The 72089-nt window shown below is 37.9% G+C and overlaps 4 protein-coding genes across 8 annotated transcripts; all 4 read right to left on the bottom strand.

The window, feature by feature from the left end:
* Positions 1 to 23795: 23795 nt before the first annotated feature.
* Positions 23796 to 26655, bottom strand: PRMT3 (protein arginine methyltransferase 3). The gene is made up of 8 exons (XM_078957549.1): positions 26448 to 26655; positions 25843 to 26161; positions 25352 to 25738; positions 25113 to 25210; positions 24945 to 25023; positions 24642 to 24863; positions 24390 to 24557; positions 23796 to 24320 (listed from the first exon to the last, which is right to left on the bottom strand). The coding sequence occupies exons 2-8, from the start codon at positions 26149 to 26151 to the stop codon at positions 23880 to 23882; spliced, it is 1704 nt and encodes a 567-aa protein (XP_078813675.1). The 5' UTR covers positions 26152 to 26161; positions 26448 to 26655; the 3' UTR covers positions 23796 to 23879.
* Positions 26656 to 30354: 3699 nt separating this feature from the next.
* Positions 30355 to 33620, bottom strand: LOC144998918 (S-adenosyl-L-methionine-dependent methyltransferases superfamily protein). Of its 2 annotated transcripts, none has more exons than XM_078958652.1 (13): positions 33288 to 33620; positions 32819 to 32877; positions 32624 to 32674; positions 32406 to 32541; positions 32227 to 32315; positions 32048 to 32146; positions 31907 to 31960; positions 31632 to 31776; positions 31451 to 31512; positions 31274 to 31367; positions 31101 to 31181; positions 30864 to 31025; positions 30355 to 30755 (listed from the first exon to the last, which is right to left on the bottom strand). In XM_078958652.1, the coding sequence occupies exons 1-13, from the start codon at positions 33526 to 33528 to the stop codon at positions 30514 to 30516; spliced, it is 1515 nt and encodes a 504-aa protein (XP_078814778.1). In that variant the 5' UTR covers positions 33529 to 33620; the 3' UTR covers positions 30355 to 30513. The 2 variants fall into 2 exon arrangements, with proteins under 2 accessions (XP_078814778.1, XP_078814779.1); XM_078958653.1 differs by having other exon boundaries at positions 32227 to 32312.
* Positions 33621 to 36056: 2436 nt separating this feature from the next.
* LOC144997099 (protein phosphatase) lies at positions 36057 to 37389 on the bottom strand. The gene is made up of 4 exons (XM_078956928.1): positions 37099 to 37389; positions 36904 to 36988; positions 36448 to 36553; positions 36057 to 36295 (listed from the first exon to the last, which is right to left on the bottom strand). The coding sequence occupies exons 1-3, from the start codon at positions 37191 to 37193 to the stop codon at positions 36473 to 36475; spliced, it is 261 nt and encodes an 86-aa protein (XP_078813054.1). The 5' UTR covers positions 37194 to 37389; the 3' UTR covers positions 36057 to 36295; positions 36448 to 36472.
* Positions 37390 to 38807: 1418 nt separating this feature from the next.
* LOC144997098 (uncharacterized) lies at positions 38808 to 43217 on the bottom strand. 4 transcript variants are annotated; one of them, XM_078956923.1, is made up of 13 exons: positions 42790 to 43217; positions 42153 to 42327; positions 41968 to 42051; positions 41604 to 41845; positions 41242 to 41482; positions 41063 to 41142; positions 40895 to 40979; positions 40651 to 40782; positions 40444 to 40557; positions 40311 to 40358; positions 40153 to 40237; positions 40002 to 40037; positions 38808 to 39473 (listed from the first exon to the last, which is right to left on the bottom strand). In XM_078956923.1, exons 1-13 carry the CDS (start codon positions 42924 to 42926, stop codon positions 39373 to 39375), a joined length of 1560 nt encoding a protein of 519 aa, XP_078813049.1. In that variant the 5' UTR covers positions 42927 to 43217; the 3' UTR covers positions 38808 to 39372. The 4 variants fall into 4 exon arrangements, with proteins under 4 accessions (XP_078813049.1, XP_078813051.1, XP_078813052.1 ...); XM_078956925.1 differs by having other exon boundaries at positions 40153 to 40234; XM_078956926.1 differs by having other exon boundaries at positions 38808 to 39467; positions 42790 to 43216.
* Positions 43218 to 72089: the final 28872 nt, after the last annotated feature.

Raw genomic sequence — 72089 nt, 5'->3', positions numbered from 1 at the left:
CACAAAATTAATTCCTAATTAATTATTGACCAATATTAATTAAACAAATATGATTTATCCTTTAATATATTATTCTTATAACATATTAATAAATCATAATAACCTCTCTCTCTCTCTATTATTTCTCCAGTCAAGTTGTTGTGGTGAGGCAACCCAAAAGGATCATGCACAATCACGTCAAGTACTTACCAAATATGGTTACGGGCTTAGACACTAATCCAACAGTCTCCCACTTGGATAAGTCTAGTAACCACAAATGCAAGTACAACTCGATTAGCAATTGTAGCTCTCAAAGACGCTGTCGAACTCTGATCTCATCAGTAACCTATCCTTTAGATAAGGGATCATATATTCCTTCATTCTAGATATCGTATAGACACGAGATATGGATTGAAATCATTCTCTCAGTCTATGTGTTGTTTCTCGATTTCCGATTTACGACGACTGACTAATTAAACAAATCAAATTAGCCCTATCCCGGCCGAGCATTTAGGTTTGTCATCACTAAATCATCGAGGGGCCCACAGATATCGCTTTTATCCCATTTTGGGTAAAAGAAACGGATAAACTTCGACTCAATGTTTGCTTGCACTCACTCACCAAATCACACACAACAATATGTTTTATAACACCAAGTTACTGGTGTGTTTACATATTATCAATGTGTAACCGATTCGCAAGATACAACTCACACATCTCGGTTTCAAGAATACAAGATATTATCGTCTCACCAATCGCTCGTGATAAAATCCATGAAGCGATCCAAGTGAGCGTGGGTTTAATCTAATGCTCAAAATCATATTCATAAGCACTGATGAACGTTGCAGCAAACCTTTGCTATGTTTAATACGCTTTAGACAATCTACAAACCAATTCATGACAGTCTTCATTCATACCTACTTGCAACATATGAACGACTGCGGACCGTTTGAATAATTCGATTATTCTTAATAAACTCAATTATTCTGGAAGTCAAAACATGCAAAGAGAAACACAATGATAATACTTAATCTTATATGGTCCCAAACCCTTGAGTATAAATAAAATACCTTTTATTTGATCACCATATTGATTACTCATTATCCATTGTTTAACATTTCAAATAATCAACTCTATAACTTGAATCATAACCACCATTGTCCCATGCTCCAAGCATGCACACTTTGGTTTCCTATGATCTATACTTTGTGAAATAGATCAAATGAACACATTTTCAATCATCCTCATTTCACAATTCCCAATTCTTATCATATGTGCAAGAATATCAAATTCTTGCCATTTATAGAATATGTCAAATTCTAATATTTTATGCAACGATCCTCTTGTGAAGTCACGGTCCAAAAATCACAAAGACTCAGCCAACGAAATCACAAGTTACTCTATCAAAATTGTTACAGAACAATTTTATAGATGTGATGTGTCTCACTCAAAGTACATTCCTTTGAACGTCCTTTTGCATAAAATTTCCTAATCTAGACATAAATTCTTAATTTTCAACTCCCAATTATGGAAACATTTCCATATTTACCATATGACAACTCATCCTTAATAGAATTTTATCTATTCATAATAATGTCGATATGATCTATTCAATACCATACTTCCAACTACTCACAAGCGACCAATCCTCAACGAACTTTAGATCGTCCTTTGATAGTTGTTTAATTATCTTAGTCAATACCAATTCTTGTCTTTTTTTCTCTCTTAATGCACTAGACATTTGGAAAAATTTTAGAATGGTTAAATATTATAGCACTTGTAATCGATCTGTCACACCCCAAAACCAAGAACGGCGGAAACGTTCTGGGGCGGAGGACGTCATGTACAATATCACAACAATGTAAAGTAGTAAACAAGCAACAACATCATCCATTGCATTAATAATATAATTATTATACAAGTGTGTTCTAGCAAATTTTGATAAACACTAAAGCATAAATCAAAATGAAATATGAGTCTTCAACGAGCTCCATCTTCCCTAATCCTTGCATCGGTACCTGTCTATGATGACCTGAAGATACAAGTAATTTTGAAAGCGAGTATCAGCTTTAAAGCTGGTGAGATCATAAGTATTTTAGTGTCTTAATTTGTATGTAAGAATTTGTAAGTTTATGAACGGTAAGTGTGGAAAATGTATATGAACTGTAAATGTAAAATTGTTTGTAAAACAACTGTAAACGTTTGAAAAACCCTAGAAATCCCTATGATTCCTACTATTATATAAAGCGTGTGTTCTACCAAGACCTAACTGTTCTCAATGTAGTCTTCTACTAAGACTTAACTGTTCTAAATGTTCGTTTCTTGTAAAAGTGTGTAATTTTCCCAAGTATAACTATCATTTACAAAATATAGTTTTTACATTTAATGTTTAAGTGAAATGATCACTAAAATGTGAAAAGGGGAAATTAATGTAGTACTGTAGTGTTGTATTATAGGAACTACTGCTGTACTAACTACCTTAAACTGAATTTATATTAAGGCATCATGTGATTAATTACACCATACTATCGACTGGTAACAACAACATACGAATGGTCGTAAAACGGAATGACGTTTGGCACCCGCAGACCTGCAGGTCCGGCTGTAGCTAGCAGCAAGGTGTAGGATAGTTAATCCAGTATATATCTATATGCAAACTCACGCTCTCCCTCCAAGAGAATTATGGCTACAACTCGGGCCATGACATTTAAGGCATGCTCCGATACAGTGGATCACAATTATTAACGTATTCATGTATATGTAATGTAATGAACTGTTCTAGCTGTAATGTACATGCTCTCTTCCTAGCAAGTATAGTAATGTAATCATTCTAGTATCGTTGTATATGTTCTCTTTCTAGTATAGTTGTATATGTTCTTCTCTAGTATAGTTGTATATGTTCTTCTCTAGTAAAGTTGTATATGTTCTTCTCTAGTATCGTTGTATATGTTCTCTTTCTAGTATAGTTGTATATGTTCTTCTCTAGTATAGTTGTATATGTTCTTCTAGTAGTAAGTATTGACTCATGAATGAACTGACTCATAGTATGATATCGCGTTCTAGTAATAGCTCTAGTATCTTCCTAAACTACCCATATGGTAGTTTACTAGTAATCTAACTGGTACGTATGAACATGGATGTATACCCTTGCTACCCAAGGGCATGGGATGAACTGGAAGGGCCTTTATGACTATATATGTACATATGTTATATAACTAATATTTAAACGACCTTCGGACGAGTACCCGATATCCCACCAGACCACATCTCAAGAGCGAAAAGGAAATAGGGTGGATAGCCTTCCTAAGTCTTTTAAACATTTCTTATATAACCATACATATAGAGGCATGCAATTTATAATTTAAAAGCATAAAATAAGATATGTAAAACCTTTGAACATAAATATTTTCTAAGAAAAGACCGACTTGATGTCAATCTACAAAATGGTTTTGAAGGCATGGGTTTGATAAAGCAGTTTAGTATAAAGAACATTTGTTTGAAACACAATTGTAAATAAGTTTGAAATGTAATATACAGAGTAAAATGTACAGTGTAATAAGGAGTTTTAAAACATATAAAATGTTTATGATAAACATTTGAAGGAAACTGTTTGGTAAAACGGCTAATGAGTAGCCAATCATTTGAATGCTGCTTATTAATCACATGTGATTGATATAATAATTAGCATAATTCTACTTGTATCCCCCCCCCCCCCATAAAACATTTAAAAACAGTTTAAAACATTGATTAAGGGGTATGAACTCACTTGTAGTGAGTGGTTCTGATGAAAATGTTGGATCGGTTGCTAAGTATCAAATGGTGACTTAAGTACACACGCGAATCCTATTTAGCATATATTGGCACATATATGAATATAATTAGTGTTATGAACAACTAATTAATGAATTGGGACCACCTTAGGGACTAGTGAACACTTATATTGAAGTGTTACAACCATAGGTGATTGTACGAAGGGTTAAAAGGCTATACAAGGGAGTGTATGGCCAAAATACACACTATATGTGTGTGTGTGCGGCCAGGTGTGCTGCCAGAAGCATGTGCTGCCAGAAAACATGGTGTTCTTGGTGTTCCTGGTGAAAGATGTTACCTTTTATGAAGATCCTAAAGGAGATTAGGATGATACTTGAGAGGATTTCAAGTTCTATGCTTGAAGAAGTGAAAGAAATGTTCAAAAATGACTAAGTGTAGTATATATAGGTGGATTGTGCGGTTAGGAAGGGTGTGAGGCCGCAAACACATGTGTGTGGCCGCACACTCCATGTGTTGGAGTGTTTGGCCTGTTTTTGATTCCTACACTTTGAGTTAACCCATTTCCACAGTCCAACCTTGATTATAACACATTTAGAACGCTCCAAAAGACCCTAAATGGTACTACAAGATAGTAAAACGAGTCTATTATTGATAAGAAATGAAGAATGCAAGTTAGGAATTTTCGGGTTGTCACACGATCCTTTACCCGAAGCGTATGAGACACGATGCATAATGTCTTACATAAAGATACGATACTCTATCAATTTTCTGCCATAATATTTTATGTGTCACATTCTTACAATTCAAACTATGAAGAGGGATACCGTAATCATAATCGAAATTTAAGAGCACACTATTTATCCTTTGACTAAATTTATTAAAATTTCTTAATCTGAGCTTTAGATTTGAACGAAATACAATATTCTCTCCCTTAATTATAGAAAAACAACTTTTCAACTTTTACAACTTTGCAAAGTATAACTCTTGTTTTCTATAATTAATATTGCTAATCTTGCAATACTTACCATAATAATCATGCTTCCACTTACATGATGATTATTTCTTTACCAGCATAACATTTATGCTCACACTAGCTTCGACATGTATTCAGAAATCAGTTGAACTTCTAGAAAACAATTTCTTAAGTTTATATTTCTTATACCAGATGCTTTGATAAGACTTTATCTAAGCTTCTCAAACTCATACACCTTTCCTTGGACATATCATATGTATATGTCTAAACGATTCTAGGACTCATATCAATAAGTCTAAGATGTTCAGACTTATTTGCCATTTCCCACAATTCGAACTATGAAGAGGTATGCCGTAATCAAAGTTGAATTTGAGAAACCCAAATCACATAATGTCATCTTCAAAATCTCTCTTACTGAAAGCGTTTCCTGGCAATCATTCTTATGAATGAAAGAAACCTTATGACACTTAGATTTTGTGGTGTATTCGTTCTCATCCATGTGAATTTTTCATAACCATAATCACAAGATAATGTTAGTGACAAATCCAGACTCTTATGGATAGAACTTGTTCTTCTTAATTTCTTACCATCAAGGGTCCCACCATTGCTTCCAAGTTATTTAGCAGCTCACCCCTTCATTTCAATGTACTTTCATTGAACCAGGTGCCTTGCCCCTATACAATCCATTGAGAACTTGTAGAACTCACTTGCATAATTAACTCAATTCGGAATGGCACAGAAACAAAATAGTGTCAACACGATTGGTCCTAGTTGGTCTTTGTCTTATCCAAGACATCACAATTTACCAATTTCAAATGTGTAAGAACAAGAAAAACCCTTTTTCCAAATTTCACATTTGACGAATGTTATAAACCTTCTTAAGATTTATCACCTAATTCACAATCTTGGAGTATAACTCTAAGACTTGACATTGGAACGAAGTATGATTGACTTCTTGATTTAACCATTTTCACAATTCTCGTCTCCTTTTCTTAGACATACAAATTGTACTAAGAATCACTTAGAGGATCAATTGATATATGGTTCTTAATCATTAATTCTTATCATAAAACACAATAAAAGGTACTCTCCCTGCTTCTTAGAACGGAGAAACTTTTATCTTTCTGCCTAGTTGATTCTTCTTTTTCGTTCTGATATTGATTGAAACTCTTTTAATCAATTCAGAATGTAACCATATTTACTAAACTTTAGTAAATCATGACGAATATCTTATCACTCTTGTAGTGGACTTGATCAACACACAACTTTGTGTACTTGATCTCATAGTCCTTCACTTGACACTTTGTCAAAGAATAGTCTAAATTTCCCAAATGTGATGGTTTTTCATTCATCATGCAATACTTGTTTCACGATTCCAAGTTCCTATCCACTTGAAACTTGAGCGATGAGAAACTCTCCCTATTTGGTAAACTCTTGACACTACCAAAAACAACTTAATTAAGAATCAAATCCATTTTGCTAATATTAGAAGTACACAAACATCAATTTTTCAGATACGCCATTGTAAGGATAAACAATAAGATAAAACCAAAATTTATTTTATTCATAAAAGCAGCGGAAAAACATGTCCTTACAATGCAAAAATTCAATTGAAAAACTATGTAATCAAATACTCCTAACAAATCTATCATAACTTCCTAAGCTCAAAATCTGATCTTCGAATCCATGCGATCGTAATCCATTTCTTCGTGATCAAACTCATCTTGTTGTTCCATCAACCTTCCTTTCTTTTCTTTGATCCTGCAAAACATGCAAATGTAATCTTATCACATTATGTAAAAAAAATAGGAATTTAATGGAGTTAAATAGTGGATTTTGTACCTGAAGCAGAGCCACACTTCTTGACTCTTCCATCTCTTAGACTCTTCAGTTCCTTTATGCAGCTTCGTATCCATTTTCCTTTCCCTTGGCAGCCGAAACATGTGGCTTCTCCTAGAACGTCCACGGAAATATGGTTGGTTGATTCACTAGACAAATGTAACAATGCAAATTTTCAAACAAATTTTTCATTTAAAATAAGTGATTTATTTCAACCAAATATAATTATTCCAAATTTCATATCAAAATACAATCGTAAAATCCCCAAGATCTCAAAACATCAACAGTGTGTACGCGTCATGCCGGCGCCTTCCCACGGTCCTCGCTAGTACCTGAAACACATACATAACAACTGTAAGCATAAATGCTTAGTGAGTTCCCCAGTATACTACTTACGCATATACGCCTTTCCAGGCCCTGACCTTCCGGTCCACAACACAATCGCCTTCTGGCCCTTGAGATAATCGCCTTCCGGCCCATAACATATTGCCTTCCGGCCCATAAACATACACAGCAAATAATACATTTATCCTAACACATATAGCACATATATCATATATCATATCCGACCTTTCAGTCACATAACATATTGCCTTCCGGCCCATATACACATACATAGCACGCATAGCAAATACCTTACCATTTATAGCACGTATAACACAAATCATATCCGACCTTCCGGTCACACAGTCAAACCCTTCCGGGTACAGTATAGTGAGAAGACTCACCTCGTGGGTAATGAAAGCTAGCGACTCCTGAAATCACTCGCACTCGATCCGCCGAGCTACAGACTCCCTATAATATCATATATCCCTTATTAATACTTTTATCTTTCAAGACACTGACCCTAAGAAATCACATGTAGGTCAACTCTGGTCAACGGTCAACGGTTAACTTGACCGGACTCGGCGAGTGCTAAGGCGACTCGGCAAGTCTAGACGTCCTCACCAAATCCTGATGTTCCCTTTCTACTCGTCGAGTATCCCTCTTGACTCGACGAGTTCCTCGTGGAAGAATCGCGGGGCCACCCCGACTCCACTCGCCGAGTCTGAAGAACAGCTCGACGAGTCCCAGTTAATCTTCAAGCTACTCGCCGAGTCTGTTCATCGGACTCGGCGAGTCCATGCCATGCAGTCGATCAAACTGCTTCCTGAGATCTGTAATGTCCCGACCATTCATAGGTTTGGTCCTCCTAAGCTGGTACAACACGTAAGACCTTCATTTAGGTGCTCATGCTACACCCCAAGACTTGTAATTTACCTTTTGACTTAAGGCATAAGGATTCCAATCCAAAACCTCTCTTAATTCCCGAATTACACAGGCATGGGACATTCTGGACCTCTAAAGGTCCTAATACATGGTTATAATCGTTTGGGGAACAAGGGTAATAATCAATCTAGTCACAAAAGGGTTCCATAAACCCTAAATCCATGCACACATCAACATAGCAGAATATGATCCGAAATATTACCTGAATAATGCACTCTCTGTGTCCCCAATCCTCAGAACTTGATCCCCTTGTTGTTCCTTTAGCCAAACTCTTCTCTTCCTTGCACAATAACTTCTTCAAGATCACCAATGGCCTTCAATCCTTGCTCTAGATGCCCACAACCGATTTAGGGTTCTTCTCAGTCGCTAAAAACGGACAATGACGGCCTATAAGTCCGTTATATACGTTCCAAAACCGAACGGCTAGGGTTTCCGCTGAACAGCGCAGACTCGCCGAGTCCATAATGGACTCGTCGAGTCCAGTCGCGAACCCGCGACCCAGTCTGTGGTCCTACTCGGCGAGTCTGGCTCCAACTCGCCGAGTCCCCTCCTAAAACACCCCAAAAAAACAATATTATAACAATACCTGAAATTCCGGGCTGTTACAACTCTCCCCCACTAGGACTAGACTTCGCCCTCGAAGTCTCATTCTGCAAATAACTCCGGATGTTGCTCCCGCATCTCACGCTCCGGATCCCAAGTCATCTCCGATCCTTTCCGGTGTTGCCACTGAACCAACACCAGAGGTACTTCCTTGTTCCTCAGAACCTTGATCTTCCGATCCCTGATGGCTACTGGTCTCTCGGCGTAATTCAGGCTCGCATCCACCTGAATATCCTCTAATGGAACCACTGCCGATTCATTGGCTATACACTTCCTCAACTGCGATACGTGAAAGGTATTGTGGATCTGTCCCAACTCTGCTGGCAACTCCAACCGATAAGCTACCCGGCCTACCCTTGCAATCACACGAAATGGACCTATGAACCGGGGCCCCAACTTGCCCCTCTTCCTGAACCGGATCACTCCCTTCCAAGGAGAAACCTTCAGGAGAACGAAGTCGCCAACCTGAAATTCAAGCTCGGACCGGCGTCTGTCCGCATAACTCTTCTGTCGGCTCTGGGCGGTCAATAACCTCTGTCTAACCTGCTGAATCTGCTCTGTCGTCTGAAGTACGATCTCTGTACTGCCCATCACTCTCTGTCCCACCTCTCCCCAGCAAATGGGGGTCCGACACCTCCTACCATACAACAACTCAAAAGGTGGCATACCAATGCTCGAATGATGGCTGTTGTTGTAGGAAAACTCTGCCAAGGGTAAATGCGCATCCCAACTACCCCCGAAGTCTAACACACACGCTCGAAGCATGTCCTCCAATGTCTGAATCGTCCGCTCGCTCTGGCCGTCTGTCTGGGGATGGTATGCGGTACTAAAATGCAGTTTAGTACCCAGCTCCTCGTGGAATTTCTTCCAGAACCTGGAAGTGAAGCGTACATCACGGTCCGAAACAATCGAGATCGGCACTCCATGCCGAGATACCACCTCTCTCACATATAACTCTGCCAACTTCTCCGCTGATGAACTCTCGCTGATGGCAAGGAAGTGTGCACTCTTCGTCAATCTATCCACAATCACCCAAATTGCATCGACTCCTCTGGCAGTTTTCGGCAATTTAGTGATGAAGTCCATGGTAATCTGTTCCCACTTCCACTCAGGAATCTCCAAAGGCTACAACTTGCCATGCGGTCTCTGGTGCTCGGCCTTAACTCTACGGCAGGTCAAGCACCTCTCAACGAACCAGGCGACGTCTCTCTTCATACAGGGCCACCAGTATTCCTTCCTCAAGTCCAAATACATCTTCGTAGCACCGGGATGGATCGAGAATTTCGATCTGTGAGCCTCCTCCATCAAAGTAGCATGCGTACCGCCCACGAACGGTACCCAAATCCGACCCTGAAACGTTAGAAGTCCTCGTCCATCCTTAACGAACTCTGAAATTAACCCAACGACCCGTTCTTTCTTCTGCATCTCGGATCTCACAGCCTCGGCCTGTGCCCCACGAATAGCATTCAATACCAGAGTCATCACCGTCAGTCTCAGACATACATCTCGCAATGGAGTGCTCTCCGCCCTGCGGCTCAATGCATCGGCTACCACATTAGCCTTGCCCGGGTGGTATAGGATTTCACAGTCATAATCCTTGACCACATCCAACCATCTCCTCTGACGCATATTTAGGTTGGGTTGATCCATCAAATACTTCAAACTCTTATGGTCCGTATATATCGTACATCGAACCCCATACAGGTAGTGACGCCAAATCTTGAGAGCGAACACTACTGCCCCCAACTCTAAGTCATGCGTGGGATATCTCGCCTCGTGAGGCTTTAGCTGCCTCGATGCATAAGCTATCACATGACCTCTCTGCATCAACACTGCACCCAGTCCCGAAATCGATGCGTCGCAATATACGACAAAATCTTCCATCCCTTCCGGGAGAGCTAATACCGGGGCTTCGCACAGTCTCTGGCGAAGTGTCTCGAAAGAAATCTATTGCTCGGGTCCCCATGAGAAAGCAACACCCTTCCGGGTCAGTCTGGTGAGCGGTACTGTGATCTTGGAGAAGTCTCTAATAAACCTCCGATAGTACCCCGCCAACCCAAGGAAACTCCTGATCTCGGAAGGTGACTTCAGTACCTCCCAACTCATCACTGCCTCAACCTTGGCCGGATCGACCAATATCCCTGCCTGATTAACAACATGTCCAAGAAATTGGACCTCCCGCAAACAAAAGTCACATTTGGAGAATTTTGCATATAGTTTCTCCGACCTCAGTACCCCAAGGACCTCCCTCAAATGTCCCTCATGCTGCTCTCTAGATCGTGAATACACCAGGATGTCGTCGATAAATACAATCACAGACCGATCCAGCATCGGCATGCATACCCTGTTCATGAGGTCCATGAACACTGTCGGGGCATTGGTGAGCCCGAAAGGCATCACCACGAACTCATAATGCCAATATCGCGTCCTAAATGCTGTCTTCTGGACGTCCTCATCCCGCACTCTTCCCTGATGGTACCCTGATCTCAGATCGATCTTGGAAAACCAAGATGCCCCTTGCAACTGATCGAATAGGTCATCGATCCTCGGTAACGGATAGCGGTTCTTGACTGTCACTTTGTTCAACTCCCGGTAATCAATGCACATCCGGTGTGAACCATCCTTCTTCTTGACGAACAGGATCGGTGCTCCCCACGGCGAGCTGCTCGGCCGAATAAATCCCTTCCCCAGCAACTCCTGGAGTTGCGAGGATAACTCTTGCATCTCTGGAGGTGCGAGACGATAAGGCACCTTCGCAATAGGTGCAGACCCCGGAATCAGATCGATACCAAACTCTACTTGCCTCGCAGGAGGTACTCCCGGCAGTTCCTCGGGAAAAACATCTGGAAACTCACACACCACTGGGACCTCCTCCACTGACCTTGGTCTCTCGGAAGCCTCCCGCGTATCCATCACATACGCCACAAAACCCTTACATCCCTGCTGTAGACATTGCCTCGCCCTAGTGGCCGAACAAAAAGCTGATCCCGAACGAGTACCCTCGCCGTACACCGTAAGAACTCCTCCACTAAGGTCTCGTATAGTCACCAGCTGGCGCTCGCAGTCGATGACAGCGTTGAATCGGCTCAGCCAGTCCATGCCCACGATGACACAGACATCACCCATCGCAATAGGAATTAGGTCAATCGGAAACTCAACCCCGAAAATCTCTAGTACGCATCCCCGAAGAACCTCCGTGGCACAAACCACCCTCTCGACCGCTATAGAAACGCTCAAGGGCCGACTTAACGGCTCACGACTAATGCTGATATGCTGACTAAAAGCTACAGATACAAAGGACCTACTCGCACCCGAATTAAATAACACTAGAGCAGGCATAGAGTTCACAAGAAAAGTACCTACACATATATTAACATAAGCATAACATCTCGACTTTAAATAAATACGTGAATTACAGCATACCTGCCACAACATCGGGCGCAGCACGGACCTCCTCCGCAGTCAGCTGAAAGGCTCTCCCGCGAGCCCTCGGGGCCTCGACCTTCGCCGGTCGAGCCTCAGTAGTCCTGGTAGTAAGTGTAGATCCCTGACGAAGCTGCGGGCACTCAGCCTTCCGATGGCCTGTCTGGTTGCAATGAAAACAAACCATAAACCCCTTAGGACAATCCCTGGCAATGTGTCCTTCCTTGCCACACTTGTAGCAACCACCAGCTCGGCACGCCCCCTCATGACCCTTGCCGCACTTCCCGCACGTGCGGCCCTTCTGACCTCCCGTCCTCAAATCAGCGGACTTGATCCGCTTGGCTACCGGCTGAGACTGAGCCGGCCGCCGGTCCACCTGCCGAGACTCGGCCTCCTCCCTGGCCTGGGTCTCCAACTCGATCTCGCGCTTCCTGGCATTCGCCTGAAGCTCAGTAAAATTACGATAGGTTGAGTTTGACACAAACTCCTGGATATCCCTCCTCAAAACGCCTAAGTACCGGCTCATCCGCGACTGCTCTGTAGACAACAGCTCAGGGCAGAACATTGCCCTCTCATGAAACTTCCGCGTAACCACCGCAACCGAATCAGTACCCTGCTTAAGGGTCAAGAACTCCTGAATCAATCGTTCCCTCTCCACTGGGGGAACGTACTCGTCCCTGAACATGTCAGTAAACCTCTCCCATGTCACTGCTGTAATCTCCGCCAAAGTGAAGTTTGCCGTCACGAACTTCCACCAATCCTTCGCTCCCAGACGGAGCTGGTTCAAAGCGAACCGTACCCTCAGGTGCTCCGGGCATGAGCAAGTGTAGAAGCACCCTTCAATGTCGGCGATCCACCTCATCGCAGCAATTGGATCCTGCGTCCCATCGAACTCAGGGGGTTTCGTGTTGCTGAATTCCCGGAATAACAACGAATCGCCCCCTTGTGGCCTGGCAGCGGCCACGGCTGCGGTAGCGGCAGCGGCTGCAGTCTCAGTCAGTGCGGCGTACCGCTCTTCGAACGTCTCCATCAGAGTGGTCTTAATAGACCCAAACATCTCCGGGATCTCAGCCCGAATTGCTGCAGCTACCTCCTCCTGAATCATCTGACGAATATCCTCGTCGCTCACACCGCTCGAACTCGCCCCGTGGCGTGTGGTAACCATGTTGTCTCTGAAATACAACATAAAATTATCAGAGACTCCATCAATTACAATTGCACTTGATACGCAACCCTACTCAGTCTCCGATATCCAGGGATTCTTACTTGGGTCTCCCACCGACCCGGTGTCTTCGGTAGTACGGGCCCAATACTACCGACCACACCGTATCAGTATTCGTCCCAAATCTTCCTCCCCAAACCCCGAATAGTGAGTACTCTACTTTTGATATGCACTATCTACCTGCACGCTATCAAATATTTCATATCGGCAAACTCCCTAGACTAAGGCATCACAAATCAGGCCACTCTAGTCCTATTATGAATACCTAGCCTTCTAGCATGCATAACAATTCATAATTCATTGCATAACATAACATTGTAAGGTATTCTGGGGATCTTTACCGTTCGGGCGCTGGCTGATCGTACACACTGCTTCTTTCTTGTTTACCACTTTACCATTTATAAAATTTTATGCCTTTATTATTTTTAAAAGATTTTCCTCAAATCCTCGGTTTGAGTTCAGTTACACCCGAAGGTACACCCGAATCCCTCAAACCAAGGCTCTGATACCAATTGTAACAATGCAAATTTTCAAACAAAATTTTCATTTAAAATAAGTGATTTATTTCAACCAAATATAATTATTCCAAATTTCATATCAAAATACAATCGTAAAATCCCCAAGATCTCAAAACATCAACAGTGTGTACGCGTCATGCCGGCGCCTTCCCACGGTCCTCGCTAGTACCTGAAACACATACATAACAACTGTAAGCATAAATGCTTAGTGAGTTCCCCAGTATACTACTTACGCATATACGCCTTTCCAGGCCCTGACCTTCCGGTCCACAACACAATCGCCTTCCGGCCCATAACATATTGCCTTCCGGCCCATAACATATTGCCTTTCGGCCCATAACATATTGCCTTCCGGCCCATAAACATACACATCAAATAATACATTTATCCTAACACATATAGCACATATATCATATATCATATCCGACCTTTCAGTCACATAACATATTGCCTTCCGGCCCATATACACATACATAGCACGCATAGCAAATACCTTACCATTTATAGCACGTATAACACAAATCATATCCGACCTTCCGGTCACACAGTCAAACCCTTCCGGGTACAGTATAGTGAGAAGACTCACCTCGTGGGTAATGAAAGCTAGCGACTCCTGAAATCACTCGCACTCGATCCGCCGAGCTACAGACTCCCTATAATATCATATATCCCTTATTAATACTTTTATCTTTCAAGACACTGACCCTAAGAAATCACATGTAGGTCAACTCTGGTCAACGGTCAACGGTTAACTTGACCGGACTCGGCGAGTGCTAAGGCGACTCGGCAAGTCTAGACGTCCTCACCAAATCCTGATGTTCCCTTTCTACTCGTCGAGTATCCCTCTTGACTCGACGAGTTCCTCGTGGAAGAATCGCGGGGCCACCCCGACTCCACTCGCCGAGTCTGAAGAACAGCTCGACGAGTCCCAGTTAATCTTCAAGCTACTCGCCGAGTCTGTTCATCGGACTCGGCGAGTCCATGCCATGCAGTCGATCAAACTGCTTCCTGAGATCTGTAATGTCCCGACCATTCATAGGTTTGGTCCTCCTAAGCTGGTACAACACGTAAGACCTTCATTTAGGTGCTCATGCTACACCCCAAGACTTGTAATTTACCTTTTGACTTAAGGCATAAGGATTCCAATCCAAAACCTCTCTTAATTCCCGAATTACACAGGCATGGGACATTCTGGACCTCTAAAGGTCCTAATACAGGGTTATAATCGTTTGGGGAACAAGGGTAATAATCAATCTAGTCACAAAAGGGTTCCATAAACCCTAAATCCATGCACACATCAACATAGCAGAATATGATCCGAAATATTACCTGAATAATGCACTCTCTGTGTCCCCAATCCTCAGAACTTGATCCCCTTGCTGTTCCTTTAGCCAAACTCTTCTCTTCCTTGCACAATAACTTCTTCAAGATCACCAATGGCCTTCAATCCTTGCTCTAGATGCCCACAACCGATTTAGGGTTCTTCTCAGTCGCTAAAAACGGACAATGACGGCCTATAAGTCCGTTATATACGTTCCAAAACCGAACGGCTAGGGTTTCCGCTGAACAGCGCAGACTCGCCGAGTCCATAATGGACTCGTCGAGTCCAGTCGCGAACCCGCGACCCAGTCTGTGGTCCTACTCGGCGAGTCTGGCTCCAACTCGCCGAGTCCCCTCCTAAAACACCCCAAAAAAACAATATTATAACAATACCTGAAATTCCGGGCTGTTACAACAAATATGCTCCATTACTTTGCCAAATCATTTCTGATTCAGAAGCAATAAGCATGTAAGTTAAGTCAATGAGGGTCGCGTCAATGTTCATCATATGATACTCTCTTATGAACTTATCATATGATTCAGGGAGTGACTGAAGAACCCAGTCTACAACCATCTTATTGGGGAAAGTCGCACCCAACATAATCAACCTATCGATGTGTGATTTTATTCCTAGGACGTGAGCACACACAGGCTTACCATCTTCATGCTCCATTGCCAATAGGGTTTCGGTGATCTTGAACTTTTCAATTATTTGATCTTGTGGGTTGGGGAGAACAACGGGAGGAGGAGGAGGGAGTGAGATCAAGCTAGTCCACATTGATCCTTCACTTTGGAAAAAGCTATCACTTTCAATAGGAACACCTTTTCCTTAGGATCCGGGAAGACCACGGTTAGAGTCAGACATCTACAAAACGGGAGAAAATTCAAGTTAGTTGATTGAATCCTTAATGAAACACCCAAATGAGACATTAAGGCTAGGATCCAACAACATTATTTACACATTAGAAGAGGGATGTCGTAATCCAACATGCAAATAATTTGGAGGTATGTGAATGATGATTCACTAATTCTTCATCGTGAAAAACATAAAGGCTTAAGTTTTAATTGTATTAAGAATTCCTAGATTTCCTTTGAGATTCATTGAACTCTTCAATGCATGTTTAAATCTCTATATGCCCCTCTTGTTTGTGACTAGGATGCCGAGGATCACAAAGTGGGTGTGAATAACCATGCAAATCTACATGGTGCCCTCATTGTTACAGTCACCTATTCGATGTGCTAGTAAACCACACACGCTCCATCAAACTATGATTAACATTGAGTCACCCTTTGCCACCTTTGCTTAGAACCAATTAGTGTGTCACATAACCACACGCGCTCCACTAACGTCTTAGCAAGGGTGCAAGGTGTAATTTCATGGGATTGCATCAATTTCACTTTTGCCTAAAGTAACTAGGATTGGGAATTTGTAAAAGCGTTTAGTTACTTTACATAGATTCATTATACTTATTAATGAATAAGGGATTGCCCTATCCTACCCGTTCGGCTAACAACCATCCACCAATCAAGGAAGCGGTGGGTAAGAGTGGATACCCATTAAACGGCCATTTTATAGGCCATAACCTTATACCCCCTTTTAGATCGGCTTTGTGAATGAGGTCTACTAACGGTAAGACTAGCATTTTAGTTATACATATATAATATTAAACCTTTAATGTTATACATAGTATAATGGTGTATTTTACAATTTTAAAATACTAGGTGGTTTAAATTATACTTTTAATTAACCAAAATCATTATGGATTTATTAACTCTCTTTTAATTATATACTTAATTAATTTAATAAAACCATAAGGGTTTAATTTGAACTTTTCAAAATTAGGGTTTTGGAATTTAGACCTTCAAAATTAACTTTTAATCAACAATTTAAATTCCAAAACTTGAGGGCAAGTTTGAAACTTTTCAAAAACAATTAGGTTTTAATCTCATTTAAAATTTTCGAATTTAAGACATTTAAATTAAAATTTTAAATATTAAAACTCTTGATTTAATAATTATCTTGAATTAGACTATTAATTTAATTATTAAATCATAAGGGTTTATCTAAATCATGAGGATAATTACCATTTATACATTTAAGATATCCTAATCCCTTAAATATCTCTATAGATTTCGAAAATAAGGTTGAGATAATCCAAAATCTTTAATTACCATATATAACATTTAAAGGATAATTACAAGATATAGGATAATCCAAATCCCTAAAATTTAGGATCTTATCTTGGGGAGGAGGCTAATTTCGAAAATCAAGGGATTAAGACAAACCCTAGATTTCGAAATTTAAAGTTTTAAGGAAAGGGTTTGAAAATCTAATTCAAACTGTTGCAAATTAGGGTTTGCAAACCCTAATCTCGAAAATCCTAGCCTCCTAGGGTTTATTGGAAATAAACCCTAATATGTCAAGTTCATACAATTGAATAATACTAATTGAAAACAAAAACCATTGGCTCTGATACCACTAATGGGTTTTATACAAACAATCCTATGTGCACATGCAACCCTAGCATTGGATCTAGGTTTTCACTATTAGATACACAACATTATGAACACATAATGAAACCCTAAAGATGATTGCTATTATCGAAATTAACCAAGAAGGTTAGATTACATACCTCTTTTTGTTATATTGTAATAACAACTTAAATCTTCAAACCTTAAGTCTTGAAAGCAAGCGCCACAAGTGTAGTGCCTCTAATGGCTCACAAACACCACAAGCAATTGGAGAGGCTATAGAGAGAGAAGAGGGAGGTAGAAATCAGACCTTAGAATCCTTTAGGAAGCATGGACGAAATCCTAAGGCCTTAGGGGTCTTTATATAGGGTTTGTATTAGGGTTTCAGTCCTTATCCTTATCAAGTTACTTGCCCATCAAGCAACCATTAGATAAGCCTTGAAAAACCCTTATCTCTTGGACCTTGTACGATTTTAAGGATATCCTTATCCTTGAATTCGTCCATCCTTTAACAAGGATAACCATTGCCCTATTTTTCAACTATCACATAATTACAATTCAGCCCCTCTAGTTTAATTAATTACACTTGATCACAAAATTAATTCCTAATTAATTATTGACCAATATTAATTAAACAAATATGATTTCTCCTTTAATATATTATTCTTATAACATATTAATAAATCATAATAACCTCTCTCTCTATTATTTCTCCAGTCAAGTTGCTTTGGTGAAGGCAACCCAAAAGGATCATGCACAATCGAGTCAAGTACTTACCAAATATGGTAACGGGCTTAGACACTAATCCAACAGTACATTGAATCTCGAATCATAAAACTGATGATGTGTATGTGCAGTCACGCATTCGCATTCCCACGAACTGGTAAAGTACATTAAAAACATCTAATCTACAACTGTAATTCAAAGTTTAGTGAGTTCCCCAAAATATCACATACAATATAGCACAACTAAACATATATAACATTTATGGGTTATCAACAACCCTGAGTTATCAACGGCTCGAATATAACAATTTGGGTTATCAGGAACCCCGAGTCATCAACGGCTCGTATACAGTAATTTGGGTTATCAGAAACCCCAAGTCATCAGCGACTTACATATAGTAATTCAGGTTATCAGCAACCCCGAGTCATCAGCAACTCACGTACACCATATGATATAAGTAATACAGTGAGAATACTCACCTCGCGAATAGATCGGATAACCACCATTGCACACGAATACTAACAGACCAGTCTCACATACCACCTACACATTAATTCAAGCGTCAACGTCAGCCTATAACCTAAAACCCTAAAGTTTGACCCCAGGTCAAAAAAATTCAAAAGTCAAAAGTCAACCTTCGGGTCAACGGGTGCGCCACGGTCTCTTGAGGGCGTCAACCTTCAGTATCTTTCAACCGGTAACCGGGGACTATTTCACCCCCGACCACTACCACATAATAACATAGCATAAACATACTGCTAGGCATGCATGGTTTCTTACGACCCCTTGGTATCTTTCAACCGGTAACCGGGGACTATTTCACCCCTACCTACCACATAATGACATAACATAAACATACTGCTAAGCATGAAAGGGTTCTGACGACCCCTTCGGTACCTTTCAACCAGTATCCGGGGACTATTTCACCCCTACTACTACTAACATGTATCACAGAACATCCTAACATAAAAGATGACAGATAATGGCATACCAGATAATTATCACAAAGACAATCATCTAACAAACAACTCCTACTAGTGGGTCGGCATTGTGGCCGTAGACCCACTTCTACTGGAAGGTATCTCACCTCGCACTGCTGAAGTCCTGCAGACAAAACCTTGGCTGTTGGATGACAGATTCCTAAACTTTCAATCATCAAAATAACACTCAATCAGTAATTAGGTTCCAACATAAAACCATAAGTCCATGCTTGGAGTAAAAGGATACTTTACCCCCAAGTTAGCTTGACTCAAGCCCAAGGCCCAATCCAAAGGCCCAAAAGTCAACTATAAGTCAAAGCCCAACATATGGAAAATTGGGCCCAAACCTCTACATAGTCTTCCCCTAAGGCCCAACCCTTTAGTCCAGTCCAAAATTTTGACATTTCTAATGGCCTAATATCTTATAATCATCAAGGCCCAAACTATGGCCCATTTATGGCTTAATTTTCCAAATTGGGCCCAAACCCTTACATGGGCCTTACCTTAAAGCCCATCTAATTATTCTAGTCTATATGATTGTTCTTGAATGGCCCATTATTGGCCCAATCATCAAAGCCCAATAGAAACGCTCAACTTAAGGCCCAAGTGAAATTAGGGTTTCACATAAAATGACAATTAGGGTTAAGTGTTTCTCACTTAACCCATTAAGGACTTAATCCATTAAGGACTTAATCCATTAAGTCCATCACTCTACTAGATAAATCATATTGTATGCTCGGTTGTAATTAATCATTCAATTCCAATGGCCCAAACATGGGTCCCGATAAGTCTAAGGCCCATATATCCAAAACTAGGGTTTTCTAAACCCTAATTAGGGTTTTCCAACCCTTCACAGCCCAACTAGGCCCAAAAGCTAAGTCCTTAGGCCCATTAGGGTTTCATTAGGACAATTAGGGTTTTCCTAAGTCGGGCACCACCCACTACCACCTCGGGTAGTGATGGACAACAGTGGTGGCCACCACCTCACGGTGGTGGTTATGATTCTAGTCAATTTTTGTCCTAGCATCCCAAACGAGATCTAAACACACAGAAAGCACACTGCCACCCAACACGATGGCTGGTGGTGGTAGGAGGCGGCTGCCACCACCTCACACTGGTGGTTATGAGTTTTCTTTCCATTATACTAGCCACAAATTACAATTACAATGCTTTAACTTGAACATAAACACACACACTAATAGATAAACACACATATAGCCACCCTTGTGGTGGCCAGTGGTGGTACGTGGTGGTGGTGGCTTTTCTTGTGAACTCCAACCAAGCCACACTACCCACGACGTATGGTATTCACTCTAGTGGTAGAAACACACACACACACACACACACATCCTTTTTCTCAGACAAATAAACCCAACACCCACCTGTGGTGGGTGGCGATGGCAGCAACATGAGATGGTGGCAATAGCAACGGTGGTCCTACGATGGTAGCCACCACCTCACGGTAGTGGCGGTGGTTTCTTTTGGTTCCTGGTCAAGCAGCCACGGTAGGAATGGGGACAACAACATATCCCGATGGTTTTTCCGGCTTTGGCATCGATGGCGGCGACTGGAGTCACGAACGGCGGCCACCACTACGCCACTCCTCCTTCGATCTTCCATGATGCAGTTTCGCTCCCTTCCATGTTGGTCTTCAACTTCTCTCAATGGTGCTATGTGGTTGGAGGATGACTGGGTGAATGGTGGCGGTTCCTCCAACTCCAACAGTCATGGTGGTCATCGGTGGTGAGGGCGACATAAGGGTAGTATGGCACCGACAATAAAAGAAGGGAAAGGTGGCGGGTGGATATTACTCCTAGGGTTAGGATTTCGGGAGGGATATATACCCAACTCCTTCCGAAACTTTTCACCATAGTGTCACCTTTGGTTTCTCCTTTCCCTTTTTCTTTCGAACTAAGTCCATATTTTACCTTTTTAAACCTGCTTCCTGAAATCCTTTACAGTTTAATTGTAACATCCCATTTCTGGTATGTGATTTAAATAAAGTATTTTCATTTCTTAAATGGGACTCGACGAGTCAGTAGCCCGACTCATCGAGTAGAGATGGGATGATCACGCAAATTGAGTTGGCTACTCGACGAGTCCATACGCTGGGACTCGGCGAGTCCGCCTGTCTGGATGAAGCCCTAATTTTAAGGGTTTGCACCCTATTTAAACGCATTAATGCGCCCCAACCTCGCCTCCATCACCCTCAGAGCATCTCTCACCAAACCCTAGCCCCCTTAAAGAGTGTGTGAGTGATTGTTACTTGTGAAGGAACTTTTGGAGCAAGTAGAAGAAGGAGAAGGTTGAAGAGTTCAAGGAAGAGGAATTAGATCCAGAACACACTCATTTGTGGTCATCTTTTCTGGTAATAAAGTCTCCATCTTTCTTATTGATCTATTAGATCTTGTTTGTCCCCAAATTGTTGCTTGTAAGCCCAAAAAGCCCAAATCCTTTGTGATAAATCCTTATGATTGGGTTATACTTCAGATCTGAACCCTCATTGCATTCTAGAAGTGTAAAGTTTCAGTTTTGGTTGTGATTGAGGTCCCTCTTGAGCTTGGAACCCCATTAAGAGCTTATATTTGGCATTTGAAGCCTTTAAACCCATGCATGCACATAAAGTTTGCAACTTTACGTGATAAGTATGCCTTAGAAACTTGGATCTATGATTTGGAGCCGCTGCATGGCTCAAAACAAGTCTGTATGGAAAAAGGATTGAATAGACTCGGTGAGTCGCAAGGTTGACTCAGCGAGTCATATGAAGATAGCCGTGGACTCGACGAGTTGGATGAGCAACTCGGCGAGTCCGATGAAGATTGCCTAAGACTCGACGAGTTGTATGAACAACTCAGCGAGCCGGATGAGTTTTCCCCCATTAAAGTAGAGTTTGATTGAAATAGCTTCATTTTTATTAGTTACACGTAAAGTTAGCAACTTTACATGTTCAAATGGTCCCAAGAGCTTAGATCTACGAGTTGGATGCTCTGAAATGGATTAGAATCGACTGTATGGAATCTACATGTTAGGACTCGGCGAGTTGTTCTTCGGACTCAACGAGTCGTGTCGCGAGTCCCCCGTCTTTCTTCGATTTGTGAGTTCAGGGTGAATCAGTGAATGGGGAAGGGACTCGGTGAGTGAGAGTCAAAGTTAGTAATGGAGGGACCCAGCGAGTCTGCGCCCTGACTCGACGAGTCCGGTCAACTGGAAGTTGACTTTGACCAGGGAGTTGTCTTTGACCAGGAGTAAAATAGTCATTTTACCCTGAGGGCATTTATAAGTACCTGATCTAGTGTTTTTGGGATTTGTAGTCGGACAGTTCTGGAGCAGCAGTCAGCCACTTTTAGAGTTAGCATCTCAGCAGCCATCATTACGAGGTGAGTTTCCCTCCAGTAGGAACGGGTCTACGGCCACAATGCCGACCCGTTTAGTTAGCAATAGTTTCGGACTTCGGTCCGATGCAGTAGTAGTGTGCTTGATGTCTTTATGATTCAAGCATGTTTATGTTATGTGTTCGGACCCTGGTCCGATGCAGTATGCAGTATATGTGTTCATGCTAGTTGATATGTTTATGTTATGTTATGATCAGTCTGTTCCGGACTTCGGTCCGATGCAGTTAGTTCCGGACTTCGGTCCGATGCAGGGGACAAGGTCCCAGTTAGTTCCGGACTTCGGTCCGATGCAGTTTCCAGAATTCGGTCAGATGCAGAGGGCAAGGCCCTGGTTAGTTTCCATACTTCGGTCCGATGCAGTTTTCGAACTTCGGTCTGATGTAGAGGGCAAGGCCCTGGTTAGTTTCCGGACTTCGGTCTAATGTAGTGGGCAAGGCCTGGTATGTGCTTCTCTTATAGTGTTTATTTGAGTTAAGTACTAAAAGGCTTAAGTATTTTATACAAGAAGAAACTAACATTCCAAATGTCTTAATCTTGATAGTGGATACTTGTAGAGAATATCATATTATTTGATCTTTCCATCTTCATCAACACTCTTTGGTTGTGCTTTTATTTGATTATAATCTCTATAAATAGATCCATGATGGTTGGGTTTTGTTATTAACTAAAAGTAAACTTGTTATTTTTAATGTTTTCCGTTGCCGATTTTTATGAAAAACAAACTTATATTTTGTATCAAAACCTAATATTTTCTACGTATTCATTGCTTATTGATTTACCTGAATCAATGCCTATAACTATATTAACATATGTTTTGTTCTTATCTTTTTAGATTTTTTTTTTTAAATTGAAATTATGATGAATTGTTTCCCATTTGATATGGTTTGATGGTAGTATGATAGAAACAAGCACCAACATTTTCTATTTTTATGGGAGTTGTTTGATAATCAAAATGGACATTTATCAAAAGATAGCTACTACTCCTAACAAAACATCATCAACAATTTTTTTTTCTTCTTTGTCCCTATAAAATAGACATAACTTGTCCATATGTGAGGAACAAAAAAATACATAGTCCATGTTTACAAAAAAAACCCATAGTAACCAATCTAGTTTTCTACTTTTCACCTTTTCGACATTTTAAAATTTTTTTGAATTTGCTCCAAACTTTCTTTATAAAAAAAAATCTATGTAAGATGCTAATATTCATTACTTAAACAAAACAAAACTTAGTTTGTTTTCAACCGAGTAATAAAGAATAGGCACATGCAGTAGCTAATAACTAGTCAACACACATGCCAATAACACTTCCATAACTACAAAAATCATCATAATAAAACAAAAATTGTCACAAGGTTACACGATACAAAGAAACATCAACCATATCAAAATCTAACGCATATTAAACATTTGCACAGGCAATTTCCGTTTTCGCCCATCAAACCCAACAGCAGTCACCTCCATTGAAATATCAATGCTTCGATGTTCAAGACCACGTACAATACTGATGCGTGAATTTATACTAACTGCTGGGTTGGCATCTGTGCCAGCTGGCAAAGAACTCTTGTGGGCCATATCCACCAATGATGATGACGATGATAGTGAAATTGGTTTGCAAAAAGTGAGCAAAGTTTGTGACCAATGAGTTGAGGGGGTGTATGGTGACGTTGACAAAACTGTAGGGGCTTCTTTGCAAAATCGGTTTGTGAAGGAAGTATCGAACCAAACTACAATTCCATAACATTTGCTTACGGTGGATTGTCCCTTTTGTTGTAATTGGACCGAGGCTGTGAAATCGACTTCATCGTGTTTCATTGTCACTAAATCAAACGTCTGAACAAAACAAATAAAAAGTTAACGAGGGTATTTCGGTCTTTTAACAAAGTAAAGGTGTAAACCAACCTTAAGGAGAGCGGTATTAGTGACCAAATTATTTCCATCCACAACATCAACAATGGGAATATGAGCAGCATCTTCCACCAGTTCTTTACCAATTGATGACATGTCAAATCCATAAACATTTTCCCAAAATGGCATACTTGTAGCCCCTTTTCCAAATCCAGCAACAAACTAAAATATAAATAAATAAACAGTTTATATATTTTTTTTTAAAAAAGATTGAAAGTAGAATGCTATAATTGGATTTTTAAATACCATGGTGGCAGTATCAGGGAGCATAGCACCTCCAGGCTTAAGCCAATGATCTCTTGCAATAAGAACTGAGTTCAACATTGACTCATAGAGTAAGCAATAACCCATCCACTCACTCACTAAAACATCAACACTTTTGGGCTCAATTTGTTTTGATTCAATGAGATCTTCAACCATTCCATTCACAACTTTAACTACTCCATTTCTGTTATTGTCTTTTGCAATCTGCATGTTTCCAGTAATAAAACTTCCTTAAATAGGGAGGATGAGAAGGAGAAGGGTATTTATGTCTTTTGAATGGATTACCTGAGAGGCTACGGAAGCCATCTTATCACTTGCTTCAACTGCATTTACCATCGAGGCCCCTGCTTGGGCTGCAAACAGACTATAAAAGATAACGATTAGAATAAAATAAGATAACTTTTTGACAAATTTGCCCTCGTATATCCATACACAAAACAAAAGGAATATTACCTTAATATCCCTGTACCACAACCAACATCCAAAACAACCGCACCCTTTATAAGAGAAGGGTTGTCTACAATAGCTTGTCTGTAAGCATCCGTCCTTACCTATATAACATAACATATTAGCTATTTTTAGTGATAAATTAAAAATGAGGAGGGCGATTACGTCATTTGCACAGACAAGGACAAAAACTACAATTTAGTCCAATTGACATAGTATAAGATAAGTCATAGAAGTAATGATACCTTATCACTTATCATCTCTCTGTGGATACCAAATGAACCATATGAGCCAAAATAGTTTTTATTCACGATTACTATTTCATGGTCAATGGCATTGTTTGACTTTTTATCATTAGATTTTACTTCTGATGAACTCGCCCCGTTTTCTTCAATGCTTATCTTTAAATTTTCCAGCATGTCCTCTTTAGATGATATCATAGAATCATCATCAACTTCTTCATCTTTATCAAAATCATATAGCAAATGATCTTCTTCCATATATGGTTTCAGGTACATGTCATTGTCCCATGGAAGATTGCTGCTTGCTAAAGAAGGTTCATGTAAATGATCTTGTAGTTCTAACCTAGACTGACATGTAGTTCCACAACTCCAACATCGATTTTGTCCCACCTAGTAAAAATAATGATCAAAACAAACAGTTAAATGCAAAAAACTTCACCATATGTTACTTTCTGATAAAGCATTTGTTTTGAGCGTTGTCTAACAGTTCTTACCTGTGATCTTATATAGTTGAGGAGCTTGAAACAACCATAGAAATCCAGGTTCATTGTAGTTCTGATGCTTCCAAAATCAAAACTGTGGCTTGAAAAGCAATGTTCGAAGAGTGAATCACTTGAAATGTATTTAGAATCACAAAATAAACAGAGCAGTTCAACGTCGTCATCTTCATCGTATTCCTCATCAGCATTCCAATCTTCCCAGATCTGTTTTTTATCATCCACATCCATGTCTTTTATACCGGGCAACTGTTCTTCATTGTCTCCCATGGGTGAGTCGACAGTGTTGTAGAGCGGAGCCACCATTATCTTAAATCTTAATACCAAATGAAATTAAGATTTAAAATGTTAGAACTTTGCCATCAAATAGCTTAAACTGAGGAACTGGAAGAACGCTGATTACCGTGGAGAAGTTCAAGGTAAATTTACATATAATTTTTTTTATCATTAGGACTGATCAAACAAACAACCACAAATTGAATTCAACTAGATGAAGAAGAGTCTAAAAAGAAGAAACTTGAAGACAAATCGACTAAATTACAACCACTTGGACACATGTTAACTTATGAAATCAGAAAGAAAAGAAAGGGAGAAATCGTTACCGGTAATGTCAATATGAAGGAAGAGGGATAACGGCGGATAGAGTAGAATGGGTGCCGGAGAAAGGATCCAGACGACTAGGGTTTTTGGTATCCTCGCCTAGATACTACAGATGTGGATACAATCATACAATCCCTTAAACCCTAGCAACCTGCAAAATATTTAACAAATTCCCGTTTAGACCCTCTTTTCCTTAAGCCGTAAACATATTCGGGAGTGCAATACTTGTTTTATTTTACACAAAAACTTCAAATTTTTGGATTAATGCCACAAAACTATTATATATATGTTTTAGACTTTAGTCTCAATTTTTTTCTTTATTTCTCGTATGTCATTATATTTTCAAAAAATAAAAAAATTAGTTTTGGTTCATTATTCGGTCACCAATAAGTTATAATGACGTGTTGGGTTGGTTTGGGTTGGCTGACATTGCTTTTTTTATCAGATTGTATTTAACCCTAATAATTATGTTTGACTTTGCATTTGGCCCCAACATTTTGTTTGTTCCCCATTTGCCATTACTTTTTTGAATGAATTTTTTTTTTCATTTAGCCTTACAGTCACCAATAAATATTTTAAAATGTAAAAGCTTAAAATGAAAAGGGAAGAGGCACTAAAGGCAAGAGGCAAACTTGTGACTTCTCTTTGAGGGGCGGGGTGTATTAGTCGATGAGTCAATTGCTCTCTTTGTTATCGCATAAAAATCTATTAAGTTGTGTCAAACCATCATAATTTGAATCAACATATTGCATATTGTTATAGTAAGGGGGTGTTTGGTAAAAAAAATTATTACTTATTAGCTTATTAGCTTATAAGTTAATAAGAAAGTGTAGAGTAACTTATGAAAAAAAATGATTTATTAGAGGTTCCCCCACCGGAATAAGTTATTTTCATCCAAACACTTTTTTAACTTATAATGGTGTGGAACCTAATAAGTTGTTTTAAAAAGCTTAGTCAAACACCCCCTAAGTATATATATCAAAGTACAATGCCTTGATAGATATTAATTTGAAAGTACATATTGTAATATGAAAATATGAAAGTGCGATGCTCTAATAAGGAAAAAAAATGTTTAATGTTATTTCTTACATTTAATACTCAAATACTCTACATAATGGCATCTTATTTCTTTGGTTTACAACAAATATGTCATTAGAAATAGCCAATTTTTTCTTAGATGAGTTAAGATTGAATTAACAAATTTGATTGATTCAAAGATTAGCATGTCATATTGTTTATTAGATGTCTTGGATTCAATACTTACACTAGGTCTTTTCCCTTTATACTAAAATGCATATATACACATTAAATACAACAAACATTGATAATACCCAAAAAAAAAAAAGTAATTAGTTTACTAGCTAACACGCCCCTCCCCTCAAGAAGAAGTCATAGTTTCGACTCTTGCTTTCATCTTTTCCTTTTTCATTTTAAGTTATTACGTTTTAAAATATTTATTGGTGATTGGCCAATGGATAAAATGAAATTTTTTCTAAAAACTAATGGAAAATGGAAAACAAAAAATATTGTGGCTAAATACAAACTCATACATAAAAATTAGGGCTAAATGCAAACTGATAAAAGTATTTCATGTAAGTCAAACTTACATGCCATCATTACCTATTAGTGACTGACCAAGAGCCCAAAAATAAAAAATTTCCAAAATATAATGAAAATAAGGAACAAAAGGAAATTGAGCCTAAAATGGAATAAGGTTGTATATATAATGGTTTTTATGGCATTAACCCTAGATTTTTTTGGTGTTTTGGTTCACAAATATTTTTTACAAAAAATAAAATACATTAAAGAAGTTAGATCATGAAGGAATTGAAATTTGAAAAAATTGGGATTTATTATGTGTTTCGTTGACATGTATAACTTTTTATTACTTTTTAATAAAAAATGATAAAATCTACATTAATTAAACTTTTACCTACTCAAACATATATGATCTTGTTGGCGTGGGCTTAGGCGAGTAAGTGTGGGTGTAGGTGTGAGTGTAGGAGTGGGGTAGGTGATGTCGACATGAACATCTTTATGGGCTTGGTAGCATGGCATATACGTGTGTGGTGTGGATGTAGATGTTGTGTGAGGTGTTAGGTGGGAAAAGGATATGGTGGGTGGGTATGGGAGTATGATATGGTAAGGAGTGGGGCATATGTGTGGTTGTAGATGTAGGTGAATGGGTAGACGTATGCATAGGCATGTGAGTGTACGGTAAGATGGATGAATGAATAGGTATATATATGGGTGTAATGGAGGTGGGGGTGTGTATTGTTGGATTAAGGTATCTAAGTCAATAACTAAATTGCTATATTCTTGACAAATAAGCAAAGTCTGTGTGGGTTTCCCTTATAACCTATAACTGAATAGAATGACTTTTGGGGAAAGAGGATCATTTGTTAATTTATTATATGAGTAATAACTTAATTAGAAATTGAAATAAATGATTTATTAATATATTATATGACTAATGTATTAATTAGAAATAGTTATAATTAATTTAGAAGTAATCAAAAATTAATTGGAATTAGTTTCGAATTAATTAGAATTAATTAGAAGTGCATGGACTAAGTTGTAATTGTTTAATAGTTGAGCAAAAATGGCTTTCTAGAACCCTCTTAGTATGGCCGGTTTTGGCTATGTGTTTTAGGGTTTCTAGATTAAGCATATTTGATAATTACCTAATCCTAGATATTATTATTATATTCAAATTGGGTACAAGTCATTAGAAACATCCAAGCTTTTGGTGTTTGCTTTCCAAGGAATTCAATGGGAGATTTTATTGATTAATTGATATATTAATCAAAATGTATGTAATTCTAATCCTTCTTGTAATTTCGATTAAAGTAAGGGTTTAAGTGTTTTTTTTCCACATGAATTTAAGGGTTTAAGTGTTTTTTTTCCACATGAATTTTTTTTATAACCTAAAAAACCCATCAGATATGGGGGTAGAAATGTAGGATTGGGTGGGCGTAAGCATCCAGGGGTGGGGTGGGGAGGGCTTTGATGTCGTCGTCCCGCTTGATTGGCGTGGGAGTGTGCTTGTACCTATAGGTGGGTGTGGGGTGGGGTGGGTATTAGTGTGGTGTAAGGGTATGGGGGTATGTGTATGTGTGGGTAGGTAGGTATGGGGTGGTGTTGGGTATGTGGGTTGTAGGGATAAGTCGGGTGGATGGGGTAAACGTGGGCTTATGTATGTGTGGGTGAGGTGGATGTAGGGGTGGGATGGATAGGTATGTGGGTTGGTGTGTGGATGGATAAGATGTTTGAGAGATGATGATAATATGTTTTTGGTTTTATGATTACAATAAATCATAAGGAAGGAGGTCTAAAATTTTTACCTTTAGGCAAAGAATGACCAATCCTTCCCGTACGAAATTTATTGGAATCTAAAAAATTCTAATTGCTTCCAAATATTTTGATTGTTGATCGTTAATTTTTTTTATTTTGATTTTTACATAGTGTTCAGTTTAGGATTTTTTTTTTACATATCTTTCTTTCAGTTAAGGGTTTGTTTTTACACAAGTAAGGTTTTCTCTTCAATTTCTCTTTTCCTGAATTTTTGAATTTTGTTTGAGGTTTGAAAACATTTAATCCATTAAAAATAAATTGTTTTTCATGCTATGAGATCGATACAAGAATTTAAAACTGGTGTTTTATCATCAATGTGGTGCCTAAAAGTAATATATAAAAATGTTTTTTTTTATCATTTTATGTATATAAACAGTTCATTTCAAAAAAATGTTAATCAGTTCACCGTATAAATAAATTTAAACACATTTTTAAAAACTTTATTTTAAACTCCATAAACTAATAAACATTTTTACCAAAAAATGTTTTTTTTTTTTGATTTCCAAACTCAATATCAAACACGGCCTTATAAATATGGAGAAAATGATTAGCCTCTAAAAAGTAAAAACAAACTTATAAAAATATAGAGAAAACGATAAACAACAAACGAGTCTCTCCTTTAACCCAAGTTACGGAAGTGTTCTAACAAACTAGAAACCAAAAACAAATTTATGTCAAAACGACACAAAATTGTGTCATAAATAAAATTGAGAATCACCTTCCATGCATCACTAAATTTCTATGTAGATACAATCTCGAAATTCTGGTAAATGGTAGAACCCTTAAAAACTTTTTGTGGCAATCACATTTCCCAACAGCTTCCTGTTTCAAATTCTCCAAACTACCCCTCTCAACTTTCTGAGGGCTTTCAGGAGAACGAGTGGCATTCCTTGTAAATAACGCAATGAAGAACCCCTCTTTATCCTCAACAGGATCAGTTCGAAGCAGATGTTGTGCTGAAAATTACACAGGTATACGCAAGTCCTAACTTTTTTAATAAATTTGTCCTCGTTTATATTTTAAAAAAAAATAAAAAAATAAATAATAAGAGAGCATGGCCTTACATCCTTCGACAACTGGCAGACCTCTGCGGGCCCACTGTGGAAATGGAGTTGCCAGGTGGAAACCCAAAAATGCAGCAAAAGGCAACACTGATTTTATCACATCTTCATTCTCAATTTGGTGAATAGAACATGTGCTGTAGACTACTCTCTCAACTCCTGGAACTAAACAAATAAAAAAAATATATTACAAAACCAAACAAGGGTATTTTGGTCTTTTCACTACAACAACAAACTTACAAGACAATGCATGAATTAATGCCTTCTCCTGGAAAGCAGCAAGTTTGAGTAGCCGGCCCACATCACCACCATCACCATCACCTTCCCCAACATAAAAAAAAACATATAAATTTAATCAAAAAAATAAAATAAATAAATAAACTTAGTCCTAAGATATATTTTTAGCAATTTACTTGAGGTATGTGAATGTGATGGAAGCAGATAATCCAATCTATCAGCAACTGTTCCAGATCCAGAACATGAAGGGTCTAACAATATAGCACGGACCTAAAAGCAGCCGATAAAAATCAGATAATCTAAAAATAGAAAGTCAGATTTTCAAATCATTCTCAAAGTAAGTAAAAACTTACCTTAGAATACAATTCATCTTCAGGATTCAAGTTCAAGAAATTCTCGTGCAAAACCTCCACATCTATAAATCATGTCAAGTCTATTTTTCTCAAATATTATTAAAACATTTATTTATTTACTTATTTTATCCATACAGCAGTTACTCAAAAAAAAAAAAAAAAAAAAAAAGTGTAAGGATACTGGTGGCCCCCGCCAAGTTTGTAGTGTGTTCCAATCTCTTAACTCTATCTTTATTAAGTTCACAAGCAATAATTTTCCCTTCACCTTTCATAACAGCAGCAAGGTGTACAGTTTTATTTCCAGGAGCTGCACATGCATCAATAACCTTAAAAAGAACAAAAAAAAAAAGTTTAACATTTACATATTAATCAAATTAAAAAAAAAAAAAAAAAACACCCAAAATAGCCCTAGAAAACAGTCATTAATTATATATATATAACTAAAGATTAACAAACCTCCCACCCTGGTTTAGGCCCAAGGGCAACTGCCACCATGGAGCTTGCCTTACCCTAAAAAAAAATTATATTAATGTAATTATGGGTGAAGAAGATAATGAAATAAAATAAACCAAAATGAAAAAAATTATTAAATCTTACTTGCATAAATACACTTCCGTTTGTGACCAAAGGATGATTGTGCAAATCAGTAGCTGGTGGAAGCACTAATAAATCGGGAATCATGTCATCCTTCTCGACCTATAAAGATTATTATAACTAAAATCAGAAAAATAAAAAAGATAAATTAAATAGGGTACCATAATGTATATTAATGTTACCATATTATCTTTGCTTAATTCAGACACAGCAGTTTCAACATCCAATTTCAGAGTATTGACACGAACATAGCGAGGTTTTTTAACATCTGCTACATAAATGATAAATCATAGATCTCGTTTAATAAATATAGTTGTGTAAATTATAAATAATAAAGTGGAATGTTATTGGTAGCACAAACCAGGAATCTTATATTGGGACATTAAATCTTCTATACGTTTTGCTCCCTTCTTTAATAAGATCTTTGCAAGAGCTGACTGTAGTTGACTTTTCCTCAAAATAAGGTACTTTTCTGGATCTCCTGTTAGAGATGAATCCTATGAAGAAATGTTAAAATTATGTATATGATTAATTTAAAGAAAATATTATATAATGTGGCATTCAAGAAAGTGAAGGTACCTGTCCGAAAAGAATGTCATAGGTGATTATGTACATTAATTCCACTTGCCTCTGTTACAAAATGAATTACAGAAGCAATAAATTTCAAATAAATAGTAACGAGAGATTAAAAAAAATAATAATAACATTCAAATATATATGGTGAGTATGGAATGAAGATCAGGTATCAAATATGTTTTTTGAGGTATTACTTACCTTCCATTTGCTGTTTAATACATTAGCAATCTCCAATACATCCTTGATGATTGGAAGATCTGTGAATAGAGAAACAAGAGATGAAATCAATATGAAATTAGAAAAAATCATTAAACAGCTAGTGTTTTTTGCAATGTCAGGAAACCAATTTCGTTTCGATTTCTAATTTGGAACTTTCCCTTAGTGTTAAATTGTTGATTGAAAAATATGGAAACTAACTTCGTTTTGAATTCTAATGTTTATGAACACTAGAAATATTTTGGGTTTAGCAGATTAAAACAAGTAATGAAAGCAGTGTAGAAAAGCTATTTCCATTTGCAAAAACGATCAATTAGCACAAACTTAGCTTTGTTGTCCGACGATATACATTCACAAATCACAAGACTTTTTCGTTTTTATCGTTTGAGGCAAAATAGAAAATAGAATTCAATAATAAGTGCTTAAGAGAAGAGAGCAGATTGAAACTCACATTTTAGGGTTTGGCAGACTAAAGCAAATGTGGCTTTCTTGTTCCTTATGGAGGGACTATAAACGAGGGTTTTAATGGAACCAACGGCTCTACGATTAGCGTCTCCTTGCAATACGCTTTTCAAGACCTTAGCCGCCTCTCGGCGTGCGAAGTATGAAGAACGCTCGATGTTAGTCAGCCGCCGGCTCTTAGGCTCCTTCGCCGCCGGTTTTACAGGGTCCATCACCTTCTTATATACCATGGGTTCACTTCACTCTTCTAGCACAGGAAGGAGGAGACTGGTGTTGAAACCTGAGAAATAATGCTTCCCTTTGGTGTCGGATTGTTTTTAGGTTCACAGTGTTGAGCTGAAAAGGAATGGACAAAACTGCAAAGATAGTCCCTTTGCTTTGTTGATTTCTTTGGATATAGTCCAATGATTTTTTAAATTACATATATGGTCCTTAGCCTAGTTAGATTGCATTCCCTATCAAACTTAAATGACTATCTTACCCTTTAAATATATATATATATATATATATATATATATATATATATATATATATATATATATATATATATATATATATATATATATATTTTAATTTTTATTTTGTACATAATGATTTTTATGATAATTTAACGAAAAAAGGGATCCACCCATACATTTTTCAATTTACATCATAATCAATTCATCAAAGACATCATCAGCCACCATCTTTTCCCTACTCCAGCAATTCCACCATCTTCGGCGACCACCTACAACATAATATTGGTCTTGTAATATAGAAGTATTATAGGAATGTAACATATGAATTTCTCTTCTTAGCATTTTAACAAACGCTTGGCTTAAACATAATGGTACTTCATTTCCATTTCCAAGGCTTCTTTTAGATTAACCAAATTAATTTAATTTTATTTCAGGTAAGCAACCAATGATTAAGATGCTCAAGCAAAAGAGCGATAAAGTGAGTTAAAATAGATAAGTTTGAAACTTTAGAAAGGTTTTTACATTTCGTAGAAATTGAAAATGGTGTTGAAAATCATTACTATGTATTAATATTAAGAATAAATTATTCATAAGAACAAGATGTTTTTTATAACTAAATCAAACCATCTAACTATAAATAATCTTTACTATATATCAAATAACATAATTAAGACATTTCCCATAATTAAATCAAACCGTCTAACGAAGCTTTTGCACAATTTGCTTCTGATCTCGATAAAGATATCTCAACTGAATCATGCATGTAAATAAACACCGCATTCAACTTTCTAAATGGATTTCCCTCATAGGTATTTTAAGCAGCTTTCATAATAACAATGTCTACGTAACCCTTCTTTTCCGCAACAAGTCAACCTCCAAAACAACCATCTTATAGATATCATAAGCTTTTAGATCACAAAATGATGATGGCCATGAGCTAACATGGAAAAAAGCAAAAGGTTTTAATGCGTTCATGGTTAGGTCATGGTCACATTTCTCCTTTCATAAAACGGCTGAAAAACTTAACACAAACCTCTTCAACATCTACCTTTACTCAACTCCGGCTAACCTCGGTTAGGCCATGATTAAGCTATTTGATATAATGTAAATGTTATCTACAGTTAGATGGTTTGATTTAATTATGAAAAATATTAAGTTATTTGATATTTTCTTACAATTATTTTGATCTTGTGAATAATTTATTCTTAACATTAATACACATGCACCTATTAGTACATGCCCACCCCTACCCCCCTCATCGGCACTTATATCCACATTCACATCCATATCTAAACACACATCACCACTACATCCACACCAATAAGCATGCCTACGTCCCCATTAGCCCCCACCCCCATAGACACATCCGTCCCACCCGCCTCACTCCACTCATACATGCACGATAATATTGATTCCCACCTCTACATCTAACCCTAACTCACCCCTACACTTACACCCATCAAACTCCATAACCACCTACCCCCACACGTATACTCACGCACATGTATTTAGACATGCACACGCGCGCGCGCACACACACACACACACACACATATATATATATATATATATATATATATATATATATATATATATATATATATATATATATATATATATATATATATATATATATATAATATCCTTTCTTTAACTCGTCAAATATGCACCCAACTCCGGACTAAGTGACATTGGACCTAGCCCCATAGCTATATATCTATTAATTGTTTATTTTATCAAATGCAATTAAATCTTTTCGATTTGTGAAGCTATCTTTTCTCATCATATATTAAGTGCAAATTCAACAGAAAAAAACAACATAATGTTTGAGTGGATAAGAGTTTAATAAATGAAATTTTAGTTAAATAAAAGTTCTATCATTTTTATTAAAAATGCTACTAGTTTACAAAAAATTAATAAAAATGTATTTTAATTATACTACATAATTTACTTTCCAAATCCTACGATAAATTCCAATTCCTTTTGACAAATTCTACTACCTCCATAATATTCCACAAACCAAACTCCCCCTTATTATAACAATTTCTAAAACCATTACTTAATTTCTGGATCAAATTAAGCAAGAGCCATGGTGAATGCTCTTGCCTTTTAAAAACTAATCTTAAATTTCCGATGTTATTTACTTAAAAAAAAAAAAAAAGCAAAACATCTAAATGATCTTTTAAATTGTTCAATTAAAAGTTGTGTAGGCTTTTCAACACCTCACATACTTCATACTACAAACAAGCTCCTTAGATATCAATCGACAACTTTTGTTAATGATCACAACAAAATCAGTCTAAAAAGCAATCCTAACAATTATGAAATTTTAAATTTGCAACAAAATGAGTCTCAATTTCAGGCCAAAAACAGTATAACATTTTCTATCAGTGTCACATGTCCTGCTTATCAAACACAACCTAACTACTCAGACCCTACAATCCATGAGAAGCATAAGCACCATTAAATTTAAGAACACAATCAGTTTTTGCACAAAAAGATGGTTTCTAAGATCCAGTCAGTCAGCATTTTGTCATACCTGCAGATTTATTAAATTCATCATTTTTACAGAAAATACAAGTACATCAAAAGCCCAAATGTGAGCACAAACGACTGTTTTCTACAAAAAAGTAATACCAAATAAAATACAAAAGAAACTTCAATAAACATTTGAAAGATGTAGCAAATTACCACTTCATATAAAAACAAGTATGAATCATTTAGCAATAGGAGCAGGTATTCTCTTCACTCCTTCAGCTTCCAGAAAGCGACTCAAATTCTTGTCTTCCAGATGTTTCTGAAAAGAAGGATTACAAAAATAAAAACTAGGTCTAATGGCATGCTTCAAATTACTTGCTATGAATATAAATAAAATCTTGCATAAATTTCTGTTGTAGATGTAGGAAGAGCCATGTTTGATCAGAATCTCAGATTATTACTTCTTCCTGGAGTGTTCATTGATTCATATCAAACTAGATATAGCCAGAAATACGATGAAATTGACTAAACGAATTTCCCCAAAGTGTATACACCCTAGGTCAAACGAAGATCAGTTTTACAATGATGGCATTAAACTTGTGTTTCATTTTGGATATTGTTGATTTATATAGGTAAATGATGATAGGAAACAGATTAACATGAGCTTACAGATAAACAATCTCTGTACTTGTCCCACTCGGAAACACATTCTTCTTTATCCCAATGTCCCTTCAAGAACTTGTCAGAATACCACCTGTAATGCATACACATGAAAATACAGATGTTAATGAGGGTTTTTCATACTGAAACCCATATATACAAAAATCGAAGGGTTTTCTGGTTAAGAATTCATCGTAGACTCACTTGTTGAAGCAATTATTATACGCAGCTCTGAGATCGGCACAAGGAGAAGTCGTCGTTGAAGAAGATGAATTCCGCTTGCCCCTTAAGAATCCCATGTAAAGCCTTTTTGATAATCAAATCGGAGAGAATAGAATGGAAAAACAAATCGAGGGCCCAACATAACATATATGGCCAAGGGACGGCGGGAGTGGACTGGAGGCGGTTTGGGGGAGCAAATTCAGGCGCATTGTTTCATTGCTCGAATTGGTGTTAGAAGGTATTATTTTTTTTGTTAGATACGCCTTTTTTTTGTTTGATCATTACATTATATATCATGAAACTCATCTATTTTTAGAGAAAGTTTGTATATATTATATATTTTCGTTGTTAAAAATAACATAACATCATGAAATAGCATTTTGTTTTCTTAACATGACTTCTCGTAACAATGAAATAACATCTTGTTTTCTTACCAGGTTATATACAAATTTTATAGATAGGCATTTCAATAAGCTCCAATTGGATGCTCTTAAATACATATAATGTCATATAGGTTAATAAGAAACGATTTTGACAAATGTTAAACTGAAAATTAGAGATTATAGTTGTTGCAGTGGATTTTTTTTATTGACCAAAATAAAATAAAGTTGTTATACCACACAAAAAGTACCAAAACATAACATTTTTTATTTATGTATATCGCCTTATATTATTATTTATTACATCTTATTATTTTTTAAAATTTTGAATTAAATTGATTCATCAATGTACATATACTTTTTATATAATAGAAACATGCATGTCATTGCAAAGAACTCTAAGGGTTCAAATACAGGCACAATATGGTTAAGAATGTTTTGATCGACATATGTAAGTGTGCCGGAGTTTCCACCAAGAAAAAAGCTCCTATGAATTTCCTGACTGACCCGACAGAAAGAAGGTCAAACCTTAGACCAACCGACATTTTGATTTTTGGATAGGTTGGAGGGAAACACGCATGTGTAGACTGATATCCCCTCGTGTAAGCTTGAGAGTCAGGGGTTTCACAGCGAGACAGACTGCATTAAAAGCTACTATATGCAAGGTCATAAAACATAAAAAACCGTGTATGAAAAATCAACACACGTTCATACCATTTGCATTATACGTTACCTTGCACCAGATACGGTAAAACTTCTTAATAGACTACAACGGATCATGCACAACAATATTATCTCCCCTAGATCTATGGATGTGTTTTCAAAAGAATTAACTTTACCATACAAAAAGACTTAACGACGCAACTTGTTGCCCGTTTGCTTTCTAATTTTGTTGTATGATGAGAACTAAAAAGTTGATGATTTAATTAACCCACAAAGTTACAAACATGCAACATTTTAATTACAAAAAGTCACTTAAATTAGTTAAAGTACAATATTATTACATAAACCTAATGAAAAACAAAAGTTTGATAAACAGTTAAACACGTATGTAAGCAATGTCATGTCTTGTCATCACATAACCTGGTCCCGATTATAAAATTATATATTGTGGCAATCCACCAAAAGTGATTACATATTCATCTAACAGACAATTTGATTGGTAAATAGGTAAAATGTGAGAAATATTTGACCCTATTTTGTTTTGGGTCTTCCTTTTTATAAGCATGTTAAAATACTAGGGTAGACGTTTCGCAGTTTCACACAGCACTAATTTAGGATAAAGGAAAGCAATATGCGACATACATGAACTTATACTAAAATAAAATCCATTCTTCCAATAAAAGAAAAGCTCACACATGACACAAGAAAAAAATAAGTCAGAAAAATAAAATAAAATATTCTAGAAACTGCCACAAGAGAAGACAAGTTTTATACTTGTCAACCTGGGCAAACCAAAACACACAGACAGACATACAGACGGCATTTTACTTTACTACCCCCAGTCCCCAGCCCCAGTCCCTCTCACTCACTTGGGGTTTTTAGTGATTATACACTACTACTGTACAATTACACTTACATTAATTATTATCTTATCTTATTTTTTACTAAAATCTACACCAACCAATGCCACCCATTTACTTAATACTACTGCCCTCAAAAAGATAGATTTGAGGGGCAGTAGAGTTGGGTGGTGGGTTACACTGGATTTGGTAGAATCAGTTCATGGAAAGAGGCAGAGGAGGCCTTTTAATTGGCTGCCAAATGGGAGGGGATCGGGGTTGGGTTGCCATTAATGAGGGGCAACAGCAACCTGATTGATTGATTATAACACACAACAATAGGTTATGCCTTTTAATCCCATAGTAGCTATTAATTATGGATACATTACATCACCCGCCGATGTGATCATCTGTATGTCGCTTTCTTCCGCTGTCCCTTTTGTTGTATAATCCATCTTTAGTTCCCCACCTGTTTCTTGTCACACACATCTTACTATCAACGGCCCGTTTCCGTTCCTTGTACTGTGTTTGGCATGCATTGGATTGTGACCGTGACCGATGTCGATAGGACACAAATTGTAATTTTTTTTATGAAGGTCGGCTCTCGATCTCTCGTTTGTGAAAAAAAGACATAAATGCCCTCCTCATCCTCGTAATTATCATAAATAGCCCTAGAAAGTTTGTCCAGTCCCATCCAATATTGTACCGTGTAACAAACGCAGCCATAAGGCTGCGCTTGTTGCATGAGCATGGGATGGGACTCGACAGTCTTTCTAGGGCTACTTATGATAATTATGAGGATGAGGAGGGCATTTATGTCTTTTTTTTTCACAAACGAGAAATCGATAGCCCACCTTTATAAAAAAAAATTACAATTTGTGTCCTATCGACATCGGTCACGGTCACAATCCAATGCATGCCAAACACAGTACAAGGCCACATGCCTTTTTGAAATAAAAATAAAGAATTTGAGTTTTTAATTATAAAGTAGGAAATTGCTAACCATATAAGGAATCACTGGATGCACTCCGCATGAGATCTAGTCAAAGTTAAACAAGAATTAGTAAGATACCAAAATCGTTCTTTGCATCTCACGTAAATTTTAAAAAAAAATGCAAGGGCCTTTCAGTCATTTTGCCCACATAAAACCTCACCAGGATTATCACGCAGTGCTTTTACCGCATCAAAGTTCTTGTACGTGTAGCCCACAAAATTCAAGTCCTTGGGATTTAATTGCTGCTGTATAATAATATAATAGAATATAAGTCTCTTTCAAACAAGCTTATCATGCATCAATAAAAGTTATACACACCTTCCTCGAGGGGCCTGAACTGGTTCTTCCAGAAGTTGGAGGATTCAACTGTTAAAAAAAAAAAAAAAAAATCACTTTTATTTATAGTTAAATTACTTTATATGTATAGATAGATAGATAGATAGATGGACACCTCATCAAATTTCATAAAATTTTGGGTGTCAAGCTCCCCATTGACTTCAGGTTTAAAGGCTGCCTCCATTTCATATAATTGATCCCACACAACATCCTTGAACCATGGGTGAGACTGAGAGAAAATGAATTTAAATTAAATAAGTTTTGTCTAAAATCAAAATTAGGTTTTTTTTTTATATGACATTATGTGTAGCAATTAGCATACCTTTATTTGGTCGGGCCCACCTGTCCCCAACCTATGTTCCACATCACAAAGCAACCTGTAAATGAGATCCTTTGCTTCTGGTGACAACATTGTGTCTTCTGGAAATCTAAGATGATTCCTCCAATGAACAATCTGTAATTCAACAGATAAAGGCAAAAAATTTGTAACAAAATATACAGAATTTATTTTCATAGTATTTGGAACTGGAAAATAAAAAATAACAATCAATTGCAGCGTGTTATACCTTCCTACATGTAGTTATTGGATCATCAGAGTAAAATGGAGGATATCCAACAAGCATCTCATACATAATTGCACCTAGTGACCACCTGCATTAATAGTAATACTTAGTGAAATAAAAGAAAATGACGAAAATATCCTCAGCATCAGCAGATAGTAATACAACACTAACCAGTCACACTCCATCCCATATCCTTTCTTCAACAACACTTCAGGGGCAATATAGTCCGGTGTACCCACTGTTGAAAACGCCTTGACTCACATAAAAAAAAAACAAAAAGATCAAATTAATTAATCATCTAAAACAAACAATAATAATAACCTTCAATAACTCATAAAACAGTAACATACCAGTTTTCTTCTGTTCATCTGCCAATGTTGAAGCTGTTCATGAGCACTCTTCCATCTATGTCCATTCACAGCATCAGGAAAACCATCAACATCCATTGGTTCTCTTATATTTTCATCACTCATGGCTTCATTTTCATTCAATGTAGACAATGTCCTACAATCAAGAGGCTTACACAGCCCAAAATCTGAAAGCTTCATGTGTCCGTTTTTGTCTAGAAGAAGGTTGTCTGGTTTTATATCTCTGAACAACAAACAAAAAAAAAAAAAAAAAAAACTCACATCAAACATCTTATCTTAATACTTAATACTTAATATTAATAACAACAAAAAAAAAATATCATTATTATTATCTTCATACGAACCTGTGAATGTAGTTATGTTTGTGAATGGACTCTATTGCCATGACACTTTGAGCTATGTAAAACTTAGCAACATTTTCTTTCAGTGTGTCTTCTCTCATTAATAAAGTCATCATGTCACCTCCAGGAAGATATTCCATAATCAGATACAAATACTCAGTGTCTTGAAATGAGTAATATAATTTTACTATGCAGTGACTTGCCACCTCAGCAAGCAGGTTTCTCTCAGCCCTTACATGTTCCACCTGTTGAGGGTAAATTTGTAAAAAGTTAGGACTTAAAATGGAAAGAATGTTTTCCTCACTTTTTGTATCAAGTCAAAAAGAAACACTTCCCTCATTAAAGACATATATTTATATATATATACCTGTCCTCTAACAAGCATTTCTGATTTCTTCAGTTTTTTCATTGCATAGATGTTGCCAGATTTTTTCTCACGACATAATCGTACCTGTGATGAAAGAAAGATAAAAGAGATAAAGGAATTGCAGACAATAAGAAGGGGAATACAGATAAAGGAATTGTGATTGATGATATGAGTATTAGTATTACCTCGCCAAAAGCTCCTCTCCCAATGATTGTCAAAAGTTCAAAATCATCAACACATATTTTGTTCCTTTTAAGTCGCATGAACTCTGTTTCCTTTCTCTCTAAATCCTTAATCAGATTAATCTGTTCTTCTTTAGGCACGTCTGAAGAAGCCAACTTTCTCTCTAAGATCCATCGCCTGCAATGGAAAAGTGCATGTAAAGTTGATATGATTGTCTCTCAAAGCTCTAAAATGATGTTTGTGATGCAAATTAAGTATCGTACTAGCATTTACAAACAATAATCAGCCTGATAAAGTAAGTTCAAATCGAGAATTGAAGAACGCAACTAAATCAATGGCATGCATCGAACCCACAACTAAATGAAACTCCAATCTAATCAATTCAGTTACTTAATACAGATGAAGTAAACTGGATTCAATTCCCACCGGTTTTTCAGCAACCAAGCGTAGATCTCAGAGCATAATAAATGCAGGAGACAAGACTGTACTAAACCTAGCCTCAGAGAGAACCCCAAAGTACTCCGATTCGAGATTCGCCAATTAAAACATAAAATGAAAAACAAATGCAGGACACGGGAATCCCATGGAGTGAGTAAGAATCACGGTTTCAATTCACACAAAATTTGCTTTTATGAATACCTTTCTTTGCGTTCCTGAATGTTTTTCATCTGGGTTTTGTAGTGATTCTCTATGAATTGCTTAGCAGCAGCCACTTTCTCCATGGTCAAGCTTGACCCCAGAATCTCATCGTCTCCCCCTTTCACCCCCTCCTCCATTTTTCACACAGTTAATCTGAATCTAGGGGTTTTTTATATATATAATTATATGGAAATAAGAAGATTAGAGGTAAAATGGAAACCTCCGGAGCCCCTTTCTGGTTTACCTCATCAGCATCAAGTCACCAAGTAACCTGTAGTATGTATGTGTATGTAATATGTATGTCGATGATGATAGGTAGGGTTTTAATCTGGTGTAAAGGGGCATATGAAAACCCCATAAACTAGATCGGCTATTTGTATGACAGCTGGGTTGATCTGTCCAATCTCGATATTGGGTTTCTCTTTCTTGTCTTCTTTGACGCCACAATATAAAACAGTCAAGTGCCACCATGTTTCTTTTCTTCTTTGAAATGGTCCATGCATAAAATACCAATGTAACAAAAAATGTGTTAATGTATTTATAATTTTTTTTATCAATTTTTTTGTTATATATAAGTTAAAGGTTGAAATATATTCTTAAATATAAGTAGTAATATGTTAAATTTATTAGAATTTAAAGTTTTGGAATAATTACATTGTAAGTGAACTAATTTGAAACAAATTGTGTTTCTCCTTCTAAACTGAAGTTAAAATGATAAAAAAAATATGGGTTTACATTGTAGGCTTGTAGCATTTATGTGTATTAAAAATGTTTTTCGGAACAGTATGTATTGTATTCTCGATAAGTCACAAACTATTTTGACCAAAATCAAAGATATTTAGTACTTGGTCATTGTCCAAGCACCATGTGTCACATCATGGCTAATTGAGCTTTTACCCCCTCCCTCTCTCTCTTTGTTTTCATGTATTGTTGTTTGTGATTAACGCTTGTTTTTAAAAACATGGAAGATTGTTAAGTAATTGACACATAAATTATTATTTTTTATCATATATTTTAATGAACTATTTGAAAGATAAAAATATAAATAAAATTGGTTGATGTCGCCTTGTCTTCCAGGGAACCTTTAATGTTGTCCGAAATAAAATTGGTTATTTGAAGCTATGAAAATGGTTGAATCTTTGACCATATAGGTTTTCTTTCAAGTTCATAAAATCATTTCGGATACTTTTTGAATCACAGTCCTATATTTTTAATTAACTATTTAAAAGATAAAAACATAAATAAAATTGGTTGAAGTTGTCTTGTCTTTCACAGAGTCTTTATCGTTGTCTGAAATAAAATTGGTTATTTGAAGCTAATGAAAAGCTTCAACCCTATGGGTTTTCTTTCAAGTTCATAAAATCATTTTGGACAATTTTTGAATCAAACCTTGAAATTTTTTCCATGTTTTCGGTTCCAAAATCTTTGTTGTAATTCTTCTTTTATCCTACATGTCCCTAAGGTCAACGACCTACTCTCTCTTGGTTGTTATTGTCAAACTAACTTAATTGGATGTATTTATAAAGTAATTGCTAAAGTGTTTAGCCAATCGACTTAAAATGATTATCGGTTCAATGGTGGGGGAGGTCTAATCGGGTTTCATTATAGACAGGAATATCCTTAATGGGCCCCTTATAAATTAATGAAGTCGTTTCATGGTTAAGAAGGAATAACATGGGCGTGTTATTATTGAAAGTGTATTTCACTAAGGCTTTTGATTTGGTGAATTGGAACTTATAACTTCCTTGACTCCATCATGGAGCAATTGGGTTTCCCGACACTTTGGAGGGTTTGGATTTATGGTTGCTTGCAATCATCTAGAACATCGTTTCTAGTAAATGGTTCCCCGATTAGTGAATTCTCGATAAATAAAGGGGTTAGATAATGAGATCTTTTGTCTCCTTTTTTTTTTCCTTATATCGATGGAAGCTCTCAATGTGATCATGATTAAGACGTGTGATATGTATGACATCTTCATCTTTCATAACCAAAAAAAATTACGCTTTCAAAAATTATAATATTTTTATTGCGGAAATTCTCAATACATTAAATATTTTGAGTACAAATGATTGTCTCAAATAATAAAATTCTAAGGATGTCGTAATCGATACATAACATACATTACAACGTAACAACCTAATGGTCCTGAATACCTTTGCAAATATTCTCCTCATTCACTCAAAATCCTATTCAGGTCTTCAGCAATCCACCGCTACATGTGATGCATATACAATGAGTGGGTCAAGTTGGGAAACTTTGTGAGATACATAGGGACTTCAATCCCAAAATATTATTATGATAATATTTAGTAATTATCAAGCTTGCAAAATCATACCAAACAATATAAATATATCTCGAACTTGAATATCTATAAAACCTTATACTCATACATACACATCCCAATCGACCCTCACATATCCTAGTCCACGATTATCAAGGAGAGTTATCTCACCTAGTAAATCGTTTAGAGTAAGGGTTTATGTCTTCTTAGGGATCAATAATATATAGGTACGACCTAACATCCCCCTCTGGCATGTATCATAATATTGTCTGCTTTGGGTCACTCGGCACGAGTACTTCCTAGGGGGGTCACCCATCCCGGTACTACTCTCGCCAAAGTACGCTTAACTGCAGAGTTATTATGGGATATGATACCCTTACGACTTTAAAACGTGTTTTAATAAGGAAGGTACCCACACCCCTCATAAGGAATGTTTAGTTCTCATTCCCAGCCGATGTGGAATCAGGTGCAGGTAGCTACCCATTTTATAGGGTTTGACATCCATGTCAAACACATGAACTCATGCCCTAGCTCTAATACCATTTGTAACATCCCCCTGACACATATCACAATATTGTTCGCTTTGGGCCACTTGACACGGGGACTTCCTAAAGGGTCACCCATCTCGGTACTACTATCGCCTAAGCACGCTTAACTGTAGAGTTTTTACGAGATCTGCTGCCGTCACGACTTTAAGGAAGGTACCCATACCCATCATAAGGAATGTTTAGTTCTCTTTCCTAGAAGATGTGGGATTAGGTGCACGTATGTCAATGTGCTTATTGCCCGGAATATGTGATAAATGTATATTTGATGATATACAATGTGTGAACCAAATATGGTTCTATATGTGTTAAGATGTGTATATATAATATTATCACATGATGTCACACACCCGAACCAGACGGCGGAAACGTCCGGGGGCTTGCATGTGACTTCATCCTTGTAGTATCATCACATACTATATAATTGACACATAACATCATCATCATCACACATGTAATATAACAACATACATTGTTTACATCGAGTATTGTGCTTAAATATTACATGCCAAAATAATTAAAGTATGATGGAATGAAATATAACAAAACATCCATTAAATTGTTCAGCCCAACCTGCTTCAACGGTTTCCTGATAATACAAGTTAATTTAAAAAGGTCAACATAAAAATGTTGGTGAGTTCATAAACATGTTTGCGAAAATGATTTGTACAGCTTTGTAATCACAAGAAAATCTTGTATTTTCTTAAAATAGTTTTGTATGTTTGTGTCCGATCTTGTATTAATGCATGTGTGTTTTTGTTTAATAGAATGTCATGAGTAAATGAAGATAATGTAAAGAGAATTCCCCCAGACAACCCTATGTTGCATGTAAAAGAGAATGCTGGTATATCAACCCCCGAGGTCGAGTACCGGCGCGAGTATGTTCCCGAGTAATCCAAAGAGAAAAGAGAATGGTCTCCCGTAAATTTCACAACGTTAATTCCTCTAAGTGAGTCGTTATAACCATACTAATTAATGACAATTTCGCCTGTCTTGGCATTGTAGAACGCCGACGGAAAAATAGAATAAGGTTTTCGTCACCCTAGATCGGTGTAATCTAACTGTAGCGAACAGCTCATGTGTGGGGTGTCATCCCCGTATAGATCTATACACAAACCCCCGCTCTCCCTCCAAGAGACTCTGGTTATAACTATAGGCTATGATCGTACACTCAATAGGTGTCAACAGACATGTCCCACTAGATCCTTAATCGAATTTACGTGAAGAGAAACATATAAAACTCATTCCAACCCCATTGAACCATAAATCCTTAATCGAATTTACAGGAAGAGAAACATATAAAACTCATTCCAGGCCCATTAAACCATGTAAGCGAACCACTGAGGCTCACTAAACATGTAAGTCATTTTCAGGCCCGAAAGGAATGAGATTATATAACATGGACCCAAAATATATGTAAAAGGTCACTAAGGCCCATTTCACATGTAAGGTATTTACAGGCCCAAATAGCACGCAAATAGTACCCAAGGTTCGTCACGCATATTAATGGGTCAATGAGGCCCAATAAACATATAAATAGTATTCAGGACCTATCAAGCATATAAATGGGCCACTAAGACCCAATAACATGAGAATGACAAAATTAGTCTGCTTTGTTATTATTTTGCTAGTAGTAGATCAATTATTTACTAAAATGACATAAAAAACCAACTTTTTGTAAAAATTGATATTCTTGGCCCATTAAGCCAAAATTTTCATTTTAAGGCCCAATTTTAGTAAAAATAACATTTTAGGCCCCATTTTGGACAAAACTTGTATTTAAGACTAGTATTTGTAAAAATAACATTTTCAACTCATTTTTTTCAAAACTATCATTTTTGGCTTGGTTTTTGTGAAAATATACATTTTCGGCCCATTATAGAAATTTCATCTTTTTGCCCCAAATTTTCATAATTTCACAACTTTGACCCTTTTTATCAAAAATTTACATTTTTGACACAACTTTCTTAAAAATGACAATTAAGTCCACAAAAGATCAAAAACTACAATTTTTGGGCCCAAAACCGTGAGAATCCAAAATAAGGCCCATTTATGAAAATATTTACATTTTTGGTACCTATAAGGTCTCAAATATCGAGATTAGCCATGTTAAGCAAAAATTTCCTTTTGAACCCCTTACTAGCCGTGAGTTACATAAATAACTCATACTTTGTCGTTTTGTCAATTTTAGCCCCTTTCATGAAGTTTTTCTTTGATCTAAGTAACCTAAATGTATTTTAAACCTTTTTCTTGTAAGGTAAGTTGAAATAAGTGTTATGTTATACCAATATCATCATATTTTAGTAGATCTTTTAGTTCATGAAGTTTATAACACATAAAACATATGTAACTAAATAAAACACACAAAATCATGCATACACACATAGATCTACACAAAATAACTTGTATTCTGTCACACCCCCAAACCAAGGATGGCGTAAACGTCCGAGGGTGGAGGACTTCATGTATAGTATCATAAAAACAAGTATAATAGAGCTCAAAGCAAATACAATCATTATAAATATAATCGAGAAAGTTAAATGATTTCACAAGTTACATGTTCCAAAATCAATTACAATATAATGACAAAATATTTTGATTAACGCCGAAGTGTTCCATCCTCAAAAGCTGGTGGTCACCAATTTCTATTGATTACCTGAGAATACAAGTAAATTTGAAAGAGTGTCAACAATTGAGTTGGTGAGTGCATAAGATTTTGAATGTAGAGTTTGAAAACCTTTGTTTGTAAATGTATTGTATACTCAAGAAAAATCCAATATTTTCCTTATAAAATGATATGTAGTCTTAAATCCCAAGACCGAGTGTATGTGTGTTATTTCGTACTTATAATAGTGTAGGCAGATTTAAATAAATAAAACCCCTTTTAAGTAGACATTCCCATAAACTATATGTGTCATTAACTCCCTATGTGAGTCGCTATAACCATACTATGACATAGTAGACCTGCTGCGACGTTCTTCAGGCGTCGGAAACTATTATGACATTTTTCACCCCCGACCGGCTGGTCGGGCTATTGCAAGAAGCTTGAGTGTGGGTTTTCAATACCAATATAGATCTATATACAACTATCACACTCTCCCTACAAGAGATTCTAGTTATAACTTTCAGGAATTTTTAACCCGCACTCTAAGAGTACAATGAAGTAGTGTCTCAAAATTTACGTTAACGAGTGTACATGTAGAGTGAATGAAAAACCTTTTCTGTAGTGAAATTGAACCCCTTTAGTAGTGTTATTGTAGTGTAAGAACCATAACCTATACCTATTATAGTTTATCATGTAGTGATGAAAACCCGTTTGTGGTGAGAGTTGACCCTTTTCATAGTGATTAGTAATTTAGCAAAACATAAACTATACTTATTATAGTTCATCTTGAATGTTTGTAATGACTAATAACCCTCACCATGAATGAGTAATTGTTGTTATTTAAATGTAACTTAACAGAAAACACGTGTAAAATATGTAGTCATCATAGATACACACTTTGCTCAACACATTACAAAGTGTGAATAACTTGTAAACTGTTAGTTATAAATTTTTACTTTTTTGTCCCTGTTATTGTAAAAATCACAGAAAAATTATCGTGAGTCGAAATCTAAATTCGTAAACTCCGAAAGTTCAAAAAATATGTCTAGTATACTCACAATTTTTATTATGATTTTCAATGATTTCTAACTAGTATCAAAATGACTATTTTCACTGACTGGTCCGAAATCTTTGCTACAGTGATAGATAGTTTTGTAAAAATCACCATAAATTGTAGAAAAATCGTATGCACTTTTTCAAGTAGTCATTTTAAAGGTATAAACCTGAACTATTTTCATATTAAACAGTTTTTAAAGTTATGGTGTTTAAGATGATCAAAACAGATCATGATTGAGCCATAACTTTTCTATTGAAAGCTGTCATTTGAGTTTGAGTATGTTTTTGATGTTGTGACTTGTATTCTCCCCCATAAAACTAGATAAAAATGTGAAAAGAAAGGGTTATGAACTTACCTTGAGTGATTCCTTGAGATGGATGTTGAAGAGAGGGGGTTTCCAAGTCAATAACACTTGGAGAATGCTTTAGGATTTGAAGATCCTAAGAACAAATATGATGGTATTTGTATAAGAATTCCATGATATGAGTGAAGGAGTGTAGACTATTCAAAATTGGGAAGAAGTTACTTACCAAGAGTGGAGGAGAAGTTCAAGAACTTCCTGGGAATTTCTAGCTCCGGTGAGCAAAATTGATAAAGAAGGAGAGAGAGAGAGAGAGAGAGAGAGAGAGAGAGAGAGAAAGAAAGAAAAAAAGAAAGAAATAGAGAGAGAGAGAGAGAGTATTTATTTTAAGAATGTGATGAATGATTCTTTTGGGGAGTGAGTGAAATATAGATCTTTTAGTGTAAGTAAGTCAAATGGAGAGTTGGAAGATGCATAAAAGGACTGTGATTTGATATGGTAAGGAGTGAATAGTGACATAAAGTGAGTATGGTGTCATAACTTCTTGGAAATGTCAACACTCCTAGACAATATATTGTTTAAAAGATATTATCCTTAGTTAAGGATTTCCCCAAAATATGATTAAAATATGGATTTATGGGGTTTAATATGTTAAAATATGGGTTTGGGTGAAAATTCCCCATTAAATTCATCAAAAATGGTCTTGATGGTAATATTTTTCAAAACTGTTTTACATGCAAAAAGTTCAGGTTGTTACCTTTAAAATGACTACTCTCACGTTTTCATATGATTTTTCTACAATTTTTGGCGATTTTTACAAAACTGTTTATCATATTTGAAATAATCTCGGACCAGCCTATGAAGGTGAGCAATTTCACACTTGTTTGAGGCCATTAAAAATTATGAGAAACATTGTGAACAAAGTAGACAATTTCCAAACTCCCAAAGTTTACGGATCCAAATTTTGACTTACGATGAGTTTTCTACAAATATTCCAACAACCGGGTCAGAAAATTCAAAAACCAGAAAAATATGTATTTTCACAAAAATCAAGCCAAAAATGACATTTTTGATAAAAACGGGTTAAAATGTTATCTTTACCAAAAACTAGCCATAAATACAAGTTTTGAACAAAAAGGGGACTAAGGTGTTATTTTTACTAAAATTTGGCTTTAGTAACCCATTAATATGTTTGATAGGTCCTGAATACTATTTATATGTTTATTGGGCCTCATTGACCCATTAACATGTGTGACAGACCTTGGATTCTATTTGCGTGCTATTTGGGCCTGCAAATACCTTACATGTTAAATGGGCCTTAGTGGTCCTTTTACATATATTTTGGGCCCATTTTATATAATCTCATTCTTATCGGGCCTTCAAATGACTTACATGTTTAGCAATGCCTTAGTGGTTCACTTACATGGTTCATTGGGCCTGGTAATGAGTTTTATATGTTTTTCTTCTTTTTCCGCGTAAACTTTTATTAAGGATCTAGTGAGACAGTTCGTTTGACACTAAATGAGTGTACAAACGTAGCCTGTAGTTATAACCAGAGTTTCCCATATCGAGAGCGTGCATTTGTGTATAGATTTATACAGGGGTGACACCTCATACCTGAGTTGTTCGCTACAGTTAGAGTAGGCCAGTATAGCATGACAAACCATAGCTTAAGCAAGTCGGCTTCTAATAGACGTCATGACGAGCGAAATTGTCATTATCAAGTATGGTTATAATGGCTTACTTAGACAAATTAACGTTATAAAATTTATGGGAAACATTCTTTTTTATAAAACGGTAATCTATACGCACCGATACTCAACCACGGGGATTGAGATTCCAACATTATCTATAGCAGACAACATCGCTTTGTCTGGAATCATTATTTTTCTATTTTCACAAACATTAACACACATGTATTAATATAAGATCGGAAACAAATATTTCATACCATTTCTTTTTAGAAAATATCGGATTTCTGAAAGCACTATGAAAACTATTCTAAACAAGTACAAAAACCATTTTTATATAAAACTGATTATGAACTCAACAACTATTTAGTTGACGCTTTTCAAAACGACTTGTATTCTCAGGGATCCAGTAACAGGTAATAAGCTTGACTATGAGATCAAGTGGTGCGACTTCAAGAAATTTTACGTTCTTACTTTTGTGTAACTGATGAACTAGTTCAATATGTAAACTATGTAAGTGTGTATTTCCAGTGTATGATGTTTAGTTTCTATGTTTCATTCATATTCAATTGTTATGATACTGTACAATTAAGTCAACCTCCCCCAGACGTTTTCGCCATCCCGATTCGGGGGTGTGATAGGTTGGTATCAGAGCATTGTTTATAGTGAACTAGTAAATCTGACCATACAAGATATACAACTATAAATACAATGGGACTAAAAACACTCTGACTAAAAGTATACCTTAAGAATATAAGTATCTTCTAAAAGTATACATACTTGCTAGAACCATATCATAATACGAACAAAACAAATGTATTTAGATGTTGAACACTACAGTCAAACCTGGACAGTTATGTAATCATATATAGGATAAATATAGCCTGATCAACTATATTTATTTGAGATACGACCAACATGTGCTTGGGAGTGAGGGTAGCCTTGCAACGAGACCAAAACTTACCGATGATACATGTAGGGGAGCATTAGAGCGAAACCTAAGGTTTAAAATACTATAGGAGTATTTTATGATACTAAACAATAACAACAATTCTAAAAACGTATCGATTTCGTACATCAGGAAGTCCTAGGATCAAACATCTAATATTATAGTAGTGTTTTAGAATACCATATGACCTCCACACTTAAATCTTCTACATTTATCTGATACCTCCACTCTCGTGAAGACAACATGACTGAGCTTCACCCCGAAGACCCCTATTACCCTACGGTAATAGCCAACGAATGGATTGAGGGAGAAACAGAGGAAGTGCAAAAGGGAGAACCCAGAAATGGGTCCTGAAGAATACCAAGAGATGAACCATGAGGGAAAGGATTCTGATGAGGAGTCAGACATGGATGAAGACGCCAAAGAGATCCTTAGCAAGCCTTACCTCTCAGAAGCAATACCGAACCAACACGCCAAATAGGAAGACCTTACCAATCATCTCCGCCCCCTTAAAAGAGGAGGTGACCACCCTAAGGCAACAACTCATGGAAGCTGAGGCTATGGCAGCCTTCGCAGAGCAGAGAGCGGAAGAGGCCACTCGTGAAATGAGCGAAATGGTTGGACACCTTTACATTGTTTAGGCATATGAGAGTCATCACACTATTCACATTAAGTCCTAGGTTTACCATGTAATTTGTCACAACTAGTAGTAAATCAAGAGAGGAACGCCCTACAAGAACTCATGTAACCTGAGCCAACTTAAGGATTTGATATCTATAATCTATTAGGGTAACTTTACATTTGTACAATACTTATTTCTACATACTACCATTAATACATCATAGGGATGTAGGTCGAAACAATGAGAATCGTGCAACAAAACATGTGATTTATATGAGTACATGTATAAGTTCATATATATAATCATAGATAAGATACGAATAGAAATAACCATAACTACTCACGAACCTATTTTCTCATTATGCAACATACTCATGTCTTCTAATGGAAACAACCAGCTAGCTGGCGAAACACCAATTTTGCAGATGGTCCCCACAATCTTCCAAGCCGCTGTAACAGCTGCCGTGACAGCCATCATGGCGCAACTCAACGCCAACAATCCAAATGGAAATGGAAATGGTGTCGATAACTCCAACCATAGTAACAACCAAGGAAACCAACGAGGGAAAACTTACTCAGACACCCCAAACTCCAAACCTAAGGTCATGAAGAGAAAGCGGGGGAACAAGAAAGGAATCAGATCGACTCAAGGGCCTACCAAAGGGCAACAAGTTGTATCATCCCCTACCCCCACTGGCCCTCCTACCTCAACACCGAGAAGATCATATTATGGAAACTCCCCGCTTTGCAGCAAGTGCAACTACCATCATCATGGAGTATGTCGGGAATTGCATTGCAATAAGTGCAACAAGAAGGGGCACACCTCCCGCTATTGTAGGGCCCCGACCCCATGCATCACTCCAACCCCCAACCCAGAAGTAAGTCCCGTATGCCATGCATGCGGTGAAACGGGACACTTCAAGAGGAATTACCCAATAGAGAAGAATGACGGGGGACCATGAGGAGTTTAACAACTGGACGTGAAAGGGACAACGAGGAAACCTACCAAGACTTTTGGTATGTTCCGAAAATCACTCAGTCCAACTTAGTAAAAACGTAAGGTCGTGTATGTAATTAAGATTCTACAAGCTTAAAGTGCATAGTTCCGCCTTAATTCCCATTTCTTTTCCAACTGTGGATTTAGGGCATAACCACTCAGTCTACAACCTTTTCAATCTTGAATTACGTACGACTAAGCTACATCGAACCATCATAGAGAGGTCTAATAGAAATCAGACTATGAAATCACATTGTTTATATCGAGGCTCTCGTATTGCTAGGGCACCCAAAAATTCAGACCGATACAACCACAATAGTAATACCAAGAATGAAATGGGTAACATTATAAACGTGTACATATAACACACTATCATTTCAAACAATTATCCTTTTCAGATCAATCCATCACCTATTACAATAAGGAGCCCAACGGTGTCAATTGACATGGGCTGACTTGATCCTCACCGTACGAAATTCATGTGCCAACGAGGCTCTTCGCCCTAACCCATCGATTAACGAAACCCCTACAACTTGTAATGTCATTCCTCGAATTATATCAGGCATCTAGAACCTTAGGTACCCGTGCAAGAAATATCATGCTTTTTCCTAGCCCATTATAGGGATAAGAAAAAAGGAGCAAAGGACACTGAGGTTAACCTAGAGATTTATAACCCCCCTAAGATGTTTCCAACATTCCTTTGGGAAATATCACCTACATGCCAAGTTGAGTTCGAAGATCGACTCAACTCATAGAGCCATCCTCATAACTATACCACCAAGACCACTTAGCACCAATATAAACATCAAAGGTATCCGGTCGATGGGATGACCTAGTAAGTATGAGAGCTATCAAACCAAGACTTGAACCTTAGAGAACGCCTATCTAACTCATAAATAGGAAAGGCTAAGTGTCCATAGGACCACTAACTACTAAGGATCAAATGAAACCATCCTCAAGGATCGACATTCCCTATCCCGAATCGAAGATATACTCGACCTGCCCTTAGGAGAAAGCAAAGATCAACCTTTCACTAGTTGGGGTTTATGGAGTAAGAAACTCCCATGCCAACTTAGGAAGTATGAGGCCGACTATACCACATAAAACTTTAACTTTAGTAACAATAGTGTTCACCCTAAGGGTTAGAGGCACTATTTTGGGGCGTCAAATACGTGATCCTCATTAACCATAACCACCCCTTTTAACTTCACCATACATGATGCAAGGTTAGAATACCTATGTGTTGGGCTGAGATGACCAACACCTAGCTAGGCAAAGGCAAGTACCCTACGACACTATCACCAGCCCCGACATCATCAGAGAGACAGCTGAAGAGATTACATAAATTCAAGCACGACTAGAGCCATCTAGAAACTGACAAAATAACTAAGCAAGTAAGCGGTAGAAGTCCTTGGAATCCCAAGTTAGTGATCACGCACTACTAAAAGCCCTATTTGGAAAGAGATAATATGTTTTGGAAAAGGCATAGAAAAGTGAAACAAGATACCTACACCTTTTCCTTAGTACTTGGGATGCTGGTTTAGAACGAATTTTGGGATGAAATTCCCTCTAGCGGTGGGATGATGTCACAACTGGCAAAAATTAGATTAAGATGTGAATTCCTAAACAATGTAATCTCCTTGTATAAACCCAAAACTCTATCCAATAAGCCAAGCTCAATCATTTTTGGTCTTTAACCTATAAATTCTCAAACTAAAACCCTTATTGGACCAAGACTCACTTATTGGGACCAAATAGGCCGATAACCTCTCCTTTAGGCTTTAATGGGCTGAAAAACCTTATTTTAGCATTAATGGGCAACAATTTGTTATTAGAACTTCTATTTGGACCGAGAGTTAATATATTTGGGTCCTTTCGAACCAAAAACCATTTATTAAGCTTTTATGGGCCGAAGATCCATCTTGGGCCGGTTAGCCCAAATAAAAAAAGATGGGATTAATGAGCTTGTGACACATCACACTTGATGGGTTTTAGGTAAAACAAATAAACTAGAAAACAATTCCTAAGTTCACATGAAACCTACTTTGGATCTATGTTTTAACTATTGAACATATAACTTTAAATTACAAAACAAGAACCCTAAGGAGAGAGGCTATTTTTGAAATTAACCAATTAGGGTTGAAGAGTTACATACCTTTCAATTGTTATAGCAAACAATTGGTAATCCTTTTGATCTTGATCTTCTTGGAATCTTAGCACCACAAATGTAATACCTCCAATGGAGTCACACCCAAAAGCTAGCAAGAAGGAAACTTGAAGGGGAGAGAGAGAGAGAGAGAGAGAGAGAGAGAGAGAGAAAGTAGGGTATGCAATTTTTGGCCCTAGGGCTTCTTCAAGGAAGGAGTGATCGATTTTAGGTACCAGGAGGCTCCTTATATAGCTGAGGGATTTAAGGTTAAGGGAAAACCCTAATGTTCCTTTGCTTGGGGCCTAAGCTTATCCAAAGGCCTTATCCAAGCCCCTTGGACAAAATCATTAAGGTTTCCCCTATAGAATTAGTCCACCCCCTTCCATGGAGGTTCTGGAACCTTCCACTCAACTATTTGATAATTGCAAACTAGTCCCTGTACTTTATAATAAATACAGTTAACCCCAAAACTAATTCTAATTATATTAAGGACTTTGAATCAACTAACTTGATTTTCTCCCATTATAGATGTCTGGTTCAGATAACTATGATCTTCCCAAATCTCTTGAAGATGGCGTCCCTCAACATCATGCTTCACTTCCTCCAACTCCTCCAATTATTCTCCCTCACCCACAAGTTCTTGAAAAGTTTAAAGCCACTCAATCCCTATTGGCAAGCATAGTCTATGTGTGCTCACATCTTGGAGATAAAGTCACATATTGACAAGCCGGGAGAGTTGGGTGTCAAAGTCTCGTGAAAGTTGGATGTTCAATCACTTTCTTAGTAACATAGTGAGTCCCTTTGGGACTACTATGAGACAGACTATGACATGACCCTTAATGATCTTATCTATTGCTCAGTGCTGCAGATTCAGCAATGATTTGCAACACTAGTAAAGCAAATTTTATTAGAAGATCAACTTCCCAAACCTTAAATGGAGATTGGCAATGGTAGCATTGGATATCTAGAAAAGCATTTCTCTTCCCAATGGAAAGGGATCGGCCATAGTCAACTCAGTTGACCAAATGGTAAAGAGAAAGGCTAAGTCTGAGATAGTCTCATGTGCCATTACCAAAGGGTCCATGTGCTTTGTTGCCAAAGGAAGGGGCATTGGTTGCGAAGCTGCCCTATTCACCTGAAAGGTCATAAGGTTGATCAAGTCAAGAGGTTTGACTCTACTTCGGGTAAAGTCCACTGTCTAACTCTATTAAGTTCCTATTTGGAGATTCTTATTACATAATATGAATGGGTCACATGCTGACGTTTTAAGAATCAAAGAAAAGATAGGAAGCTTAAAGAAGTATATGTTGATTCTGATTGCGAAGATGGGTTTCAATCACATGGTTCGGTGATCAGAATTTTGAGCTGTTGCTTGAGAGTTATGATATATAACTTAGGAATAGATAACAACAAAGTTTTCATGTGGGTTGTAAGGATAAGTTTTTCCGCAAAGTTTTAAAATAAAAGAAAAAAAAAGGTTTTAATTTTATTTATTTTAAAAATATCCTTACAATGGCATCTGTGGAAAATTGTTGCTTATATGTTTCCAGTAATAACAATATTGGAAAGTGGATTTGATTCTTTCATTTGTGGTAATGTCTGAATTTACCAAATGAAGAAAGTTTTTCATCACCCAAGTTTCAATTGGAAAGAAACTTGGAATCATACAAGTTGTATTGTATGATGAATGAGAATTTTCATCCTTGAAAATTAGGACTAATTATTTGATCACATGTATATGTGAGTCAATTGAAGGACTAAGGAATTAGGTACACTGGGTGTGCGCTGGTCAAGGTCCACCACAAAGATTGATTTGTCATGATTTACTAAAGATTAGTAAATATGATTATACTTATGAGGTTAAGTGTAGCACCTGGTTTCCGGTATGTGAATTTTATTTGAGTATTGCCCTATTTTAGCCTTGGACTCGGCGAGTCACAGGGTCCGACTCGCCGAGTAGGGACGAGACGCAGGACACGTTTAAGTTGGCAACTCGGCGAGTCCATATCCTGGACTCGGCGAGTCACCGCTGTTGGATGAAACCTTAAGTTTCAGGGGTTTGCACCCTATTTAAACCCCATATCTGCCCCTTGCCAGCCCCCATTCACCCCCAGAGCTCCCAACCCTCGTCCTAAGCTTGTTCTTGTGTATTTGAGGCTCTTGTGTGCATTCTTGAAGGTTTTGAGGCAAGAAGGGGAAGGAGATCAAGAGAAAGGAGAGCCATCCAAGCATCATTGTGTTTTTCAACTGTATCATTGAGGTATATCTCGTTTTTCCCCTGTTTCTATGCTTAAGATTTCATTTAAGGCACTCTTGAGCAATTCCTCAAGCTTGTTTGTGCTTAATGTTTCGTAATAAGTGGATTGGCCTTTAGATCTAGGCAAGATTGAGCTCCAGGAGCTCAGATCTGTTAGCTTTATGGCCCCATGTGGCTTGTTCGTCCTAGATCTACCCTTTTGAGGCATTTTGAACCCTAAAATCCATATTAGTGAGTATCCACACGTAAAGTTGGAAACTTTACGTGTGATTTGTGTCCTAGAAGTCCAGATCTATGATGGCATGGACTGAAATCGAGTAAATCGGTGTATTTGGTGGATGCATGGAGACGACTCGGCGAGTCGTATAGGTGACTCAGCGAGTCTGGTCGCGAGTCACCGAATTGGTCCCTTCATGATGTATCGAGTTGAGCCGTGAGTCACAGGGGGTGACTCGGTGAGTTGGGAGCTGAACTCACCCATGTTAGGACTCGGCGAGTCAATGCCCTGACTCGGCGAGTCCAAGGCAATCTTCATAGATCAAGAACAGACTCGGCGAGTTGTTCATACAACTCGGCGAGTCTTAGCATAAAGTGTTCTTCGGATGAAGATGAACTCGACGAGTTGTTCATACAACTCGGCGAGTAGGATGAAGAGGTTGAACGTCAGTTTAGAAGATGAACTCGTCGAGTCATAGCCCAACTCGACGAGTAGAATTAGGGACCCAGGACAATAGTTTGCTAGGGACTCGGCGAGTGGAGATCCACTCGGCGAGTCGGGTCAACTGAAAGTTGACTTCGATTTGACTTAGGGCTAGACCAGGGGTAAAATGGTCTTTTTACCCAAAGGACAGTTAGTAGTGTATGATTAAGTATATTATGGGAATTGCAGCCAGAGGACTCCCGGAGCAGCAGCAGTCAATTAGTTCCCGATCAGTTCAGCAGCTACTTTGAGGTGAGTTACCTTCCAGTAGTGGTGGGCCTAAGGCCACAATGCCGGCCCACCAGTAGGGGACGTATGATAGATGATTGTCTTTGTGATATCATCTAGGTTTGCTATTACCTGTTATGTTATATGCTCTCATGATACGTTATATGCAATAGTAGTGGAGTTCGGTTGTTAGGATCGCAGGGTAGTCAGACACCCCAGAAACATCTGACCGTATGTGATGGTATGCTTGTATGTTGGCCTGTTATGTTATGCGATAGAGGTGGCGGGAGGGGACCAGTCCCCGAGGATCGGTTGTTAGGACCGATGGGTAGTCAGCACCCCAGAATGGCTTGACATGGGTAGTCAGCACCCCAGAATGGCTTGACACGGGTAGGACGGCACCCCAGAATGGTCGTATGGGTAGGTCGGCACCCCAGAATGGCCGTACCGGGTAGTCAGGCACCCCAGAATAGCCTGGCAGTATTTATGTTATGTGTTTGCATGGTATGTGGTACGTTGGGGGAGCTCACTAAGCTTTGTGCTTACAGTTTCAGTTTTTGGTTTTAGGTACCTCCTCAGCTAGGGGAAAGGAGCCGGCACGGTAGCAGCATGTCACACACACACTCTTCGGTTTCCGCATTTACGAGATTCACTGGGATTGTACTCTGATATTTGATGGATTGTATGGTTTGAATATTAAAACGTGGTTTGCGATGTGTTATGGCGTGATCAAACAATGCTTTTATTTATTAATGTTTTCTAAAAGTAATATTTTTAAATGAAATTTTTGGACATGAAAATTGGGTCGTTACAAGTTGGTATCAGAGCCCTGGTTTGAGGGATTCGGACACGCCTTCGGGAGTGTCTGAACTCAAATCGAGGGATTGAAAGATTTTTCGAAAGAAAATGTTCTCTAAAACTTGGAAAAGAGTCATAAGAAAGAGCAAAGTGTGTGACGTGCGCGACCGGCCGAGCTCAAGTAAGTATTCCCCATAGTACCCATACAAGTTTATGTTATGTTTATCAGTTTACGTAGAACTGCATGCTAGAATAGGGCTAAGGATCTAAGAGTGATGCCTTATGTGCCTGCTTATGTGTTACAGCTTTATGAATATTGCATGCTAGAATTGAGTAGACAGCAGTAGGATAGCCTGTTTAGGTTGTGCCTGATAGTATGAGCTTAGCATCCTATGTTAAGTATCGTTTCTTGTTATAAGGATAGTTTTGGCTTGAGTCTGTTTCCCCTTATCCGAATGCTGCTTGCTTCGTGCTTGGTGGGGTTCTGAGTAATGGGAGTTAGCCACTAGGTAAACACGTCACACCACATGTAATCAGGGTTGAATAATCCCAAAGTATTGGAACTGGCCCTATTGCGCAACTCTTGTTTGAGTCCAACCGTTGTAGGGACGGATCTTTTACTTGAAGGATTATCTAATCCTCGTCCCATGTGATGGTGTTTAGGTGGTGGCTAACTGGCACTATGAGGAGACCCACAGCAGCTGAGGACCAGTCGTGTTGAACTTGAGTTTTCCCTAGGGTAAGCCTAGGATGAGAATAACAGAGAGTAGCAGTAGTAAAGGGGATCTGGTGGAGTCGAGGAATTCCTCGGAGAAGGTACGGATAGATGTGGAAGGTAGTATGGGCCCGTACTACTGAAAGCAGAGGATCCGTACCCGAGCCGAGGAAGGCCAAGACGAGACCAAGGAACCTGTAAGTAGTTGAGATCCCTCAGAAAGTAGCAGTATCACTAATGATTATTATGATGAATTGCAGAATGGTGGTACTTCGACTGAGACCGACAGATGGCGGATCAGGAGAGGGGTCAGGTTCGGGATCAGGCACCGAGCCGATTGACGAGAGGCTATGTGAGTTCATCACGTCGGAGATTACCAGGGGCATCCTTGAGTCGACCCCCATCCTCTTTGGGTCGATCAAGGAAGGGATCATAGAGTTGATGGAGGATCGCCTACGGGCATTCAGGAGCGATTTAGCCCCTAGCCAGTCAGGATCTCGCACACTGTCCTTCAAGGACTTCAGGGGCAGTGGTGCGCCGGATTTCCATGGGGTGAAGGACCCCATTATCGCCAGGCGGTGGATTGCGGATATCAAGTCCGCCCAGTTGACTAGCTTCTGCCCCGAGGGGTCGAAGGTGAGGTACGCAGCAGGGTGTTTACGGGACCGAGCCCGGGATTGGTGGGAGTCAGTGGGTGACTCATTGGGAGCCTCGGCTATCGAGGCAATGACCTGGTCGGACTTTGTGACTAGGTTCAGAGCAGAGTTTGCACCGGCGGTCGAGCTTCAGCAGCTGGCCAGGGAGTTTCTAGACATGAGGCAGACGACAGAGACTGTGGCGGAGATCACCGCCAAGTTTCGGGAGAGGGCTTTATTGGTGCCCCAGTATGCCGGTGACGAGGACATGAGGAGGACTCGTTACCATGATATGCTACGAGCTGACATCCAGGAGCATGTTAGCTTTTCGGCTTGCCCCACCCTGGACTCCATGATTGCCAGGGCGAGGGAGAGAGAGATAGATTTGGAGCACATCCGGAAATGGAAACTTGAGGACGGTCAGGCAGCAGGGGCTTCGGGGAAGAAGCCCAAGGGATCAGATGGGAGGCCGAAAGGCCAGTCGGGACCGAGCCGCTGCAGGAGGTGCGGCAGGCCGCACGAGGGGGCGTGCAGGATGGGATCGTCAGGCTGCTACAAGTGCGGCAAGTTTGGGCATATCAGCAGGGATTGCACTGCTCCTGCGACAGTTATTCAGACATCGGAGTTGCTGTGTTTCCATTGCAACCAGAGGGGCCACAAGAAGGCCAATTGCCCCATGTTGACAGTTTCAGTTCCAGTGAAGGCGCCGGCTCCAGCTACCCTGCGGATCACGGATGGTCGGCAGGGCAAGGCAGAGGCTCCAGTGGTGAGGAGTCGGGCATTTCAGTTGACTGCCGAGGAGGCACGCGTCGCGCCCGATGTGGTGACGGGTACGGTTCTTTCCTTCTATCTTTTGTTTTATGTTGTTATGATATTGATATGTGCTCCGTGTGTATACATGTGTATTAGGATCGTTCCATGTGAACGGTATCCCGGTTCAGGTATTGTTCGACTCGGGTGCATCCCGATCGTTCGTTTCTCTTGCTCTTAGCAAGAGATTTCATGAGACTTCAGGCGAGTTAGATTGCCCGTTAGAGGTAGAGATTGCTGACGATCGATCGGTGCGAGTATCGATGGTGTTTCGAGATTGTGTTCTGGGACTGTTTGAGGAGCATTACCTGGTAGACTTGGTTCCCATTCCATTGCGTGGGAACAAGGTGATTATTGGTATGGATTGGTTGAGCCCTAATGGGGCAGTGATAGATTGCGCGCAGCAGCTAGTGCGAGTCAGGACCCCAAGCGGGGGAGAGTTAGTGATTCATGGAGAGCGGCCGCAGTGTGGACCCACTGTATGTTCAGCAGCGAGGGCTAGGCGCTACCTTCAGCAGGGATGCGCTGGTTATGTCGCGTATGTGATGGATACCCGGGAGGCGGGTAAGGCGACCGTGAGCGAGGTCCCGGTGGTTCGAGATTTTGCTGATGTTTTCCCGGAGGAACTACCTGGGATACCTCCGGAGCGACAGGTGGAGTTCAGGATTGACCTCATTCCCGGTGCGGCTCCGATAGCCAAAGCACCATATCGGTTGGCTCCTCCCGAGATGCAGGAGTTGTCTACGCAGCTACAGGAGCTGCTGGACAAGGGATTTATTCGGCCGAGCAGTTCACCCTGGGGAGCCCCGATTCTGTTTGTAAGAAAGAAGGACGGGTCGCATCGGATGTGTATAGATTATCGGGAGCTGAACAAGGTAACGGTGAAGAACCGATACTCGCTTCCGAGGATTGACGACCTATTTGACCAGCTTCAGGGAGCATCTTGGTTCTCCAAGATTGACTTACGTTCGGGTTATCATCAGATGAGGGTCAGGGAGGAGGATATGCAGAAGACTGCGTTTCGGACGCGCTATGGTCATTACGAGTTCGTGGTGATGCCGTTTGGGCTCACCAATGCTCCTGCCGCGTTCATGGACCTCATGAACCGCGTGTGTAGACCGATGCTGGATCGGTCTGTGATAGTCTTTATCGATGATATCTTGTTCTATTCCAAGACTCGGGAGGAACACGAGGATCATCTGAGGGAGGTATTGGAGACCCTGAGGAGGGAGAGCTTGTATGCCAAGTTCTCCAAGTGTGAGTTTTGGTTGCGCGAGGTGCAATTCCTTGGGCACCTAGTCAACCAGAACGGGATTCTGGTTGATCCGGCCAAGTTCGAGGCCGTGATGAGATGGGAGGTCCTGAAGTCTCCATCTGAGATTCGGAGCTTCCTGGGATTGGCAGGCTACTATCGGAGGTTTATCCAAGATTTCTCCAAGATAGCCGTACCCCTGACGCGACTGACGAAGAAAGCCGTGGTCTTTCGGTGGGGACCCGAGCAGCAGGCTGCGTTTGAGATGCTGAGACAGAAATTGTGTGAGGCGCCTATCCTAGCCCTGCCTGAGGGCGTTGAGGATTTTGTGGTTTACTGCGATGCATCCATTTCGGGGTTGGGCGCAGTTCTGATGCAGAGAGGGCATGTCATTGCCTACGCTTCACGGCAGCTCAAGCCTCACAAGGCAAATTACCCGACGCACGATTTGGAGTTGGGGGCGATGGTCTTTGCCCTCAAGATTTGGCGACATTACCTCTACGGGGTTCGGTGTACCATCTACACGCACTATCCCTTGAATATTTGTTTTGTCAAGGAATGGTTCTTGACTGTGGAAACTTAGATGTCAAAGGGACAGTGGGAGCCTTAAAGATCCTGAAAGAGTTTCAAGATTTAATCAAGAGTAAAACCTGTAATTTATCACTAGCACACGACTTAAGGTTTGCAACCTATCGTGTTCACATAATTCTTATTTTTGTACCCACTTCAAATAAGTTGAATTTGTATGTGAGTTATCAGAGTTCAACTTGGAAGCATTGGTGGGCCTTGTGCTACCAAGGTGACAAGAAACTAAGATTGAACAAGTTTAATCCATGTAAGGCTGAATTTGTGACAAATTCACATGGATAGGAACTCATACACCATAAAATCTAAGTGTCATAAGGTTTCTCTCCGATTCATGAAAATGATGGTGAGGAAACGCTTTCACTAAGTAGATTTTAAGTAGATAACAATTGTGTCATTTGCATTTTCAAAAGTTGTTAGTGGAGCGCGTGTGGTTAACCGGCACACTAACATGGACTTGTGAGAAATGGAAAAGGTCTAAGGAATTGAGACTATGATTACGACATCCCTTTTTCATAGTTCTAAAAATTGTTTAGACACACATGTGAGCTATCTAAGAAAGGGTGTATCAATCTAAATGTCAGAAGTCCAGCAGATTTCTGGAAATATGTCAAAGCTAGTGGGAGCATAAGTGTTATGCTAATAATCATCATGTTAGTGGGAGCATGATAATTATGATTAGTATTTCAAGCTAGCAATGTTAATTATAGAAAACGAAGTTTCAATTCGTGAAGTTGCAGGGGTAGAAAAGTTGTTTTGCTATAATTAAGGGAGAGGAAATTATACTTTATTTCAATTCTAAAGCTTAGATTGAGTTTTTATCATCTTTAGTCAAGGACATATATATGAATCTTATGTCTGAATGGTTCGACTTAAGGAAATTCTATATATATTGCGTTCTCAAAATTCAATTATGACTACAGCATCCCTCTTCATAGTTAAATTTTGAAAACATGGCAAATAAAAAAAAATATTGTAGCAAAAGACTGGTCTAGTATCATGTCTTTATGTCAAACATCATGAATCGTGTCCCAAATGCTTCGGATATAGGATCGATTGCATGTGCTATAATATTCATCTTATCTAAATTTTCCAAATGCTCATGGCATTTAGAAGGGAAAGGTCTAGAACTTGATATGACTAAAGTGATTAAGCAATTGTCGAGGAAAAATCTGAGGTTCGCCAAAGATTGGTTGCTCAGGGAAAATTGGAAGTATGATGTAAGTTGTCGGAAAGGACCGTATTGACATGTTCTGAAAAGAAGTAACTCTTATTCGGAAGTGATAGTCAAAATGGGACTATAGAAATGTCTCCATAGATGGAAGTTATTCAATCTATGTACGATTAGAAAACCTTAATGCAAGAAGGATGTTCAAAGCAATGTACTTTGAATATGAGACTTCCGTTCCATAGAAGTTGACCTTCTTTGGAATACTCTGTAATGACTGGTGACAAGGTTTTGGGTGACTTTGTGCATAATCATTACAAGAGGAACATTGCATAAAAGTTTAAAATCTAACAGATTTTTGGTAAATGATAGGAATCAGGGATTCTCACATTTACAATAAAGATTTGGGTTTGTGAAATAAGTATCATTGGAATCATGTTCAATTGATCTAAATCACAATATAAGGATCATAGACAAACATAGTGTGCATACTTGGAGTATGGCATAACTATTGTTTAGAAAAACAAAGTGTACATGCTAGGAGCATGGGACGACTGTTGTTTTATTCAAGTCTTAAGTTGATTGTTTGAAACATTATACAATGAATAATGTGTAATCAATATGGTGATAAATAAAAGGTGGTTCTATTTATATTCAAAAGGGTTCTGAGACCATATTTGATTCGATTATTATTGTGTTTCACTTTGCATGTTTTGACTTCCAAAATAGCTAGGTTATTCTTTCTGAATGACTAAGTTATTTAAACACTCCACAGTCGTTCATATGTTGGAAGTAGGTATGAATCAAGACTGTCATGAATTGAGTTTGTAGATAGTTAAATGGGTTTAGTCATAGCAATGGTTGCTACGACATTCATGAGTGCTCATAAGTTATGAGTATTGGAATAAACCCACTCTCACTTGTATCACTTCATGGAATTTATCTCGAGTGATCGTGAGACGGTAATATCATATAAATCTTCAAACCTAGAGATATGAGTTGTTACCTATGAGTTGGTTGTGCATTGATTGCACGTAAACGCATCTGTAAGTTGATGTTATAAAACGTGCCTTTGTGTACAATTCAACAAGTAGTAAAACAAGCATATGAGTCAAAGTTTATCTGTTCCTTCTAGAAATAGAAGCGATATCTGGGCCCCTCGATGATTTTGTTGTGACCTATGTACCGGACGGTCAGAACTAAATTGATGTGTTCGATTAAGTTCTTTGTCAAACAAATTGAAAATCGGGAAACAAACTGTTGGACAATAAGTACGACGTTGTTCCATGTATTTGTCCGACTGATATCATGAGAACAGAGGATTATATGATCACTTATCTAAAATGGCGCTTCATAGTTCAACAGAGTTTTTGAGAGCTACGATTGTTGGTTGGTTCCTGAAGTAACATACGCAAATATAGTTATTAGACTTATCCAAGTGGGAGTCTGTTGGATAAGGTGTCTAAGTCCATAACTTATTTGGTATATACTTGACCCGACCCGGCATAGTCCATTTGGGTTGCATTTCATCCAAACTATTTATGGATAATTTTATGAGAGTTATACACATATGATTATTAATATGTTATAAGTTATAATATATTAATATGAAGTCATGTTATTTAATTAGTCTTAGTCTTAGTCTTAAATTAATTATGAATTAATTTAGAGATTAAAAGGAAGACTAATTAGATTGTGGGCTATTGGTTTTATATGGTGTGGGCTAACACTCATTTGTTAATGGGCTAGGCTTGTATGGAAGTCCATAGATGATCAATGGAGCTTTTAACCCATGGATCCTTGGAAAAGGAAAGGTCATGGGTTATTAGGGTTTCACCCTAATCATGTACACTATATAAGCATGCTTATGTTGCATGAAATAGCCACTAGTGAAACTAGTGTAGCTAGCTTGTGTGTGTTTGTGTGTGGCCGAAATTATAAGTGTGTACACTCTCTCAACGTTTTCCAAGTGTTTGTCGTGATTTGTGATTTCCATTTGAGGCATTCACACTATTGGTGCTTGGCTCTCAAACTCCATAGGAATCAAACTCATCATAAGGTATGTAATCTCATCTAATTCTTTTATGTTTAAAAGTACCCCATGCTATGTTAGATAGGTTATGAACCTTGGAAATTGTTATTTTGCATGTATTTAGACAAACATAGATCCAAGGTTTATAGGGTTGCATGCACACGATAGGAGTGTTACAATGCTCAAAACCCAACACAAACGTAGCTTGTAGTTATAACCAGAGTCTCCCGGAGTGAGAGCATGCGTTTGTGTATAGATCTATATGGGGGTGACACCCCACACCTGAGCTGTTCGCTACCGTTAGAGTAGGCTAGTCTAGCATGACAAACCATACCTTAAGCAAGTCGGCGTCTAATAGACGTCATGACAGACGAAATTGTCATTATCAAGTATGGTTATAATGGCTTACTTAGAGGAATTAACGTTATAAAATTTACAGGAAACATTCTTTTTGATAAAACGGTAATCTATACGCACCGATACTCAACCACGGGGATTGAGATTCCAGCATTATCTATCGCAGACAACATCGGGTTGTATGGAATCATTCTTTTTCTATTTTCACAAACATTAACACACATGTATTAATATAAGATCGGACACAAATATTTCAAACCATTTCTTTTTAGAAAATATCGGATTTCTGAAAGCACTATGAAAACTATTCTAAACAAGTACAAAAACCATTTTTATACAAAACTGATTATGAACTCACCAACTTTTTAGTTGACGCTTTTCAAAACGACTTGTATTCTTAGGGATCCAGTAATAGGTAATAAGCTCGGCTATGAAATCAAGTGGTGCGACTTCAAGAAATTTACTTTCTTACTTTTGTGTAACTGATGAACTAGTTCAATATGTAAACTCTGTAAGTGTGTATTTCCAATGTATGAAGTTTAGTTGCTATGTTTCATCATATTCAATTGTTATGATACTGTACAATGACGTCAACCACCCCCGAATGTTTTCGTCGTCCCGGTTCGGGGGTGTGACATTTGATAACATATTTATCATGTTTTTCTAGGAACAAATTCCACAACACTTTTCTTTAAAAGGTTACTCTGATTTTAAAATAAGCATAAATGAAATTTTTAAAATGACCGTGAACTTGAGAATGTCACATATTGAACAACAAACTTGTTCATGTAACAGGTGGAACTGACATGCATACCCTGCAAACATAGTATAGCAGCTATATGGGATATGAGGCTTAACAATGAAAATGTTGGAATACTTGAGACCTGGGTTCACCCAACATATTGGCTCAAGACTTGGAAAGAAATGTATGTCTTCAAAGTTTAACCTACTAATGGGAGGTTTTTATGGGAAAAAAGCACATGTCCTACCAAGTTGATACCAACAAAGTATCGTGTCCCTATTGGCAGACCAAAAAAGAGAGAAGAAGATATGCAACAGAAGATAATGGAGTGTCCACAAAATGGAAATCTGTAACATGCACAAAATGTGGAAATGTGGGCCATAATGGATGGACCTGCAATGGACAATTACAGACTGTGAATGGAACATGAGAAGGTGCAGCAGGGAATACAACAAGAGGAGGTGCAGAAAGTTGCAATGCATGAGTTAACAAGAGTGTATGAGCAAATACAAGTCAAGGTGCAACAGGTAGTAGTGGTGGTGTAAAAAAGGGAGTTGGGAAGAAGGTAAAAAGCCTTATGCTTAGAGAATTTGTAGTTTGGTATCATGATCTTGAAGGATAACTATGTTTTTGTTAGTCATTGATTGCCTTATTACTTTGTTGTTATGTCTTGTATTCTGAACTTTGTTGTTATCTAGGATTACTATCTGTATGCCATAACACTATTTTGCTATTTTGGATGTCCCTTTATGTTAATGGTAAATGGTCATCTTAAGTATTTTAAGTTTTGTCCTTTTTATTGTTATATTAGATGCTCCATGTATTAAATGGTATATTGCATATGTTGCAAATACCACATTTTCATTAAATTTGAACACAAACTAAGAACACCACATTATGATTACACAACATATTGTAACTGGAATTGAAGGTTTTTTCATAATACAAATAGCAATACAAAATACAGATAACAAAATACTAAGAACTTCATTACTAAACCTACACTTTATATATAAGGATCGAAACAAACAAAAACCAGCTAATAACTAGGTAAAACTTCAATTTGCGATTTTGTTCTTCAAGTTTCATCCTAAACGTCATATAATCACAGTCATGATCATAATCATTCACCCATCCTATGAACTTGCATAATGGTCCCTGACGCAATTAAAGTAGATCAAGAATTAGGGAAAAATTAGAGAAGATGAAGAACAAAATTAAAATCATTAACCTTACTTTTACCGTACAAGCATAGTAGAATTTCTCAAGGTTTCTTTTGCTATAAGATGTGCGAATCACTGCAGTGGCTCCACAATTGCATTTAATATCGATCATTGTTATCTAGTTGGAAGAAATCGATCGAACAAGGGGAGACGAAGGTGAGGATAGCAGAGGAAAAGAGGGCTGTAGTGTTTTATAAGATTTTAAGTTGCAATGACATTAAGAAGGGATATAAACCCTCAAAAGATGAAAATTTCCCAGCATGCAAGGCACGTGGGGAGCTTAAACGGAAGCATCTAACGGTTAACGTCTATAGGAACTAACTGTGCAAGAAAAATAACAACGAGTGACTGCTCGAGTTAAATTTTGAAAATAGAGACTAAACATGCTTTCTGGCATGTGCACGAGGGACCAATGGTGTAATTTACCCTAAACTTTTCTCATAAGCAATCCCAAACAATATCCCCTTAATCACACTTCAAGACTTGAATAATACTTTTTATTTTCTCATAGTACTTAGAGCGACCACTAGAAGCTTCATTTTACTTATTATGGATTAAAAAAACATTCATAATCAACAAATAAAAGTCGAAAGCCAAAACATTATTAATTATAATTAACAAATCCCTTAAGTAACTAATAAACTATTTTATTTAACTCACTAATAGTAAAGCAATTTATTTATTTTACCATCATTTCATAAATAATAAAAAATAATTTAATTTATTTAAGTTGGTATTTAATAAAACATATCCATTATAAATATTTATTGTTTATTTGTTTATTTTATTGTTATAAATATGTCACAATTATTATTTGGTTGTTCCTTATACATTAATTCTAGTAATAGTGTCTCATGTAACATGGACCGTAACTCCGATTTGATCCCCTGATAAATGTTCCTTAATTATAATCTTCACAAGGTGGTGGTATTTGTTAGTTTAGGTTATCCTCTTGGCAGCCCTAACGTAGGGAAAGGGATAACGGGCCCGTGAGTCGATTTCCAGCCATGTCTCTGATCAGTGCTATTTGATTGGGAGAAGAGGAGGCAACCTTCGGTGCAATGATGAAAGATTAAGGGATATGGGAAGGATATAGAAGATTGCAGGGCTTTGAATGTAATAACGGGTTTTTTTTGGTTGAAGAAGAGGACATTAGTCAATGGCGATGGCATTGTGATTGGTTAAAGAAGACGGTCCAATGGTCACTGGGAGGAAAAGAGAAAGTATAAAACTTTGGTGGTCAAATTGTGAATCCAAAAAGTTATATACCCGATCTCTGAAGTCCCAAACTTTCATGTTCACCAACTGCATGAGAATTAATATGTTTATAATATGAGTTTTGGCATCCCCGAATGTTGAACCACAAACCTTTTAAACAAACTCATTTGCTCGCTGAACCAGTGTTGAGTGGGCTAAGATTTGCTCCTACAATTTGGCTTTCATGGATGGCTAAAATCTAGTCGGCATACAACTTTTTATGGTTTCCCATGATTTGAACGGGGTCCTTTCCTATGATTTGAAAGTGTTGAGTGGTTAAATTGTGAACGGGGTCCTTTCCCATGATTGGTTAAAGAAGACGGTCCAATGGTCACTGGGAGGAAAAGAGAAAGTATAAAACTTTGGTGGTCAAATTGTGAATCCAAAAAGTTATATACCCGATCTCTGAAGTCCCAAACTTTCATGTTCACCAACTGCATGAGAATTAATATGTTTATAATATGAGTTTTGGCATCCCCGAATGTTGAACCACAAACCTTTTAAACAAACTCATTTGCTTGCTGAACCAGTGTTGAGTGGGCTAAGATTTGCTCCTACAATTTGGCTTTCATGGATGGCTAAAATCTAGTCGGCATACAACTTTTTATGGTTTCCCATGATTTGAACGGGGTCCTTTCCCATGATTTGAACAGGGTCTGACCATCATTTAAGTTATACTGGTTAATAGGGGAGGACGCAAAAATATCTAGCAGCAATGACACCAAAAAAATTCGAATCAAATATAATAATATAGAGCCAAAAACGGGTTTGTATTGGGTCGGATACATATATGTCAAACCTAAGAAACCCGTCAAACTTAGATGAACTCAAACCAAAAAAAGGTTTTTCTCTAAAAAAATAGTTTGAGCATTAAAGAAACCAAACTTTAAACCAAGTATTTTAGGTTTTATAAACTTTGCAACTTGATTTTGCAAAAGGCAACCTACAAAAGAAAACACTAAACAAAATGTCTTCTTCTAGTTTAGAATTGATATTTTATAGAAGAAATTTGATTCTCATCTTCCCTTCCACCACCGATGTGGGATGATATGAGATTCCTTTATATCATATGTCTTTTAATATTCCAACAAGTAGAAACGAGTTTTTCATTTTTACTAGTATTTTTTTTCAAAACTGGTGCCACTGGGTTTAAAGTCAAAACTTAACATAATAAAGTATGTATAGTTAGCATTACAAATTAAAATTATGCATACAAAAATAACATAATATGTTTTATTATGTACTTGTTTTGGTGGTTGACATGATCATGTCAACAGTTATAATGAGTTTTTCATTATCAGGATTTTTTTACCAAAATCGACATCACCAAATTTAAACCTGGAAC

The sequence above is a fragment of the Lactuca saligna genome, chromosome 5, assembly GCF_052625555.1.
Source record: "Lactuca saligna cultivar CGN05327 chromosome 5, ASM5262555v1, whole genome shotgun sequence".
NCBI lineage: Eukaryota > Viridiplantae > Streptophyta > Magnoliopsida > Asterales > Asteraceae > Lactuca > Lactuca saligna.
Note: the sequence above shows the minus strand (reverse complement) of the source record. Positions and strands in the feature narration are given on the sequence as shown.

What these genes read in the sequence shown, in the direction of transcription:
- LOC144997098 (XM_078956923.1), bottom strand. Translation starts at nt 42,926, where the DNA reads ATGGAGGAGGGGGTGAAAGGGGGAGACGATGAGATTCTGGGGTCAAGC. An exon ending in AAACATAACTACATTCACAG is followed by an intron (nt 41,483 to 41,603) that starts GTTCGTATGAAG and finishes TTTGTTGTTCAG; the next exon opens with AGATATAAAACCAGACAACC. An exon ending in GTTCAGGCCCCTCGAGGAAG is followed by an intron (nt 40,238 to 40,310) that starts GTGTGTATAACT and finishes ATTATTATACAG; the next exon opens with CAGCAATTAAATCCCAAGGA.
- LOC144998918 (XM_078958652.1), bottom strand. Translation starts at nt 33,528, where the DNA reads ATGGTATATAAGAAGGTGATGGACCCTGTAAAACCGGCGGCGAAGGAG. An exon ending in ATGACATTCTTTTCGGACAG is followed by an intron (nt 32,542 to 32,623) that starts GTACCTTCACTT and finishes ATTTCTTCATAG; the next exon opens with GATTCATCTCTAACAGGAGA. An exon ending in GGCCTAAACCAGGGTGGGAG is followed by an intron (nt 31,777 to 31,906) that starts GTTTGTTAATCT and finishes GTTCTTTTTAAG; the next exon opens with GTTATTGATGCATGTGCAGC.
- PRMT3 (XM_078957549.1), bottom strand. Translation starts at nt 26,151, where the DNA reads ATGGTGGCTCCGCTCTACAACACTGTCGACTCACCCATGGGAGACAAT. An exon ending in TCCCTGATACTGCCACCATG is followed by an intron (nt 24,558 to 24,641) that starts GTATTTAAAAAT and finishes TTTATATTTTAG; the next exon opens with TTTGTTGCTGGATTTGGAAA. An exon ending in CTAATACCGCTCTCCTTAAG is followed by an intron (nt 24,321 to 24,389) that starts GTTGGTTTACAC and finishes TGTTTTGTTCAG; the next exon opens with ACGTTTGATTTAGTGACAAT.
- LOC144997099 (XM_078956928.1), bottom strand. Translation starts at nt 37,193, where the DNA reads ATGGGATTCTTAAGGGGCAAGCGGAATTCATCTTCTTCAACGACGACT. An exon ending in TATAATAATTGCTTCAACAA is followed by an intron (nt 36,989 to 37,098) that starts GTGAGTCTACGA and finishes TATGCATTACAG; the next exon opens with GTGGTATTCTGACAAGTTCT. An exon ending in AGTACAGAGATTGTTTATCT is followed by an intron (nt 36,554 to 36,903) that starts GTAAGCTCATGT and finishes CCTTCTTTTCAG; the next exon opens with AAACATCTGGAAGACAAGAA.